Below are 72089 nucleotides of genomic sequence, written 5' to 3' on the forward strand. Positions count from 1 at the left end.
CAGAAATGCTCAGAGCACACTTTTAACAAGCAGCAATGGAAATAAGGGGAATACGGTATGCTTCTGAATGACGTTCATGCAGGGGAATGATACACCTTCCTCATTAGGCTAATTGAGGACTAGACGAGGTAGCAATTGTGCAGATGTCACTAGGAATTCTGTACAGACATGCACAGCTGTCAGCATCAACTACAATGTCATTGTGCTTAATGCCTACATTATCTGCATATGACAGCCTCAATAATGAGATGTTAGTCTGAGATGGAGAAGAAATAATTTCTCTGCTTGTTCCCAATAAGCTAGATGGATTCCTTATAGCCTCAGAAGATGTGGTCAGAAATTCGTCTTGAGTTGAGCCCGGCTGCAGAATGGAGGATTTGCAGCAGAGGGGAACCTACAATCAGAAAAGAACTGAGGCAGAATTATCAGGAAGTGGTAATCACAGCAATCAGAGACAGAAATGCGACCAAATTTTGTCTCCAGAGGGGAAAGGAAGTGAGAATATTTTAGCAAGTGCAAGGGGTAGGCATTTAGTGAGTCCGAGATAACAAGCTCCCCAAATCTCAATCTTATTTGACAGTGAAATTCCAAAAGTTCTGCTCTCGCACAACAATCATGATAAAAAAAAGGTTCCCAGGAGCACATGATGAGCTTAAAAGAGCTTGGAAGAGTGAAGCATTCTGAAGTTCTTATGAAGTTCAGCAATAATAATAATAAATGACAATTTACTATTCAGCTTTAATTCACTCCTAGGAAAAAGATATCAGTTAATTCTTGTGGATGGATAGGAAAGCTCAAATATAATTTAAAACAACATCTCAATCAAGAAGGAAAGGAGGCAAGGTTTTCTAAATTTAATCACGTGTTACAAATCCAAAGAAATTAGCACCGGCTAGGGCATGGTTTATAGACTTTAAAATGTTAACCTTTCAGCATGTAGCTATTAAAACTCCTTTGCACACTGCATAATGGCTTCAGGTGATAAACAGTTTTTTAGAAATCCAAGAAACCCAACTATTGATGATGTTATATGAAGCTAGATGTTGTACAGATCAAATTTGAATGCCAACTTTCATTGTTAACATCAATGTTGTATAGCTAGGAAATCTGGGAGATACACATATATACAGAAAGTACATCACCAATAGTGAAAACCTAACATTTATTATCCTGTTTCATCTGTATTTTTAAAGAATACTTTTTAGTCTGTCTGATTTTGAAATGCAGACAAGAAGGGACCAGATCAGATTTTGAGAAACTTATGTAACCGCCATATGTAAAAAGTGTTATCATTACAGAAAAGGTTTTATGGAACTGGATTCCATTGCAATTAATGAACATAAAGAAATAGGAGGCATATATACACTAAATCCATTTATTTAGAAAGATGCATAAACTGCTAAATCCAAAACTCTCTAAGTAGACTGCATAATAAGCTTATAGATAATCAGATAAAAACAGCCCAACATTTAAAAAGCAAGGATAGATGAATTATCAATAAAATCATTAAAACTTTTAAAAAGCAAATATGGATCACTAGAATACATGCATCTTAATGTAAATTCTAACATATGTTAGTGAAATCCTGTACATATCTACTCAGAACTAATTAAGACTTACTCCAGGGTAGATAGGTATAGACTTGCAACCTAACAGTGCAATCTATCTATGTTTACACAGTAGTAAGTCCTATTCGTTCAAGGTGTACATGACTGCACACTAACTCAATCAAGCTAAATGAGAGTAAGATCTAAACCAAGAATGTCTGAATTGTGGTCTTTCAGATGTTGCTGAACTTCAACTCCCATCACCCCTAACAGGCCTGACAAATGGCCTGAGATCATTATAGTTGTAGTTCAGCAAGCATCTTGAAAGCTACAGGTTGGACATTATTGGCTATATACTGTCATTGCACAAAATGAAAAACAGAACCAGCAGACTACATACACATTTAGTCATCTCATGGAAAGCTCTAACCATATTGAGATGGGGATGCATAATTGGGCTCATTAGAGAAATGTAAATTACTGAAGGTCCCAATGATTTCATTTTTGAAATTCTTGAAGGATAAAATCAAAACATTAAGTTTGTTACACATCTTTTACACACTGCAAGATTATTATTTTCTGCAGCAAAATGTAAGGTTAAGGAGGCACCTACTTGAGATAAATGTTTAAATGAAAAATTGGCAGATAGCAGAAATGTTAAAACTGACTAATTATGTCAGAATAAGAAAATGGACAACAAGATTAATTAATCAAAAATGAGAAATGTTTCTTCAATATTGAAACAACATACATAATGATTTAGAGCAAATCTTTTCGGGGGCTTTTTGTACTGATTATGTAATAATTACAGTAATTATCATTTTGCTTCTTAAACATAAAAAAGACTAGCTTGGCCATTTAAACAAAAAAGAAACCTAGGCAGATAATTCCTGGTAGCGTGCTAAATTGGCTGGAAAATATGTCCACATATCATTAATGTGAAAACAATGAGGGACTGGGAAGCAGGAAGGAAGGAATAGTGAATGAATGTGGGTGATTATTATAATTTGTACCCCATCCAAAAATACAGAGAGCTCATAGCTCAGTGACAGAACAACTGCTTTGTACTCAGGTTCAATCTCCAGGTAGGAACAGGATAGACTCCTGCATGATACCTTGGACGTTTGCTGCCAGTCAATGTAGGCAATGCTAAACTAGATAGAAAAATGGATTGACTTCTAATAAAGCAGCTTTCTATATTCCTGTGGGTTTTAGTATGTGAACAGATGAACCATTTCCAATGTTTTATCAATTAATTTCAAGGAAGGCTGCTGATTTGCTAAACGACATCCTGTTTTGTTGTGGCAGCTTCCTTCTCCAGAGAGGTTTATCAAGGTTTGATTCCTTTAGGATAGCAGAGGCAGAAAGGAACCTAAATAAGACTGAGGGCAGGATACCTCCCTCCACATCAATCTGCCTCTATGTAAAGATCAAACTCTCCCAAGTGCCCTTGTTGTCAGGAGAGATATTGCCTTCTTAGTGATGGTGCTCTGTTTGTGGCATCTTTTCATCAGGGAGCTTTACCTGGCACTAGCAACAGTACGTCATACAATTCACTGCACTGCAAGAATCTTGAACCATAGCATCCCTGACAGATAGTTATCCAACCTCTGTTTTGAAACCTTCTGAGAGAGCCCATTCCACTATCAAACAGCTCCTACCATCAGAAAGTTCATCCTGATGTTTAGTCGGAATCTACTTTCTTATAACTTGAACCCATTGGTTCAAGCCCTACCCTCCAGAGCAGGAGAAAACAAGCTTGCTCCATCCTCCATGTGACAAGCTTTTAGATATTTAGCCAGGAGGATGGCTATCCTACCACCTCTCAGTCTCCTTTTTTCCAGGCTAAACATACCCAACTCCCTCAACCGTTCCACATAAAGATTTGTTTCCAGACCCTTAGTCACCTTGGCTGCCCTCCTATGCACATGTTCCAGCTTGCAATATCATTCTCAAATTGTGGCACTCAGAACCGGACAGAGTATTCCAGGTGTGGTCTGACCAAGGCAGAATAGAGTGGTAATATTGCTTCCCTTAATCTGGACTCTATACATCCAAATCTCAGGGGCTCATGAAATTTCTCTGTAGCATCTGGGATAGCCAATGTTTTCATTTGCCTGCAACTCCTGTGCCTTAAAGAACAGCCTATCTGTTTAACTTCCTTAATTTCCATATGGGCGTACTGTTGTTGTTGTTTAGTCATTTAGTCGTGTCCGACTCTTCGTGACCCCATGGACCAGAGCACGCCAGGCACTCCTGTCTTCCACTGCCTCCCACAGTTTGGTCAAACTCATGTTGGTAGCTTTGAGAATACTGTCCAACCATCTCGTCCTCTGTCATCCCCTTCTCCTAGTGCCCTCAATCTTTCCGAGCATCAGGGTCTTTTCCAGGGAGTCCTCTCTTCTCATAAAATGGGTTCTCCAATCATGGAGAGCACGCGTTGCGGGAGGGGAATCAGGATGACCCTGGGGTTGCTAGGCAGATTAGGCAAAATGGCCATTGGTATGACTGGGCATTTTGGTGCTGTTGCTGGGTAGAAAAGCTTGTTGCAGATTGGAATAAGGGTCGGCCCCTAGCCTATAAAAACCCTCTGCATGACTATATTGGTTTCACTTTTGCCAAGTGCTTCGGATTTCCCGCCCGCTCACCTGCTTTTTTAAGGATGCTTTGCGTATCGACACTGCTGTGCCTGCCTTGGGGAAGGGTTCCGGTAGGAATTTTGCCATCTGGCTGATTGGCTGTTGCCATTTGGTTTTTGCCTACTGCATAGCAAATTGTCACAACTTGTAAGGTTGGCGGTTAGGCATTGGTTAAAATTGGATGGTAAGAGATTGGCTGGAAAGAGGAGTATGGAAAGGCTGGAAAGTTATGCTAAATTGCTGCTGCTTATAGAGGTATTCTGTTAAAGGAATCCTGGGGCTCGAAGGGCTCTCGTCAGTACCCCGTTAGGGGATTGGGCCTAACACAGAGCAAATTGAGCCTCGGGGAACATTCGAGGGAGGACAAAAGAAGGGCCTGGTACCCGGCTCCGTCCTCCTTCTGAGAATGTTTACCTACTGACTTCCACAAAATGCCTAGAGGAAGTCAGTGCAGAATCTGTCCCAGGGGGGGGGGGAGATGGGTTAACCAAAGCCTAAGCAAACACTCACATTTGATTGTATTTTAATAAAGTTGTGGCCAAAAGAATGCCAAAAAACTTAAACTTAATTTGTGTGTGTGTGTGTGTGTGTGTGTGTGTGTGTGTGTGTGTGTGTGTGAATTTATTGGGGGGAATCCGGTGACCTCGACACGGAATGCAGCCAAAGTATTGGAGCCTCAGCTTCAGGATCTGTCCTTCCAGTGAGCACTCAGGGCTGATTTCCTTAAGAATGGATAGGTTTGATCTTCTTGTAATCCATGGGACTCTCAAGAGTCTCCTCCAGCACCATAATTCAAAAGCATCAATTCTTCGGCTATCAGCCTTCTTTATGGTTCAGCTCTCACTTCCATACATCACTACTGGGAAAACCATAGCTTTAACTATATGGACCTTTGTTGGCAAGGTGCCGTCTCTGCTTTTTAAGATGCTGTCTGGTTTGTCACTGCTTTTCTCCCAAGAAGCAGGCATCTTTTAATTTCATGAGTGCTGTCACCATCTGCAGTGATCATGGGACCCTAGAAAGTAAAATCTCTCACTGCCTCCATTTCTTCACCTTCTGTTTGCCAGGAGGAGATGGGACCAGTGGCCATGATCTTAGTTTTTTTGATGTTGAGTTTCAGACCATATTTTGCGCTCTCCTCTTTCACCTTCATTAAAATGTTCTTTAATTCCTGCTCACTTTCTGCCATCAAGGTTGTGTCATCTGCATATCTGAGGTTGTTGATATTTCTTCCGGCAATCTTAATTCCGGTTTGGGATAATAATAATAATAATAATAATAATAATAATAATAATAATAATAATAATATATTATTATTTATACCCCGCCCATCTGGCCAGGTTCCCCCAGCCACTCTGGGCGGCTTCCAACAAAATATTAAAATACAGAAATCCATCAAACATTAAAAGCTTCCCTAAACAGGGCTGCCTTAAGATGCCTTCTAAAGGTCTGGTAATTGTTGTTCTCTTTGACCTCTGGTGGGAGGGCATTCCACAGGGTGGGCGCCACTACCGAGAAGGCCCTCTGCCTGGTTCCCTGTAACTTGGCTTCTCGTAGTGAGGAAACCGCCAGAAGGCCCTCGGCGCTGGATCTCAATGTCCGGGCAGAACGATGGGGGAGGAGTCGCTCCTACAGGTATACTGGACTGAGGCCATTTAGGGCTTTAAAGGTCAGCACCAACACTTTGAATTGTGCTCGGAAACGTACTGGGAGCCAATGTAGGTCTTTCAGGAGCCAATGTAGTGGGAGCCAATGTAGGTCTTTCAGGACCGGTGTTATGTGGTCTCGGCGGCCACTCCCAGTCACCAGTCTAGCTGCCGCATTCTGGATTAATTGCAGTTTCCGGGTCACCTTCAAAGGTAGCCCCACGTAGAGCGCATTACAGTAGTCCAAGCGGGAGATAACCAGAGCATGCACTACTCTGGTGAGACAGTCTGCGGGCAGGTAGGGTCTCAGCCTGCGTACCAGATGGAGCTGATAAATAGCTGCGCTGGACACAGAATTGACCTGCGCCTCCATGGACAGCTGTGAGTCCAAAATGACTCCCAGGCTGTGCACCTGGTCCTTCAGGGGCACAGTTACCCCATTCAGGACCAGGGAGTCCTCCACGCCTGCCCGCCTCCTATCCCCCAAGAACAGTACTTCTGTCTTGTCAGGATTCAACCTCAATCTGTTAGCCACCATCCAACCTCCAACCACCTCCAAGCACTCACACAGGACCTTCACCGCCTTCACTGGTTCTGATTTGAAAGATAGGTAGAGCTGGGTATCATCCGCATACTGGTGAACACCCAGCCCAAACCCCCTGATGATCTCTCCCAGCGGCTGCATGTAGATGTTAAAAAGCATGGGGGAGAGGACAGAACCCTGAGGCACCCCACAAGTGAGAGCCCAGGGGTCTGAACACTCCTCCCCCACCACCACTTTCTGAACACGGCCCAGGAGGAAGGAGCGGAACCACTGTATAACAGTCCAGCCTTTCGCATGATGAATTCTGCATTTAAGTTAAATAAGCAGGGAGACAATATACAACCTTGTCGTACTCCTTCCCCAATTTTGAACCAATCAGTTATTCCATATCCAGTTCTAACTGTAGCTTCTTGTCCCACATAGAGATTTCTCAGGAGACAGATGAGGTGATCAGGCACTCCCATTTCTTTAAGAACTTGCCATAGTTTGCTGTGGTTGACAAAGTCAAATGCTTTTGCGTAGTCAATGAAACAGAAGTAGATGTTTTTCTGGAACTCTCTAGCTTTCTCCATAATCCAGCACATGTTTGCAATTTGGTCTCTGGTTCCTCTGATGGGCTAAAAGATAGGCTAAAAAGATAATGGTCATATCTTGGTGCTTCATACAGAAAGGAACCTTACAGTAAGAATTAAACAGTTACATCTAGATCTGGCTGTATGTGTTGATGCAAATGGCCAGTAGACTGAGCCTAAGCATATTTACACAGAAGTAAACCCTACAGATTTCAATAGGATTTTCTCCTTAGAAATTTTCTCCTTAAATTTTCTCCATTCATAGGACTGCAGTCTCAGACAAGCTTTTAAAATGACTGCAGCAAATAAGCCCAGCAAGTTCTTCACTTTTTAGCAAAGTTTTAGTAATAAGTATGCAGGCTCATTCCTTGCCCAGACAATAATATAGGCCTCAGTTTAGCAAACAGTTAGGCAAATGCTTGCAAGCCATACTAAGCAGAGATGGACTTAAATGTACGCTTGAGTGCTTTTGCTGAGTGTGGGAGCTGCAAAATACAAGCTGGTTAAATGATCCTTACAATGGTGTGATTATATTTACTACTGTTATGAGTGTTTTACATGGGCAGCTCTAATGAAGCCTCCTGACCGTAGTGTGAACTAAAAGCCACAAGAGCATTCAATGAAACTAAGAGGATGCAGTAGCCAGCCTCTTTCAAATTAAAAAGGTTCTCTGTAATGAACTAGCTTTAAACTACTGCGGTAAGGAGGAGGAGGAGGAGGAGAAAAGTTTGCTTGTATTTTGTTCTCCAGTCCTTCAAAGTAGGGATCTTAAGAACATTAGAGGAGCGTTCTAGACCACACCAGTGACTCATCTTGTCCAGCATCCTGTTCTCACAGTGGCCAACCAGTTGCCAGTGAAAAACCCCAAAGAAGGACCTGGATGCAACAGCACTCTCTCCTTTTGTGATTCCAAGCAACTGGCATTTGGAGGCATTCTAATGTGCTGAAGACAATTTAGTTTGTTGCTCTAGGACTTTCTTCTGTTAACTGTACTGGTAGCACTCACAAAACCATTGGTGGAAAACCACCACTGCTTATACTTTTTCTGTTAGTGCAAAGTTTTATACAGGCCATTGACATGATTTGCATAAAATGCTAAGCCATGGTTTGCTTAGCCCAAGGGTGCATTGTTCAAACCCAGCCCAACAGACTAACCACGGCTTATTTTCTGGCAACAAGCCACACTGTGAAGCCACACTTATTTGCTGGCTTAGAAAACGCAACTTATTTTAACTCCAGTTTGTCATTATAAGCCTTGCTTAACTATGGTTTGTTTAGGCACTGCACTCCAGATCCTGACAAAACTATGAGGGAAGAGCAGCAAGAAAACATATCAAGTTGTGAGGAAGCAAGTTTGCTTATCCGTGACTTGGTTTGTTGAACAAACGATGGTTAAAACTAACCATTGCTTTGCACTACGTGCAGACACAGTCACTGTGTTTCAAATACTTTTACTGGTTGTGGGAAAGTAATATTAGAAGGGGCCCTTAGAAGAGTACTTAAAATGTAGTGGTGATCAGAAAATAAAATAAATCGCACTGGCCACAGACAACACCATAGGAATGTCTAATTCCTCTTCGTTTCTTCGCCATCCCATATTTTATAGCTTCCCTATGAAAAATGACTTCTTTCAAGACCTGTCAGTTGTAAAGTGTCTCCTGGCAGAGTTTGACACAGCAGGTTGTTAAAGGCGCTATTATTTTGACAGCTGCTGCCGGTTTTACAGCTCTCTGGAATGACAATAATTTGTTTGTTTCATATTTATATATTTAAAGAAAGAATAAAATGTTTTTCCTCAAAAAAAATATCATTAACCTACACCATTTATTATAAAAAAAATTGGACAGAGGTACTGGCCTCCCTTGGATTCATAAAGCAAGTCATCCCCCTCCCCCATTCCAACTTCCCATAATTTTTAAGTAGCCAGTTTTTAATTTTAGGAATACTCACATCTTTCTACACTTTAGGTGTACTAACTTTGGCAGCCACCAATATAATTTGAATAAGATCTTAGATTGAGGTCAGAAAAGGGGCGTCTTCTCCTAGGGGCCAACCAAGCCCTTTTGGGCCGCCCAATATTTTGGGGGAGGGGCCACCCCCTAATGTTCAAAGCAGGTGGAGGATTCCGAGTGCAGGAGCCACAGAGGGGAAGGAGTGGAGAGGAAGCCCCCCAAACAGTGGTGGCAGCAGCCGGAGGAAGAGGGGCCGACAACCACTGAAGCCACACTGTTGGTGCATCCAGCTCCATCCCCCGACATCCTGACATCATGCATGCGACTTCACACATGCAACATTGGGGGCCACATTCTCCCTCTGAGTTGGCACTTCTGAGTCTAAGTAAACCCTGAACAAGAAGCTACAGTTAGAACTGGATATGGAACAACTGATTGGTTCAAAATTGGGAAAGGAGTACGACAAGGTTGTATATTGTCTCCCTGCTTATTTAACTTATATGCAGAATTCATCATGCGAAAGGCTGGACTAGATGAATCCCAAGCCGGAATTAAGATTGCCGGAAGAAATATCAACAACCTCAGATATGCAGATGACACAACCTTGATGGCAGAAAGCGAGGAGGAATTAAAGAACCTTTTAATGAGGGTGAAAGAGGAGAGCGCAAAATATGGTCTGAAGCTCAACATCAAAAAAACCAAGATCATGGCCACTGGTCCCATCACCTCCTGGCAAATAGAAGGGGAAGAAATGGAGGCAGTGAGAGATTTTACTTTCTTGGGCTCCTTGATCACTGCAGATGGTGACAGCAGTCACGAAATTAAAAGACGCCTGCTTCTTGGGAGAAAAGCAATGACAAACCTAGACAGCATCTTAAAAAGCAGAGACGTCACCTTGCCGACAAAGGTCCGTATAGTTAAAGCTATGGTTTTCCCAGTAGTGATGTATGGAAGTGAGAGCTGGACCATAAAGAAGGCTGATCGCCGAAGAATTGATGCTTTTGAATTATGGTGCTGGAGGAGACTCTTGAGAGTCCCATGGACTGCAAGAAGATCAAACCTATCCATTCTTAAGGAAATCAGCCCTGAGTGCTCCCTGGAAGGACAGATCGTGAAGCTGAGGCTCCAATACTTTGGCCACCTCATGAGAAGAGAAGAATCCTTGGGAAAGACCCTGATGTTGGGAAAGATTGAGGGCACTAGGAGAAGGGGACGTCAGAGGACAAGATGGTTGGACAGTGTTCTCGAAGCTACGAACATGAGTTTGACCAAACTGCGGGAGGCAGTGCAAGACAGGAGTGCCTGGCGTGCTCTGGTCCATGGGGTCACGAAGAGTCGGACACGACTAAACGACTAAACAACAACAAACCCTGAACAAAACTCAAGGATTAGAATGTATGTAGTATCACCAGAGATAATATGGGACATTTGTAGTACATTAATAATATAGGTTTCACAATACTTTAAGAAATGTACCCAGGCAAAAAATTATGGAAGAATGGAAATATGTGCAAGATTATTTGGAGAAAGAAAATCTAGGAAATAATTTAGTGATGTGCTTCGAATAATAGCTACAAGAGGAGAAATTGGTATCATACATTTAATAATGGTAATCTTTATATTTGGGTAATGTAGGAGAAACAGCGGGACCCAGGTGGCGCTGTGGGCTAAACCACTGAGTCTAGGGGTTGCTGATCAAAAGGTTGGCGGTTCGAATCCCTGTGACGGGGTGAGCTCCTGTTGCTTGGTCCCAGCTCCTGCCAACCTAGCAGTTCGAAAGCACATCAAAATGCAAGTAGATAAATAGGAACCGTTACAGCGGGAAGGTAAACGGTGTTTCCATGTGCTGCTCTGGTTTGCCAGAAGCGGCTTTGTCATGCTGGCCACATGACCTGGAAGCTATATGCCGGCTCCCTTGGCCAATAATGCGAGATGAGCGTGCAACCCCAGAGTCGGTCACGACTGGACCTAATGGTCAGGGGTCCCTTTACCTTTAGGAGAAACAGCAAAGGGAAAAGACTTTACATAGGGAAGCGTGTTGTAAATAATAGGAAGTGAATTTTTTCCTTTTCTTTTTTCCTTTCCCCCCCTCATATTTTCCCTCTTTTATTTTCCCTTTTTAAGGTTTTTTTTTCTTTTTTTGAGTATATGCATATTTATTTTTGTGTTCATGTATGAATGCGCACTTCTTTTATATATTTTCTTTGACCTTTTATTGTATCTTTTAATTCTGTATTTTTAAAAAAAATCTGAATAAAGAACTTTTTTTTAAAAAAAGCAGTGTACCATATATTTCCCCAGTGAAGCAATCTTTTCCTGCCACCAAAAAAAAAAAAAAATTGCAAAAGAGGTGCAGGCAAGTCTTGCTGGGGAAAGATTTTTATAAGCAGGGAGTTAAAAACAAAACAAAACAAAATTATGCCTAGTAACAACTCACATTGCCTCCAATGACAGGGGTACGCTATGAAAAGCTTCCAATGATGACCTCGGAAATTGAGCAGGATGGTGTGGGAATAGACCAACAGTGGGAAAGTTCTACCACATGGGACAAATTAGGCCTGTTAGGCTACCCAATTTGGTCTATGAGCCCATCTGAGGGTGGCCACATTTGGGGGCATTGCTCACCTGATGTCATATGAAATCAGACGCAGGACAGGTAAGGCCATGGTTGCAAAGGAACAACTGGTAGCATTTGATTGCCCTTCCTATCATTCCTTTGCACCATCTGTTTAAATCTGGCACTGAATACAAGCTCCGATGGTTTCAGGCAGGATTAGTTCAACTTACAGTAAGAATTAAACAGTTACCATAGCTGCCAAGTTCTCCCCTTTTTTAAGGGAAATTCCCTTATGCTGAATAGGCTTCCTCGTGAGAAAAGGGAAAACTTGGCAGCTATGACAGTTACATCTAGATCTAGCTGTATGTGTTGATGCAAATGGCCAGTAGACTGAGCCTAAGCATATCTACACAGAAGTAAACCCTTGCAATCAGCACTGTTTAAATTTGATGCTGAATGCAAGCCCCACTGACACCATATGATTGACAAGTCAAATATGGCCCATGTGAGGTGGCCACTTTTTGATCTGGCCTACCAAACAAAAGTAATTCTGCGTCCTTAGAAATGACACCTTTTGGTTTCCAAATCATGGCAGGGTTTAACCCTAAGCACCAATACTGATTCCCTGTCCGCTGCTCCAGAAACAAATTTGGGCACAGAGCTACACTTTGGGGGCCCTGAAGCTCGAACTGGTATGGGAGCCCCTTCACAACCAGCAACAACATCTGAGTAACCACTGTTATCTTCTTCAGTGGGTTTGTTCCATAACGGATCACATTTTTAAAAAAAATAAATAAATAAATTGGCTGCTACATCTTAGATCTTGATTAGAATTGTTGTTCTGGATTATCTCGCATGTCAAAGTCACTGGAGTGAATAAATAAAAAAAAATCCCATGCCTTATTGTTTTTGAGTTAGAGCTCAGTTGGCCACACAGATTCCAGTTCTTCAACGATCGCACAGGTTTATTTATTCTGACTGCGGTTATATCCCTGTGTATTTCTGGTGTATTCCCCCCCCCCAAAAAAAAAATGCTAGGCAGCCGCTGTGATTTCTAATGGGGGAAATCCCTTTAGTGTTCTTTTAAAAAGCAGTCCTGCTATCATAGAAGGACTCTTTGGGGTAGAGGTAGGAAACCCCAGTACAGAAAATGAGCAAGAGCCCCCCACCCAAAAAAATGCTAGGCAACCGCTGTGACACAATCTGAAGCAAGCGATGTAACACGCATTACCACCCAAAGAGGGATGCCGCTCCATATAAAACTATAAAGTGCAGCATCTAAAATTATCTAGTTGCATCACTGTTATAAAGACACATTACGGTCCAAGTAAAGAAGTAAACAGGCAGCACTTAACATTGATTGACTTCCCTGGTACAGACATGGTAAGAGGATTTGCACTAAGTTTAACTAGAACCTAAGTCCAGATAGAGTACTTCAGCAGGGATTCTGTTTGCAAAAGCATTTATAGCCCATGTTCTTTTAAGAAAGAGTATCAATTTGGTTAAATAGATTTTAGTAAGTTTCTGCAACCTATGGAGATACAGTGTGTGTGTGTGTGTGTGTGTGTGTGTGTGTGTGTGTGTGTGTGTAAATGAGCCAGCCATTGGTCCAGCTAGCTCCATACTGTCTGGTATCGTTGACTAAAGTGGTATTAAGGACATAAAGCTAAGGTAAAACTAATCTTTAAGTACCCAGTTTTTCAGTAATGATTAATGGCCCTTCCTTATGATCCAATTTGTTTACAAATTCAGCTGAGACTGAATGCCCTTTCCCCCCTTACTCTGCACTTGCCTTGTTGGCACTTCTTGCATGTGTCATGAGGGCAGGATTCTTCAGAGACTGGAGGTATAAGAAATGGAGATCGAGAATTCCGGTTTATGCTGATGATGCATTTCAAATTCCGTTAGATCAATAGCCAAACTGCTTCAAGTGATAGACTTCTTTGGACTGCACTCTGGCTACAAAATTAATTGGACCCAAATGTCAATTGTGAAGCCTGGGTATGTTTACTCATAGGCAACCCTCCGATAAGTGGCTGTCAAAATAGCAGCATTGGGGATTAAAATATTTAGTGCTTAAGATCCTACAGTGTGAGTCAGGGACAGCCACTACACAAAGCTGGTTCCTTCCACATTGGGAGTCTTCTAAAAGCCACTCAAGAGGGGTCTCCAATTCTCTGGAGTCAGTTTTCAAGAGTATGGGTGTCTGCAGGCGGGGGCACAAGGAGAACCACGCCCTGCATACATAGATAGTTTCCTTCTGCTCAAAGAGAAGAATAATTGAATCCAAGCCATTATTAGCGCCAACTTGGCCTCAGCCCACAGTGTAATGTTTCCACCATCAGAACAGAGGAAAATGGCAGACTCTCTCTCTGTGTGTCCTGGAAACAAATGGAATATATGTTGTTATGTCAAGGGGGGAGTGGCTTTCAACAGGTTGTCTCTTTGATGCTTTATTGAGGGGCTGTATAGAAGCTGAACCTGTTTAATAGCTAATATTAGAATTCTTCTAGGCTTTAAGGAGTTCATTGTGTTGAGAAATTACATATCATGTCATGAGAAAGGGCTGTGGGCTTCTGAAAAGACCACTGCATGAGAGAGCTCCTTGACTACTAGCCAATCCTTTGAAGTCACAGATTGAGTAAGAATGAAATTGGAATATTGCTGATTTCATCTTAAGGCACCAAAAACAGTATGTAAAGCCCAGCTTAGGGGAGATCCCAACACAGACCATAAGAGAGTGCAAGGAGTTTGGTACCATTATTTGAAAGAAGGTATTCCCCAGCAACTGATAAAGGACCCATAAGATATACCTGTTTTTCTATGCTTTGTGCTTTATATTATCGTCTGAGAAATAAAACCCGTTAAAGTGCAACATGTTGTTTCTTTTTTGTGCTGAATCTAAAAGAACCCTTTGCCCCTTGACAAGTCAATATGGTTGGTTAACAGCATTTCTACCCCAGAAATACTGTATTTGCAATGGATGCAACCATTAACTAATCTTTATAGCCCTTACACATGCTCTGTTGCCCCTCCCATTCCCTCATAAAGCAAGCACTTTGAATAAAGGTACTGTATGCTATTTGTTTACAAAGCTCTTAAAGTTGCCTCTGCTGTGAAACTGCACCCCATTTCACAAGGCATGCTACTGATGTTTGTTCAAATCTATGGAAAACCACAGTGACACCTAGATATCTATCTAGGGACACCTAGATATCTATTTGCTTCGGATCCAGCTGAAGGTACACTTCAGAGCTTACTGGTTTCCAGACTAAGGGAAACCAGCAAAAGGAAAACCCTTGGTGTGGGCATCTGTTCGGGAAGCAAAATAAATTACACTCTCACACAGAAATTATAGAGCTGCTTAGCCATTGATCCTTTTTCAATTACAAGCGAGCAATTCCACCTTTAAATACAAGCAATCTTGAATTATGTCCCAGCAATTTGGGCTTTGGCTGTATCGGAAGGAGCCTGGCTTTGGAGAACATGCATAGTTGCCAAATGAATCGTGTGCTACCATCGGAAATCCTCTGTGATACCAGTGGCCTACTCACTGCTGGCACAATTATGTCTCCGAGTACCAATTACAGGGAATCCCAAGTGGGCAGAGAGCACTGTTGCACTCAGGTTCTGCTAGCAAGATTCCTACAGACATCTAGTTGGCCCCTGAAAATTGGAAAGGATTGTAGCCCAGTGGCAGGGAAGTGGCCTTGCATAAAGAAGATCTCAAGTTCAATCCGTGGCATCTCCAGGGAGGGCTGGGAGAGACTTTTGCCTGAAACCTTGGACAGTTAGTGTAGTCAGTAGCGACCTGGATGAACCGGGGCAGCTTCCTATGTTTCCCAGCAAAATGTTGGACTAGATGGAACAGGTCTCTTCTTACTTTCTGTGTGCAGGTGGTGATGGTGATGATGATGATGATGATGATGATGTTTAGTGTGTTGTTTTAAGGGCTAGAATTGAAACAATATGGAAACCATTTTGGTATCTGATATCTTCTTTATTTTTAATGCTTTTATTGAGTTTTTGATTAGTTGTAGATAGTACAAAACAGAGATACATTACTGCCTATCTTGAATGAGCAAAAACACTTGCAAAAGTATTGTACAGTAATGGGAAGGAAGATTTAGCAGGTAGGAAACAGAAATGAAGGCCGTATAAAATATACTTCAAATCTGCCATCTTCCTTAATGTTCCAGTGATCTGTTAAGTATGTTGACTATATGTAGTGTATTGAGGTATGTTCCTAAAGTCTGAGTGAATGCTGAAAATAATTCCAAAAGAGAGGAAGTATCGAGCTAAGACGATCACTGTAAAAACCAAATAAATCTAGAATTACCATAACAACAGCTTCATGATGATTTAAGTAACCAGTATTACGGATCATATTTTTTAGTATTTAACCCCAAGGTTGCCATTTGAAAGCTTATCAATTAATGGTCTAATAGGAACTGTTTTACAGTATCTCTCAATATCTGGAACTATAAGTCTTCCCATTTCCAGTAGACAATTTTGTCTAGCTTAATACATGGGTTTTGATATGGCAATATGACTCCCTGTAATTGACTTTTTCTTGAAAGAAATCTTCAGGGGGAGTGAAGGGAATAATTGTAAAGGAATATACTATCTTGACAGAATGTTAATTCTTAAACCTATTCCACAGTGAGTTGGCACTAAGAGGAACCCAACATTAGACACACACACACACACACACACACAAGTCCTTGAACCAGTTGTACGAATGACACATTCTAACAAAAATATTTTCTCACCTATGCACCCATGGAAATGATTTCAGCAACCACCTAATGCAAAAGACTCTTAAGGATTTGTGCTCAGGTAACTGCCTGCAACTCCACATGAATATTTGTAATGCTGCTCTGCTGTGCCAGTCAGTAAATCCCAGAGAAAGCATTTAATTACTGAAACAGCCAATCATCTTTTCCATTGTCAAAAATAATTGATTACTATGCCTTGTGTCTTTATATATTTTCAAATTTCTCCTAAGTTTAAAGTGTTTTTTAAAGGTATGGAATAAGCCTATAGGTGTTTTTTTTTCCTGGCAACAATTTAAGATTAGTCATGCTGTGTCTACATGCATCTTAAAAGTGAAGTTGGCTAGAGATGTTGCAAGCAAGCTTGGCATCAAGCATTGGTCACACACGTACACACATACAAGTCCCTAGAAAGGACTTCTCCTGCTGAACAGATGGTTGGCACTATTACTGATCACCTGTTTGGGGCAAAGACAAGGAGGGATGCCTGGAAGCAAGTCCTCTGCATCCTGAACAGGTGAGTGGCACGACCAGGCTGAAGATGCTGACCATATGGTAACTAGTGTGCACAAGTGGAAGTGGGAAGCTCAGGGTGTGCTACTGTGTTTCTCCTAAAATAAGACACGTCTTATATTTATTTTTCCGCCAAAAAAACACACCACGGCTTATTTTCAGGGGATGTCTTTCTCTTTTTTTAAGGTTCTTTACTTTTTACCGGTATTAAGCTTTCAGAGAGTTTTGCTGGGTCGGGGCTCGGCGCGGCGCGCACTGCTGCTCTTGCCGGGTCCCGCTCAGTCCTATAGAATAACGTAAGAGCAATCTGAAATTGACAGGAAAGGATTTCCAGCTCCGATGGGCGGACCTCGGGAGTCCTGTCGGGAAGGAAGCAGAGCAGGTCCTGCTACTACCCTGGGAGGCTCGACCCGCCGCTGCCGCAGCCGACGTCACAGGTTCCCCTGGAATCTCCGCAGCCGAGGCTCCGGCCAACGCAGCTCCTCCATGCCAAGGGGCTCCCACGGGGCCTACCTTCCCGCCGCCAAGGTGGGCGAGAGCGGCGCTGCTGGCGGGGCTGGTGGGCAGAGGCGGAGGTGGAGCACAACCCAGCGGAGCACGAGTTCGGCGTTCCGCGCCCTCCCTCCAGCTCCCCGTCGCGCCCTCCGGCAAGGCCAAGCGCGGTGGGGAACCAGAGAGTGCAGCCAAGCCGCAGTCGCCATGCTGCGTTTTGCTTTCCTGCGCCCCCAGCGGAGGAATGCTGCGCGACACTAGCTGTGCTGCGCGGCTGGACAAAGGCTGAGCAGAACCGGGCTCCGGCGATGTGAGCTGGGAGGGGTGTGTCCAAGCGGCCGGCTGCTCGTCCTGCAGGCTGCGCCGCCTTGCATCTCCCATGTCTTCGCCACCTCCTTCCTCCCAGCAGGAGACTCGTGAGGCGCCTTCGGCAGAAAGTGCGGAGGGAGCGTGCACTGGGCGGCACTTTCAGGTGTGTCTCTCTCTCGGAGCCTCCCCATCCCCCCCCCATGCAGAAGCTTCCCGCTCTGCTGCCTGACACCTCTCTCCTGTTTCTCCCGTGCAGGGAGGTGGCGGCAAAGGCACCTTTGCGCCACGGTGCTGGATGGGCTTAAGACGGCCCTGATAGATGATCTGTTGTCACCTTAACATCTGTTGTGGCCCTTCCCGTCCCGTGCCTTGGCCCCCCCTTGCCCCCCCCCCAGTTTTGATCCTGGGTATGCCCCTGGCCAGTAGGTTGCTGTTGTTGCCTTGCAGCACCTGCAACCTGAAGCAGTTGTTACACTTTGCCTGGAAGGGTCAGCCTCCCGGACCTCTTCAGCTTATCCCCTACACCAGGCATCCCCAAACTGCGGCCCTCCAGATGTTTTGGCCTACAACTCCCATGATCCCTAGCTAACAGGACCAGTGGTCAGGGATGATGGGAATTGTAGTCCAAAACATCTGGAGGGCCGAAGTTTGGGGACGCCTGCCCTACACTGTATGCAGTTTAAGAAACTCCACCCCCAAATACACACACACACACACACACACACACACACACACACACACTTATGCCACATTCATTTACATGATTGACATGACATCCATAAAGGGGATCTGCACAATCTCCACTTGGTTGCGTGTATGGACGATTCTTATGGGATAGAGGCGACTGACATTCATTAATCTGCAATAAAATTGAGGTTTTTTAAAAAAAATCACAGAAAAACGGCAGAGTTCTTCCCACCAATTTCGGTAAACATCTCTAATTAGTCTGCTGGCCCTGCGAGTTTGGTTAAATGCTACCCTTAAATTTTATTGACAGCATACTACTGGCTGCGGGTTAATATCCTTCAGTATATTAACAGAGCTCATAAATGAACCTGAAATATTAAGGAAGCTGAGAAATCCAAGAGATGAAGCATTAACCAATCATTTGCCGGGCCATAATTTGAACATCACAAAATAAAAAATTATTCCCTGGCATGTTTTATTCTACTACATGCACGCAGTGTTGTCCTTGCTTATTCCTCTAAGCTAGCAAAGTAATATTGGTATTGGTCATTCCTAATTTAACTCAAAAGAAACAAGATGATATTGGTGTTTTCAAAGATAAACGTATCCATTGCAACCATGTCCACGGTACACAAATGTCTCCAGTCAAGACCCCCAAAATGATACTTCTATGAACATGTGTGTAATATATGGATTCAGATATATTATGTGTATAAACACACAAGCAAATCTAGTACCGGTAACAGTTGGGAGTGGCTTAAAGAAAAGAATGCTCTGTATTCTCACTGGATATTTAATTTTTCTTCCATAACTAGAAGTGTGATATACTGCTGTCTCTTGTGTTTCTTCACCTTTTGTATAATAACAAACTTGTGTGTGGAGGTCCCCAAAACCACCCCTCAAATAACTCACACCATAGACAGAATTTTTGTTTAATGGTTTTTGGCATGAATTTGGCCACACCTTTTATTGAAATACAAATATCAAACAAGTGAGTGGTTGCGTAGGCATTGGTTCTCCAACGGTCACCTAAGGACAGAAATAAACTTGCCTTGTCAACAAGGGGAAACCCTACAGGGAGAGGCAGGGAGTCGGGTGCAATAGGCTCTCCCCTCTCCCCTCAGGCTCCCAGGGGCTCATGCGTGTTGCTGGCCCACGACCAGGGTTATGGACACTGCATAGAGCCCCTGTATTCCTGACCGGAATCTCCCCTAACTCAGGCATTAACTCAAGGGGCCAATACAGTCAACAGACCCCATATACAACCAATAACCAATGCCTAACCGCCAACCTTACAAGTTGTGACTATTTGCTATGCAGTAGGCAAAAACCAGATGGCACCAGCCAATCAGCCAACTGGAAAAATTCCTACCAGGCCCCTGCCAAGCAGAGGGAGGGTGGGGATCCGAAAACGCAGCCAAAGAGAAGAGAAACCTCTCTCTTTGGCTTTTATACCAAGGGGGCTGACCAATCAACTTGCAACATACAAATTTGCCCAACAACAGCCAGGGACCTATACAACAGTGACCACTCATGCCCCCACCTTGGGAACTCAGGAGTGGTTTGTTAAGCCCCCACCGCAAATCGTGCTCACCATGATGGTGAACCCGCATTCCCAAGTTTGGAAACCCTGAGCCAAGCAGAAGGTAAACCAAGTTCCTCCCCAAAGTTTACCTTTGTTTGTAATTAACTCATCTCAGTTCCTTCAACTGTTTCTTTTCCTCCTTTTCCAGTGGTAGGCAGGGAAGATTTGGAACATTTGAAGGCCAATCTTTAAGGTTCCACTCTTTTGTCCTTTTGGAAGGGAGGGGGAGGTTCCTGCAGGTTCATTTTTAATTGCCAGATGTTTGTATGATTTGGCTAAACTGAAGCACTTTTAATTCCCATCGATTTCACTGCAAGATTGACTTGTGCCTGTACTTAACTCTCCCTTTGAAAACAGAAGGATTTATTGGGTTTAGCTTCGATTGGATTGTGTTCTAGTACAGAGTGTTCTGTTCTTTGGTGATTGCTGAAAAACAGTTTCACAACAACACTAGGAAACATCAGGCGTCTCTCCATCGGTTTCAGATCAAAGTCTCTTGTCTTTGCTAGGTACTTGTATCTCTGTCAAAGAAGACAAGAAAGAGATCTTAAAACGCTTGTTCTAAAGCAGTATTGGAAAGTTTGTGGCCTCCAGATGTGGTTGGGTTGCAACTCTCAGCATCCGTGACCAATTACCATTGGCCATCTTGGCTTTGGGTGAAGGGGACTTGGTCTAACAACATCTAGGTCATGGCCAGAGTGAGGATGCTTCTGAATGCCAGTTGCTGGAAACCACAGGAGAAGAGAGTACTATTGTGTTCAGGTTCTGCTTGCTGGTTTCCCACAAGTATCTGGTTGGCCACTGTGGGAGCAGGATGCTGGGCTGATCCAGCAAAGTCTTCTTATGTTTTTATCCCACTGGTTCCTCATCCCACTTCTAAAACCATGAAATGGAGCAGCATGTACAGTATACACAATCACCATTGGCTGTTTGGTTGAAATGGTCCCCAAAGTCAAGAGTGAACTTGGGCTAAATTTTGCCATCAACAGGCATGTATACTCCCAGCTGCTTCTGTTACCCTCACCATTAGGGCTGTGATTCTATGAAATGAATCTGAGATACTTAGTCATGAATGAGAGATTTCAGTGGGGTGGGAGGAACACCCACGTTAAAAAAAAGAAAAGAAAATTGATGCTGCAATTATGTCTCTAGTGTTTGCAATTATGGAGTTTTGCAAAGTTTGAGCAATAACTTGTACTCATTAATTTATGCAGCAATAACAGTTTTGGCATGAGGGTAGCTCTGCAGGCCAATAAAACAGATGAGCAGGCAAAAATGTCTCTGGCTAAAAAGACAATAGGCCTCTGAGGACTTCATCGCAAAGCCCATAACTAATAAGTATTTACACAGAGTGATTTTGATTAGGAAGCCTTTCACAAATCCTTTTGGGATAGAGGGAGAGAAAGGTTTGTGTGTGGATAAATGTGTGTGGCAAGATTCCAGGGAAAGGGAGGGAAGGGAGATTTACAAGTTACAAATGCAGCTTCTAATTTGGCTCCATGTAGGGTTTAACTAAAAGACAATAAACACTACCGCCAAACAAAGAGAAAAGAACCTCATACAGACAGAAAACCGAAGGAAAGGAGGGAAAGGGAAATGGTCAGTATAGACTCCCAGATTCCCACGAGAGGTTGGGATTTAAAATAAATGGAAAGAATCACAACCTCTAGATGTGGCAGCCATAGTGACTGTGGCAGCTAAATGAGCACAAATTGGAAATGAATTGGCACATTCTAGTATAGTTTAGACATAATGATAAGCAATAGTCTTGGACTCCTGCACTCTTTCCTTACCTCTCCCCCTCCAGTGCAGCCACAGGGAGGAAACTGGGAGCTTTAACTTCACTTTTCAATTAATCACACTTTAGTGTTACAACCATAGCTGCCAAGTTATCCCTTTTTTAAGGGAAATTCCCTTATGCTGAATAGGCTTCCTTGTGAGAAAAGGGAAAACTTGGCAGCTATGGTTACAACCATACCCTAAACCATGGTTTATCTTAACAATGGTTAATTGAAACAAACCAGCTTCACAAACTATCACTTGAAATTGTTGTTGTTGTTTAGTCGTGTCTGACTCTTCGTGACCCCATGGACGCCAGGCACTTCTGTCTTCCGCTGCCTCCTGCAGTTTGGTCAAACTCATGTTCGTAGCTTTGAGAACACTGTCCAATTAATCACTTGAAATTAGCTTGTTTCAACTAACCATAGTTACTAACCACAGTTTAGGGTGTAAGGCTACCATGCAGCTAGTCTAATGTGGAACTGAAAATTTATGAACTCCCCTGCCAAGCTGATCGGATGGAGAGAAGAGTATACACATTTACCTGCAGTATACTTCTAAGAAGATATACATAGGATTGCCCTGTGAGAGACAAAGCCTGAGAGCTCAACATTGGTGCATACTGGAGTGACAGGATAGAACACTGTGACTTTTTAAAGAGATCTCACAACATCTTTTCCCACCTGCTCCAGAGCCACAATATTTCCATCTTTTCCCACAGAAAAAGGTACTGAGATAAGGGAACGTGGGGAAAATGAAGCAAGGCTGTGGCAAAAGATCCCAGGGGGAAAGAGGTTGCCTCTGTGTTTCAGATTCCTGGGTTGAGAGCAAATTCCTTCCCCTGAAGACCTAACACTTCAGGGTAAACCCTGAAATGTCGCAGCCACAGGACTGCCACACTGGCAAACCTGTCAATTTCAGTTTATCATTTTTCTAATGTGAAGTATAGTTCTCCATATTTCCAGATCAGTTTTTTATTACATTATTTTTAAAGGCCTCGTGAAAATTCAGTTTGCAACCTGAAATAGTACATTCAGTGTATATGTTTACCTTTTTTGTCTCTTTACCCCAAATGTCTTTGTTATTATATAACAAAGACCCAACTCATTCTGGTCACCGTTGGCCATGCACCCTTCAAGTTGACCCTACATAGGAAAGACTCTTTGTCCATGGAGTTTTGGACAAATACTTTGGCCACCTCATGAGAAGAGAAGACTCCCTGGAAAAGACCCTGATGTTGGGAAAGATTGAGGGCACAAGGAGAAGGGGACGACAGAGGATGAGATGGTTGGACAGTGTTCTCGAAGCTACGAACATGAGTTTGACCAAACTGCGGGAGGCAGTGCAAGACAGGAGTGCCTGGCGTGCTCTGGTCCATGGGGTCACGAAGAGTCGGACACGACTAAACGACTAAACAACAACAGGAAAGACTCCAGGTCCAGGTTAATGCAGACAACTGGTGGGGAATATGTGGCAACCTATGTGTTGCTGGACTCCAATTCCCACCAGCCCCAGGAAGCATGGGCAATAGTCATTGTTAATAAGAATTGTACTCCAATGACACCTGGTAGCCCATCCTTGGTGTAGACCTTCTGTCTACAGCCCTTTGGATTTTCTGTTGAACATTATGTTTGTTTGTTGGGGGTTAGGTAACATACCCAATGAATGGGCAATTAACTTGTCTTTTGGTGAAGCAACCCTGATTTAGAGCAGAGAAAAGTACCGTGCGATTGAGTCTCTGCTGGTGCACCTGGAACGTTTGGAAAATCATTCGCAACACAAAAACGGACTGTTTCCTAGAACCATAGCAGAGTTGGGCCAATTAATGCAATAAACACATTTTAATTGGGAAAACATCTCAGATTTCTGTAAAATGTAAAAGATATATAATCTCTAGAGAAGAAGCAAGATTTGAAACTAAATGATTCATACTCATAATCCAAGAGCTCGTTTTCTGCTAGTCACATAATTGGCATCGCTGTAATTGTTTACTCTTTTATGAGGTAGCGCAAACCAGAACATGCAAAAATGATTAATTCTCTTTCTCTGCTAAAGGATACAGGCAAAGAGCACAATTCAGCTAAGGAAGACTCATACGCATAACCAGATTTAGGCGCACATGGCACTAGCTGGATCAGAACCACTGGTGTGAATAAGAGGCATTGAATACACTGCCAAGTGTAGATAAAGCTCGTGTAACCCCCAGAGGTGATTGGACACCAACTCCCATCAGCCCCAATCAGCATGACCAAGGGTAAGAGATTATGGGAGTTGTAGTCCAGCATCTGAAGGGCCACAGTTTCCCCAACCCTGATATATTCTGTTGGCAATGCATTGCTTAAAGGGGAAAGTGCACCCACATTCTACTATGCATGCCTTATCAGCTTGCTTATGCATTGACTACAGGTGGATCAGAGCCAAAGTGTCATCATATGTATACATAGAAAGAAGGGGGTAAGCAACAGTGAATCTTATTTTACAGCTCAATATTTAGACTAGCAATCTCAGTTTTCTGAGTGCCACTCCTTATGTAGCCAAAATGGCACCACTCGCACAGAAGAGGGAGGAAACAGGCTGACAAGAACCCCAGAAATGCAAAAGGCTCTGTAGGGAGGAGGAATAAACTCAATCTGGATGAAACATTTTCAGTGTACACACTCACTCCCTGTCTGCTGGAAAGAAAACAATGGGAAGAAAGTGGGGAGGATGGAATGGAGCATCCTGGAAGGAGGATGAAACACTGAACAGGAGTACTCCAACATGATATTTGCTCTTCCCTATGGCTTGTGAGTATGCATGAGTGGTACTTTCCAGTTCCTTACTCTTTAATATGAAAACTTGTTTAGTGCTTGTTAAAGGGATCATGAATCTCTTTAAGAAAGAAGAAGCAAGGGATGCTGCTGGCATTAATTTTCATGTCATTTAGGCCCTCCTTTTGTCTTAGTTTGAAAAAACAAAGAGTATCACTTCAGGTGTCCAAAGCACATTATCCCACTGCTTTCATTCCTGAGTGAGGGACTGAATGCTTACATTTGCCAATGAATAATCTGTAGCGGCATACAGGTGTGTGAATAGCACTTGAACGAAACAAGAGAACGGGCAAGCCATTGTTCAGATGAGAAGCAGAGTGAGTACAGCAAGTTATTGTCTTAGCACTGCAGATTCCATTTTCTACATGTGGTGTTCTGTCAAGGGGGCAGTTTTTCTCCTGCCACATATAGAAGAGGAGGAGGGGGAGGAAGAAACAACCATATACAGACTTTCAATCATTAATATGGCTAGTTAGTGGATTGTGATGGCCATGTCATAAAATGAATCTAATCAGAATACATACCATTGATGTATGATGATCTTCAGAGTTGGTACGACTGCAATTTTTACATCCCTTTCCTGACACAGGGGCTTGTGCAGCACCAATAAGGAAAGTTTAATGCACTGAGAAATGTAAACAATTTACTATAGTCAAGTATATACTATAGCCAATTATAGGGAGTGGCTTGCAAACTAGGCTAAGCCCTGTCACCTCTTGTGGCTTATGTTGTTGTTGTTGTTGTTGTTGTTGTTGTTGTTGTTGTTGTTGTTGTTGTTGTTGTTGTTGTTGTTTTAGCATTACTGGCTTGTTGTTGTTGTTGTTGTTGTTGTTGTTGTTGTTGTTGTTTTAAGATGCAGATGTGCAATCATTGCCTATATCAAAGTAGCTTTTGATTTTTGGGAGACGTACTTGTTCCTTGTTGCAGTCAAGCCACCCCCATGCACAAAAGAACACCATTCATCTTCTTGAAGTCAAAAGATTGCTTTTCCTAAAATTAAACAGCTAATTAGTGCAATCATGTAGAGTGGGTAAAAATAAGTGGTTCATCTGAGCTAAGATATACAGTGGGACATGACCCAGAGAGCAGTGAAGGAGAGTCGGAGTTCTGCCTCCAGATCAGGGCTCTCATGGGGTCCCATGGAAGGTTCCTACTATAGGATCTCATGAGAGAGGGAAACTGGGAAGAAGCTACAAAAGGCCTCACCTGCCAGGGTACAGGGCCATTTTACCTCACAAACTTCCCATGTGCCCACCCTCATGTTAAAGCCTTCACCAAGCTACTTGGGTTGCTGGTTAATGGGTCCATAAAGGAATTTAATTGACCCTTGGTTGGGAGGGTTTCACATTTCCTTTAATGAAATGAAGGCATTAATAATGTCTGTTATGTAGAAGGGAGAAATGGCATCGGGCAGGATCAACATAGTGAAGGGGCCCCCATAAGGGGTCTGTGGGGAAGATTGACCATGCCATGTCCAAAGCTCAGGTTGGGATCTTTGCTTGGCTGAAATCCTCACCCCGGTTATGAGATCCTGGAATCTTGGCTTGCTCCACAATAGGTTTCAGACAGGTGGCTGAGTAGAATGACAAACTGATCTTTGCCCGTGAATGGATCATATGATTCAACTGGGCCTGCATGAGGGACTGTTTTTCAGTAAATGTCTAAAACAAGGGTGAGGAACCTTTTTTCAGCTTGAAGGCCATTTGCTTCCTCAAATCAGACTGTGGATGACGTCAGAACAGTTCAGCCAATGGCGGCAAGGCAAGAGGCTTTGGCTCTGTGCAATGCTGAAATTGCTGACAAGCAAACCAGGAGGGAAGCTCATGCTTTTCAGCTGCAATGAATCTTTATATATACCCTTTCAAAAAAAAAAAAAAACCTGCCCGGTGACATCCTTCAGTAACTGTCACAACAAGGTGTTTGCTTTTACCTTTAGCACAGATGCCAGATGCCTTTCTCGGGGTTAATTAATCAAAGCGACTTGTTAATTAGGTGACTTTCTACTGTATGGGTAAGCTATCTAGAGTTGGCAGCGTCCCCTTGTCCTGTCAGGGCATATAATTGCTTTAAAGAGGTATAGCCTGTGCCAGGCAGCCGAGCGTGTGACGGAAACTGCAGGGGGCCTGGCTCTGGTGCAGCTTATTAGCCCATCTGCTTCATAAAGTACATCGCGATGCACTTGCAGAAATCATTTCTAACAGGAGATGAAAAGATTTACTTTGCAAAACTGTTCACAGGTGGAGGATGCTGCCGTAGTTGCCCTGGATCAAGAGGCAAGTTTGGTTTAGAGTGTTTTTGTTGTTGTCTTCCTCTTCACTTGCATTGATGTTGGTTTTAATATTGAGAAGAGGATGCAGGTGGCACTGTGGTCTAAATCACCGAGCCTTCTGGGCTTGCTGATCAGAAGGTTGGCAGTTCAAATCCCCATGATGGAGTGAGCTCCTGTTGCTCTGTCCCAGCTCCTGCCAACCTAGCAGTTCGAAAGCATGCCAGTGTAAGTAGATAAATAGGTACCACTGTGGTGGGAAAGTCAACGGCGTTTCCGTGTACTCTGTTTTCCATCATGGTGTCCCGTTGCGCCAGAAGCGCTTCAGTCATGCTGGCCACATGACCTGGAAAGCTGTCTGTGGACAAACGCTGGCTCCTTCGGCCTGAAAGTGAGATGAGCGCCGCAACCCCATAGTCACCTTTGACTGGACTTAACCATCCAGGGGTCCTTTGCCTTTTTTTAACCTTTACTGGGATGAGAGAAAGGAATGGTATGGGATTGGGCTGTGTAATGATTTATCAGCATGCAGGCAAATTCCTACTAAATAATTTCATCCCACAGCTTCTTCAGGCTAAGTCCCCTATCAATTTACATGGGAGAGAGATCCCTCTGTCTTCTTAGGAGATGGGTTTTTGGCCCACTAAACAGTTCTTTTGATACAGACCAAGGATAAAACATCTTATAGGAATGGGGAAATCCACATGCAAATCTTCACTCACCAATGGAGCTCCCTGGGTGACCTTGGGCCAGTCATTACCTGCTCTCAGCCTTGCCTTCCTCATATAATTGTTGTGTAGACAAAATGGAGGAAACTCTGTTCACCACTGCAAATTGCTTTAAGGAAAGGTGAGGTGTCAGAAACAGTAGCATATGTCATGGTGGCGCTTCAACCTTCACTGGTTCTTCAGATAGTCACTGGGAGCGAGGAAAGGAGGGGGTAAGCTTAGTGCAAACCACACCAACAGAACCAGTACACAGCTCCTGCCAGTGAGTTTGCATTATACCACTCTCACTGCCCCCCTCCACCTTCTGGTAAGCAGCAGCAATGTGACTCCCTTGGATGTTAGGTAAGTGCCAACCCCCCCCCCCAACACCAATCACAGCTGATTTCTTTTTTTTTTAAGTACCGTATTTTTCCATGTATAAGACTAGGTTCTCCCCCCCCCTAAAAATAATGACAAAAATTAAGGGGCGTCTTATACACGGATACATCTCCTCCCATTTTCTTGAATCTGAGTCCCCCAAAATAGGGGGCGTCTTATACATGGGGGCAACCTATAGACAGAAAAATACGGTAATTTTATTATAAATGCATAAACTAGGGAAGCATTGTCCCATGACACAACAGGATAGGAAATGATGAATTTGATCTGTGTCGGAGCGATTTCAAGACCAGCTTACCAGGATCAACCATGCTATTTATTTATTTTATTTTATTTTTAAAAAGGCTTCACAATATCCCGCCTTAGGTATCATTCTTTTTCCTGTGTGAAAGAGTGACAGTTCTACACCAATTTCATTTGGAGATGATGGTTTAATTTGCATGAGCCCTCATGTGGCAAGAGATGGTAGTAGTTACTATGTGAGGGACAACCACTGACTGTGGTGGGAATAATTCAAGATGGTAAATAATACCTGATGTCTAGGCTTCCCTTCCAGGTGTTTTGATGAATTTATACAACTTTGTAGCAGTCAGGAGCTCCTATGCTGAGTCAATTCAGGGCATTTTTTAATGATGTGTGAAAGCATAAGCTGTCTTTTGTTAAGTGCTTTCTCTAAAAAGCTTGCAACTTCATTTATCTTTATGTGGCATCTTATTGTTTAATTGAATTTCTGCACTAGCTTAATAGTTTCCATGTGTGTGTGTTTTATGTGCTAAACTAAAATGTTGCTAATGTTTATTTCTACCTTGAGAAAGAAATTATCTCTGAAACCAATGCCATCAAAAATAGACTTCAGCATTGGTCTCAGTAAACTGCATATCAAAGTAATTAAATTCAGCACCTTAATGAACTTCAGATTCAAAACTTTCGCTCCAGAAGCCCTATGGGGATTATGCTGATTTGAAGAGATATAAAGTCTGCCTAAAAGAGATAGGAATAGACAGAGAAATCAGATAAACACAGACTGGCAAATGAAATGTGATATGTGCCGCTGATATTTTCATTAATGTTTTTTTCCTCCTGACAAGTTTTCCCATCATCTGTGAAGATCACATTTTGCTATCTCTGATATTTATATGTCATGTCTCACAAAGCTGCTTTTCACAAACTGAGGAGAAGCCAGGGTATTAAAAAGCTTGTTATGTTACATGTGCTGGTATACAATGTGCAGTTTGATCAGTGTGCAGAACCAAGGAATTGGCCAGGACTGAAGATGTCCCTTAGAAGGAATCACTTTTGGCTTGAAACAGTGGGGGAAGCTCTCCCATGTAAAGAGCTTCTGGGATAAGATTTATAATGAATTGAAGAAAGTGTTGAAAAACACGTTTGTTAAGAAACCAGAAGCCTTTTTACTTGGGATAATTAGAGAGGAATTACCTAAGAAAGATATTATGTTTTTCTGTATGCCACAACAGCAGCTAGAATAGTATTAGCAAAGAATTGGAAAACTGAAGATTTACCTACGGTGGACGACTGGCAGTTGAAGCTGATAGAATTTATAGAATTGTCCGAGCTGACCAGGAGACTCCGTGAGCAGGGGGAAGAATCGGTGGAAGAAGATTGGAAGAAATTTAAAGTTTATTTAGAAAAGAATTGTAAGATAAGCAGTTTTTATTAAAAGATTTGGAAGTATAAAGAGGTTGTAGAAGAGTATTGGTTGAGTTATTATTATATATTGAGATTCAGTTAAGTGTTGTTATTGTATTGAGTTATAAGATTTAATTAGAATAGAATATCATTTTAAGATAATGATAAGAGATTTATAATGTTGACAAATTAACAAGAGTTATAATATGTTCAGATAATTATTAAAGAGATTGGAATTAAGACATAGAAAGTACTAAGGAAGTAATATAATGAAACATAGTCAGGAGGGATTGGAGGAAGTCAACAAAGATAGAATTTTTGATAGACGATTGTTTTGATATTTTTTATTGTTGTGTTTGTAGTTTGTTTTTCTGTATATCTTGTGTGCTTTCTTTGTGTTGTATGTTTTATTTTGTAAAATCAATAAACATATATTTTAAAGAAAGAAAGAAACAGTGGGGGAAGCTCTCTTCCCTATGCTACACCCTTGTGTGCTCCATCCTACAGGTCATCTTTTTACCTGGTGCCCTCCAGCGGGGGTTGGCTGATGGGAGTTGTAGATCAAAACATCTGGAGATCATGAAGTAGGCAAAGGCTGGCCACTCTCCAGAACTTCACCTGTTTAGTTCCCACCATGCAATAGAAACTAAAGCAAAAATGTGCTCCTCTGATTTGCAAGGCATTTCTGCTAGAGATTTTCTGTGGCACACTCCATCCAGCAAAGCAAATCTTTAAAATACCTCCTTCTTAAGAAGATGCTAGGGGGGGGGGGTTGGAGAGAGAGAGAAATCTTCCTTGTGAAAAGCCTAGCACTTAAATTCTTTAGACTGTCATGACCGTCACTTTGCTATTAATCCAAACCTCTACTGTGCAGCATTAGGATTTCACACACCTTTGGAGCTTAAAAGAAGATGGCATTCATTTTTCAGGCTAAGTCAGGATCAAAGAATATCTTTCTCCTTCTCTCACTCGCATAAATATGGCTCACATGCTGCCCACCTACCAACAGTGTTTACCCTAGACGCACCATGGGCCCCAAAGCATGCGCATACAGGGGATTGTCAGGACTTTGATTCGTGATAAATTTCACACAAAGGAAGAAATAGCCGACAAAATCAGAAATGCGATGCTAAATCGGTGGCATTAATAATGCTTATTTCAGAAGTGGCCTGGATTCAAGAGAAAAAGGATTTGAAAAACAACAGCAGCAGCCCTGGAAACATTACAGAAAAGACTGCGATGCTCATACTAAGGAAACCAGTAAGAATTTTATTATTGGAAATTCCTTAAGTATGTTTTATGATATTGTGGTCATATTTTTTCAATGTATATCTTATCAATGCACCTTTACACCCTCCCTATCATTTTGCCCCATGCCCAAAGTGCATAAAAGCAGTGGCAGAGCTTCATGCTCCGGCACCAGGGGGCGGAGAGCAGGCGGGGGCGGGGCTGGCGCACATCCTGGGGGCGGGGCATGTCACCTGCGGGAGGGCGCCCACCGAGATCGCGGTGCCGGGGGTGGTGCACTCCCCCCACACTCCTCTTCCTCTGCCAGTGCATAAAAGCCTGAGAAACTGTTGTCCATTGTCGGGTGAATGTGCTAGTTGCATGCCATGATTAACATGAAATGAAACAGACAGAGGGACTGGGTTGACAGAGGCAAGGTAGACCCAGGAGTGGAGCATTATGATGTGAACCTGTTGTTCAAATAACAAAGCAACCCTACCATTAGGCAGTGACGCAATCACCTCTCAAGGCAGCCATGACGCCCCCTATGCCATTTCCCATGAGCCTCTTGGGCCATTTCATTCTGTTGGAGATAAGTTCTATGTGTGGCCCATGCCCGTTATGTTACCACATTGCCACTGTTGAACTAAGGCTCAACTGTGTTACTGCAGTGTGTTATATGCTGGGATGCCTTTGGAGGTAGTTTGGAAACAGCAGCTGCTGCAGGATTCAGCAGCCAGGTTGCTCACTGGGGCAAGGTGATCTGAACACATACCACCAACCTCTTGCAAATCTTTTTTTATTGATTTTCATTTCTTTCCAAATTGACCACTAATTAAAACCTATTAAATTAAATTAAAACAAAATAACATTTCCCCAAATCTGAACAAATTTAACATTTTCCCAAATCTGACTTCCTGTACGCCCTCCTGAATGTGTCAATGGTTCTCCTTGATGTTGCATCATATTCCTCAGTTAACTCTAGTTTAACTTCAAACATTACATATAACCTTACATAACAATATACAGTGGTACCTCGGTTTGTGAACGCAATCCGTGCCGCGGAGGCATTCACTCGCCGAAGGCACACTTCTACACGTGCACGAAGCACTTGTAGAGCGCGTCTGCGCACGCACGCGCTGCGCAGAGCGCGTCTGCGCATCCGACGCCACGGAACCCGGATGTAAATACTTCCAGGTCCGCAGTGTTCATAAACGGAGGTTTTCGTAAACCAAGGTTCCACTGTACCGGTACTTGCTTTTCTAAACTTAACTCCTTTTCAGACAACTATCCACCAACCAATTCCTGCACATTTATTAAATTAACATTTCCAGTTTCAACAAGTGAGGTTACTTATCAAATTGTCAATCCCTTGATTAACATTAATTAGCATAGAAAAGAAGAAGAACTTCCTCTCTTTCCATCTGTGCTCACTGCCTACCCATTAGTGTCTGAACCCAAGTCAAAGTGCTGGTTTTTTATTTATAAAGCCATATGTTCCTCGGGACCCCATCACTACATGGACCAAATTACAGACACCAACAAATTTAAGTGGAAGCTATACTTATTTTAAAAGATAATTTGAGCAAGCCCAAGTTGGAATGTTTGGTTGCAATGGCCCCTGAAACCATTTGTGTCCATATGCATTCTACTGTGGGGAAACCAAGCATTTCAAGAAAGATCTAGGGGTGAGAAGCCTGTGACTCTCCAGATGTTGTTGGACTACAGTTCCCATGCTGTCTACTAGCTCTGATAGGAGTTGGAGTCCAACAAGTTCCCCCACTCCTGCTATAGGACACCTTTGTCATTTTCTCTTTGTTTTTAATTCCTACCCCCTTTCTCTGTTTCTTTGACATCTCTCGCTTCTGTCTGTATTTCAGGTGAATTCTGAAAGACTGGAAGCCCAGCACATGGAGCAATTGAAGGGAGTGCGAGAATCCCAACACAGGTCTTTCAGATCTGCTGTGTGGTTACAGAGAAGTTGATATTGACAGCAAACATCTATTTCGGAGATGTCACAATGGAAGCGCCTATGTGCAAACATGTACTTTATTCTCCCTTCCCTCCCTCCTCTTTGTGAAAGCAAAATCAATACCAAAACCTATATTGTAGCTGTATTTTTACATCGGAGACACAACGCTTTTGAGAGTCAGTACAAAGGCTTTTAACCAAAAAATGCCTTTCAGATTGCTCACTGGACATAAGCACAATGCACTGTGTTGAGCTGGTTACCCAGAGACACATTTCTAACGGAATCATATAGTTAATAAGCTCAGTGTGAAAAGCTGTAGGTTACATCTTTTATCCACGGCTTGTTTATGGTAAACAAAAAATACAGCCTCTCCTGTCTGCTGCAGTGTATTCTAAAAAGAAGAAGAAGAAGAAGTGGGGGGCTAATAATGTAATTTGCCGGTCGTTTCCAAATAGCTGTCACATCTATGTGGACTTTTAGGTTGGAAACAGATGCACTATAAGGAGGTTCACAGCATGTTCACAAGCACCATGAGGCACCTTCACAGCTCAGCTGCTGGAACAGCAGCAAGCCAGCAAATTGTGCCTTGCATCTTTTCCTTCTGACATCTCCTTCTCCTTCAGCTCTGTCATGGGAAAGTTTTGGGCAGTTTCCTGTAGCTGAAATGATGTATCCTTTCCCATCCTTAGGCACTAGGCGGTGTGGTGCTTTATTAACATTCCCCAGGTGGAATATGGAGGAGGAGGAGGAGGAGGAGGAGGAGGAGGAGGAGGAGGAGGAGCATAACCCTCTAGTCAAGTGTCAATGAAGACAAAGAATTGGAGACGGCAGAGTCACCAGCTAAGGAGTCAGGCTGATTAATACCAGTCTCCAGCCCCATCGTTCAGCCCGGACACGGAGGTCCAGCTTCAAGAGCCTACTAATAGTTCCCTCACTGCAGGGAGTGAAGCTACATGGAAGCAGGCAGAGGGCCTTCTTTTTTTCTTTTTCTCTTTTTAAATTTTTAAAAACATCTTTATTTCTTCTTTTAAAAAGCCATACAAATAATAATATATAAAATAACAATAATTTTACATTGAGTAGCCAAAAACAAAAGACAAAGAAAAACATAACAAAGCAAGCCATAAGGCACAAAACATACAAAATACAAAGAAAAAAAAGTCGAAAGAAGAAAAAGAAGAGGGGGGGGGGAGGATACAATATAGAAATACAATAAAAAAGCGTACAATAAAAAAGACACTTCCAGATATTGAAATCTGTTCCCTTTCACCATTCCTAAGTCATTATGTTTCTTCCTCAATATAATCCTTCATAATGTTTATATATTCCTCAAGATGTATTATATTTATATTTTTATTAAATTCTATCTTCCTTAATTTAGGCAGAGGGCCTTCTTGGTAGTGGCACCCGCCCTGCCATCAGATCTCAAGGAGATGAGTAATTATATAACCTTTAGAAAACATCTGAAGGCAGCCCTGTATAGGGAAGCTTTTTAATATTTAATGTTTTATTATGTTTTTATATATGTTGGAAGCCACCCACAGCCAGATGGGTGGGGGTACAATTATTATTATTATTATTATTATTATTATTATTATTATTATTATTAAAGTAGCAACAGTGGAATCAGTAAAACATGCCCTCTCCCTCCTTGCAGCACGGGTGGTGCTCTGTTGTTGGCAAGTTTGGATCCAAGCCAAGTACTGCAAAAGAAAAGAGATTTCATTCACTGTTAACTCCAAAGGACAGCTTATCCCCCCCCCCCCCCGCTCCAGCTTTATGGTTCTTTTTTCTAAACAATTCTAATTTCTTAAAAGAGGGCTATTAGGATAATGAAAATATTTTCATTTTCCAGTGGTTCTGCAGGAGAAGAAGAATTTCTTTGATGTTTTGGCATGATCTCAATTTAAAATAAGTTTCTTTTCCTCTTGCAAAATGCAATTTGCAGTTTGACACCGGTGTGCATATTTACAATGGATTTGTTGGACAGAGATCAAACTCTAGAACTTGCGCTTCCCAATAAAATTTGTATCTCCAGCTAGCTAAAAGAGTGTGTGGCTGGCACCCCTGTTGAGTTTGTTGACAGCTGCAAAGCTGCAGTTTCTTTTGGAGTCGGTCTCCTCAAATTTTAGACTCTGCGGAGATGACACTCAGCACTAAATTTTGCTCTTGTCGTGAATAATAGCATGCTTGTTAACAAGAGGGAACAAACTGACTTTTTAGCGGAGTCCTCCCTCCCCCCCCCAAAAAAAATTTCCTTTGTTGTCAGTTCTTCAGAATAAAATCAGAAAGTTAACAAAACCGCAGGCGTGTTTAAAACTGGTGCGTGTGTGTGTGTGTAGAATGTTGGGGTGAACAATAGGCCACCCATAGCAATGTCTTCATCACTTCTAAAGCAGTCATCATTGCAGCCAGCCATCTTTACCAATCCAGCCAGGGCCGGCTCTACATAGACCCCCGGTGGCGCAGTGCACCATGGCGGGGGGGCTGGTAAGCTGGGCGCCGACCTGGCAAGGAGGGCGCCGTGCGGCAAAGCTGCGTGAAAACCAATTGCGCCCTGCGAGGGCGGGGCGGGCGGCGGAGCGATCTCTGCCCCTTAGCACCAGGGCGCGCGATCTGCTCAAGACGGCCCTGAATCCAGCACTCTCTGCGGAAGCATAAACTTTATTCTTAACGTGACATGTGGCTTCTAAATTTGCTTTCGAGTGTGTATGCTTGGAAACAGAGGTTTGAATTCAACTTTTGAGCACTGATAAATGCCGCTTGACTAGTTCCTCACATAGCATTATGTTGTAGCAAAGCCTCGTTAGATCTAGAAATCCACTGTTCTTCTTCCGTCTCTGTCGGTGACGTCTGAATTCCTGCATAATAAGGTTTTTGTGTTCACCTAATATTGCCATTAAGAACCAAAATCTCTATTGTGTGTTTTACTGTGTCAGTAAAAATCCTCCAGTAAGCTTACCCTTGCATTTCATAGTGCGTTTAATAGGCAGCAAGTCCCAGTGCGCAAAGCAAGGCCTATTATTGTGTCAGGTAACCGAGGCACAGAATATATTTCAACAAAGGTGTAGCCTTACCAAAGTATACATGGCATAGGGGAAACATGGTGTAGATCACAACCAGCTCCTCCTCTCCTGGCTTGCCTCTGTTTTTATCCTCTCAAGTTATCACTACAGCACACATTACAATCTGTCACTGCAAGAACGGTGCTGAAAACTTCCTCCGTGTGGCAAGCCATCCCTGTCCTGCCCGGAATGTACTTGCTTCCGTCTTGTCATAAGTCCCCAGACTCCCCTCTGGGGCCACCAGCAAGATTGCATGATGCCGTAGAGACTTTGCAACAGCAATGAGGACAAGTCATGCGGTGATGTTTTGTCCTAATGGTATGTCTGCCATGAGAATTGCTTGCCCCAGGGAGCTCCCTGGTTTCTTTGGTATCACCCCCACGTTGACCATAAAGCATGCTCCGGCTCTTTATCTCTTTCCCAAGGAGTTGTACGTGCTCAGTTGATTACAGTGATCAGGATTTCTGGCTCTGCAGGTTTCATGGAGTAGGGTGCAAATATTTTGTGACAGGAAGATAGCAGATCTTGAGGATTTTATTGTGGTTTAGGCAAAAAGCACTTTGTGGGGGTGGATAGGAAGGGGAATTGTCATATCTCAGAGGTAGAGCATGCTCTTCTCATGAAGATGGTCCCAGGTTCAGCCTCTGGAATCTCCAAGAACCAGTGAAGGCGGTGAAGGTCCTATGTGAGTGCGTTGAGCGGTTGGAGGACGGATGGTGGCTAACAGATTGAGATTGAATCCTGACAAGACAGAAGTACTGTTTGTGGGGGACAGGAGGCGGGCAGGTGTGGAGGACTCCCTGGTCCTGAATGGGGTAACTGTACCCCTGAAGGACCAGGTGCGCAGCCTGGGAGTCATTTTGGACTCACAGCTGTCCATGGAGGCGCAGGTCAATTCTGTGTCCAGGGCAGCTGTTTATCAGCTCCATCTGGTACGCAGGCTGAGACCCTACCTGCCCGTGGACTGTCTCGCCAGAGTGGTGCATGCTCTAGTTATCTCTTTTTTTTTTAAAACATACTTTTTATTAATTTTACAGAATACAAAAAAAACAAAAAAAAACGGTACATACATAAACACCTTTTCCACCTCCTTCCTACCCACCCACATGGGTCCTCCCCTGCCACAGAAGTATCCCATGTATGTGAACAGTCAGAGATGTTCCATTTTATGCTTGGATTTCTGTCCTCCTCCCCCTCCCCTGACCCCAAAGCCCCCCCCTGCCACCAGGGAGCTCCAGCAAACCAGGGCAGTACGCAGGAGGCCATCCATCCAACCATCTATTGTCATACCAAAAAAAAAAAAGAGAAAAATAGAAATAGGAAAAAAGAAAAAAAAGAAAAGGCAAAAAAAGAGAAAAAAACAATACAAAACAGAAAAATTTTCCTTACATTCATGATTGTAAAACCATATTTTGTGGGCTTCCCCTCCCCCCCTTCCCCGGTTTTCATCCCTTTTTTATCATCTGCAACAGTTTCTTACTCTATAGAAATACACCTTTGTATCTTATACAACTTCAAATCACTGAAAAATCAAACTCCCATTTTATCTTCCCGTGCCTAATTTTTTCTCCCTCTATAAGCCTCCATATTTTCACATTTTCCAAAATCCATTCACTTTTAAAACTATAACTATTCTCAATTTAACCTTACATCCCCGATTACCGGCTCCACCCCCCCAATCCAGCAAATTCCATAATCAGCAGACCAGTTATAAACCTGTTAATCCATCCATGTAATCACAACATCACTTTCCCTTCACCCCACCCCCTGTTTACAGTCTTTTGCCATCCAGGCCACCATACAGGGCCCCTGAATTTCTTCTCTTCTCTGCATATTTTTTCCTTCTTCCCTGTGGGCGTTCTGGAGTTCCAATAATACCAATCGTGCCCCCCTCAAAAGCGGGGCACTCCATCCAACTTTTTGTAGAGTAAAGTCATCATTTTTTTCGTGGTGTGCTTCATTTTGTGTTGAATCATCACAGTCCTCATCTTCATCTTTTCCTTCCAAATCACAGTCATCATCATTGTCATTCTCACATTCATCTTTTTCAGTGTCAAAAGCTTCATCTCCTAAAAAATCATATTCTGCCATCACCATCTGAAATTTTTTCTGTAACTCTTGCCGTCGTGTCTCGTCTTGACATAGCTCTATTCTTGTTTCCCACATTAAGGTCAAAACAGACCGCTGAAACTCAGGGGAACACTTTTTTGTTGACATAATTCAATCCTGCCAAGGTCAAAACTTGTCACGTGGGGTGGAATATGATCACAGTTTATTTTCTCGACTCCATTTTAACAAGCTGGCTGCATTCTTCAAGTCTTATTAACAATAAAGTTCGAACTCACATTTCACAAACATTTAAACCAGAAAAGAAATTCCACAAAGTCCAGAAATACAAAATGAAATAAAAATTGACTCATAAATCCTGATCAACTCACTGGGTTGCCTGGGCTGCCGGCTCCCGAGGAAAAGAAAGATTTTTCTCAGTCTTTACCTCTTGCTGCAGGGCAGTCATAAACCACAGTCTCTCTCCCCTTCTCACCCTGCATCAAAGGGGAGATTCTCTTTGATGCCTTTGAAGGATCCTTTGAATTGCAAATCTTCTGTTTATGGCTTCGGGTTTCTATTTACTGTCTCTTTTGTTGCCGTGGGGGGGGGTGGCTTCCTCTTTTCTCCCCTCTCTCCCAGATCCAAATTGTTTTATAATCCAAATCGTGAGGTTACTTACAATCTTTTCCAATCGTTTTATTTTCGGAAGAATCCAGCGCTCTCCGCCTTCGGCTTGAAGCTTCTCCCTGCTAGAATAACGTTGCCGCTCAAAATGGCCCCCGCGACTTCTACCCTCCTCGCTCCGGAGCTCTTATTAGAGCTAACCGAAGAGTTGGGGAGTCCGGATTTGGGCTGTGCCGAGCAAATTGCCCCCGGGACGCCCTTCCCGAGGTTCTAAGGGGCGCAGCGTCGCTCTCGCTGCCCTCCCCACTCCTAGCAGGGACGGGTCGTCTCGGAGACGAGACGAGACCCCGCCGATCGGCGCTGGCGCTGAACCCGGAAGCCGCTCTAGTTATCTCTCGCTTGGACTACTGCAATGAGCTCTACGTGGGGCTACCGTTGAAGGTGACCTGGAAACTACAACTAATCCAGAATGCGGCAGCTAGACTGGTGACTGGGAGCGGCCGCCTGGACCACATAACACCGGTCCTGAAAGACCTACAATGGCTCCCAGTACGTTTCTGAGCACAATTCAAAGTTTTGGTGCTGACCTTTAAAGCCCTAAAGGGCCTCGGTGCAGTTTACCTGAAGGAGCGTCTCCACCCCCATCGTTCTGCCCGGACACTGAGGTCCAGCGCTGAGGGCTTTCTGGCAGTTCCCTCGCTACGAGAAGCCAAGTTACAGGGAACCAGGCAGAGGGTCTTCTTGATAGTGGCACCCACCCTGTGGAATGCCCTCCCACCAGAGGTCAAAGAGAATAACAATTACCAGACCTTTAGAAGGCATCTTAAGGCAACCCTGTTTAGGGAAGCTTTTAACGTTTGGTGGATTTCTGTATTTTAATATTTTGTTGGAAGCCACCCAGAGTGGCTGAGGGAACCCGGCCAGATGGGTGGGGTATAAATAATAAATTATTATTATTATTATTATTATTATTATTATTATTATTAGGCTGCAAGAGACTCCTGCCATAATTCAGGAGAGCTGCTGCCAGTCAGTGCAAACAATACTAGGCTAAATGGACCAGTTGTGTGATTCTGTAAAAGATGGCTTCCCACGATCCCTTGAGCTCTCGAGTGGAGGCCAGTCAGTCAAACTAATTGAAGCTTTTTGATCTCTTGTGCTTCTGGGGTTTAGATAAAGCAAATCAACTTGTCAGTTTAAGCATTAGCTAGGGATTCATACGGTAACGTTTCCTGTATTTATTTCTCTATGCCCCCTTATTCCACCACTTACCCCATACCCCTGGATCAGATCAGGTGCATCCAGAGCAATCTGAAGATACCCCCAAAAAAATTGGGGGGGGGAGTTTTCCTGGTAGCAAAGGGGCAGAGGAGATGCAAGCTGGCTGGGTGTCTCCTTCTATCTCCCTCTCCATCACATTTCTTCAGAGGCTTTAAGGCTAAGCCTTATTCAACACTGTTGAATAAGGCCTCCGAATCAGTTTGGAGCCCAGATCTGGGTCAGCCTCGTGTCAACCTGGGTTGGATCAGGATCACACCAAATCACTGGAATTTGGGCAGGGTGTGTGTTTGCTCACACAGCCATGTGTATGGTGAATGCAAGAGCTTTCTACCATCTCCCAGAAGACCTGGAAGGAAAATGTCCCTCAATGAACAAATTTCTGAAATTTCATGCTTTTTATTAAAAAAAAAGTAGATGAGTTGTCAATCGTCTGCACACATGCTTCTGCAACTGAATTTCACTAGTGAGAAAGAAAAATGGAAGGGAGAGAAGGATGTCATGTAAGCAGCCTCATTGCGAACACATCCTATCATAGGATGAAGAAAGGAAGAGCTTGATCACACACTCCTTTAAAAAATGAAATTACCATATATTCCGGCATATAAGATAACTGAGTGTATAAGACGACACCCAACTTTCCCAGTTAAAATATAGAGTTCGGGATATACTCACCATACAGTGGTACCTCTACTTACGAATTTAATGCGTTCCGAATGCACATTCGTAAGTCAAAAAAAATTGTAAGTCGAATCCCATAGGAATGCATTGGGAGAAAAAAATCATAAATAGAAGCAACCCTATCTAAAAATTCGTAAGTAGAAAAAATCCTATCTAAACCGCATCCAAGATGGCAGATGGAGCTCCATTCGTAAGTAGAAACATTCGTAAGTAGAGTTATTCATAAGTAGAGGTACCACTGTATAAGAAATATGACCCAGCGTATAAGACGACCCCCAACTTTTGAGAAGAATTTCCTGGGTTAAAAAGTAGTCTTATACACAGTAGTGCAGGTGGTCTAGTTTCACACCCAACACATCAGGAAAAGCAGAAAGGATGGCACTATAAGAGGTACAATCTGGAAGAACCCTTAGTTACAAGTTTTTCCAATGACCAGCTAAGGTGGAAAAAATCAAGGACAGGAGGACCTCAAAACTGCTGGCTTCTCAGCTGCTAGTCTCTCAGCTGCATTTCTTTTCCCTCCTCTGCTACAATCTGATGTAAGCTTGGCATAGATCAGGAAAAATTCTGAGATGTCCTGGTTTTCGAGTGTAAAACTGGTGTCAGGGGGGAATTTTCCCGAATTGGCAAAATGTCAGGGAAAACCTGGACCTATGGCAACATGATGGAAAAAGCAGCAGAACAATATCAAAAAAGCTCATTGATTCCAGGGTCTTCCTAAGAAAAGCTCAACAACTTTATTTGTGGCTGCCAGGGAATTTTACTTTCTTAAATAATCTGATGCAATGGTTGCTGCCAGGTGACAGGTGATGGGAGGAGATGCCTGTCTTCTCAGCAGAGTTGATGATGGGCCTGCTTCTCTCCTCCTCCCTCCTCTATTACAGCCTAATGGAATGGCTGCTGCCTAGTGACAGATATATCACAATGCTATTGGAAACAAGCAATGCCATGTCTGCATTTGGAGAGAGGCAGCTTGTATTCTGGACAACTCTGGCACTATAACAAATACTTCTGCCTACATATAGCTATATGACGGGTTGTTAAGCCCACTAGTGTGCTTTATATGTGGAAGAATTTTTATATATATATAAAAGTAAGTTTTGCAGCTGGTTATTTTTTTCATTTTATACTCATTAAATATACTGGGGCAAGCAGCTGAATGCTAGACAAGAATAATATTATTATGACTGGCAGACTATAGCAACTTTCTGATGAGTTTGAGTTTGAAGTAGGTTGTTCAATGAGAGCTACGGAACGCCCACTTCTCTGGAGGGTCTAGTGTACCAAGTTACCCAGATTTTTATAAGCTGTAAAGCCATATCCGGTTCACATTTGATATGTGCATTGCAGACCTTCCAAGTGTCCCTATTTTCCAGGGACAGTCCCAGATTTACAGAAGCCATCCTGGTTTCTGATTTGATCCAGGAATGTCCTGCTTTTCCTTAGGACGTCCCTATTTTCATTGAAAATTTTTTGGAGGGCAGTGCTATTTTTCTAGAAAAAAGAGGTGCTGGAACTTACCATGTTCTCTTATATTGGCAATGGCACTCACCTGAGACATGCCGGAACTGAGTTCCAGTGAGTTCTGGCTGGAGAAAAGCCCTCTTTGGTGGGTATGGTAGGAAGTCTCTATTTTCATCAGATAAATGTTGAAGGATATGGACTTAGCCAACCCACAAGCTGTCCTGAAGGCAACCCTGTATAGGTTTTTAAAATGTATTTCTATATGTTAGGAGCCGCCCAGAGTGCCTGGGGCAACCCAGTCAGGTGGGCAGATCTACCTTTAACAATGAATAGAATAAAGGTGGAAGTTACAACCTTAAAAAGTATAGAAGAATATTAACAATTTGGGAATATTGGCACATGGCCCCAGTGAAATAATGAGGATAATCAGAGCCCACCCACCCCCACAAAAAATAATACAGCCTGGGGGGGCTGAATGTTCTTTCTAATGCTAGTTAGCTTGTAAACACACTTGATGTTTGTGAACTGTAAGAACAGTTGTGAATCATCAGCGGAAACTTTTATACTCGTTATCGTTCCTTCCACAGAAGCTATTTTCTTTCATTTTGTCCTAAGTAATTACCTAATAATGTCTTAGTAAAACATATGAACAATTATGAACATAACAGCATTTCCTTCAACAGTTACACGCAAGTACTTGGAAGAAAAGAAAATGAAAAGCTATGGGTTTTTTTGTAAGGAGGAGGATACAGCACAACTAATGACAGGGGCAATTCATCTAGTCAGGGCTAGACTAGAGGAGCAGTTTTCTAAGGCCAAATCAGTGATGCTACTGGCAGGGATGAGTCAATTTGTTGATTGCAGCTTCTCCCGGTTTCTCTTTTTCCAGCGTTAAGTTCAGTTCTCCACATTTTCACAGCAGTTCGTGATTTTAGAAAATAAAATCAGCATTTTAGTACATTTCCCCCCCCCCTAATATAACAAATTTGCATCTTTTCTCAGCTCCTAGCTCCAGACCAGGTTTAGGCAGACAGGCTAGCTCCTGATGTATTGTTCTTCTATCCCTTGGATGATGTGGCATTCAAGAGAAGCATCACTACTTAGTTGTTTCTATGGCAACACATCTGTTCTTGACCAACACTTTAGAGATGTAAATGGGGTTTTAACAGGCCTGGCTAGGACCATTAACTTAACAAACAAAAGACAGATTTGAACATTTCAGCAGTACCTTCTATTAAAAACTACAATATTACAGATAAAAATTCACAGGCTTGATTATGATCCAAATATATTATTCAAACCAACCTCCCCACCCCCACCCCAATCCTATATAAATATTTGTTTCCTAAGGTATTTGGTTCCTTTTGGATTCCCTTTCCTCCATCATATTTCTGCAATGGTGGCAAAATGAGTTACAGAGATGAGCTAGGAAATGAAGAGGGAAGAGAAAGGATTCCTCATCCATGAAAATTTTCGTTCTTTTGATGCACCCTATAAAGAAGTTTGGGAAATGTGCAGTAGCTTTGTTAAACGTCTCCTGTAGAGAGAGAACAGAAAGAAAACCTGAGGGTGCTAATTACAGCATTCCCCCACCCTCCCACCAAAAAAGCACAGTGTGATCCGAAATCATATTTCCTAAAGCATCCATATTAGAGCTGGAGTACATTTCTTTGAGCTTTGTGGGAAGCAGAGAACATTCAAAATCAGTAAAAGAATTCAAATCAGAAAAACAGTGCTCCAGCATTCAGTTAACTCAGGAAGCCGTATTAGTCATATTGCTAAGTATGTTGAATAAATAAATATATATATCTCCCATCCAGTGTAAGAAGGGCATCCTCATTGTCTCCCAGCATAGAGATCTTTGTTGAGCAGAAATATGCCCACAGTGTGAGACCTTGTGAGTGCCTTTGGGTCCATTAGAAGGTGGGTGTTTCACAAGCCCTGTTGATGCACTGGAACGGTCACACCAGACAACAGCTTGGGAAGAAAATCATGACTTTTTTTGGCATACAACATCAGGAAGCCACATCAAAACAAACTAAGCTCAAACATTTGTGTGTGGGCACCTTCTAACATCTGGAGATGTCAGTGCTACCATCACCTTGACTGGCAGCTAGGTGGGACAATCCTGGCCCAAGAGGCAGGTCTGCTAGATGCTGCTCCAACATTTATATTGCCTACTCACCACAAAAGCATACCGAGGGATCTGTCCTTGCTCCAGCCCAAGCCCACTGCTCAGTGTTGAATTATCTGACGCCTCCATGGACCAGGGGGACTCCCATAATGGCCAACTGGAATCAGAATCCATGCTATTTCACAGGGAGGGAGGGAAGGAAGCTACGCCAGAAGGAAAGACACTGGGGAGAAGGTGGGGTTGAGTCAAATAGGCACCTTGTCCTCTCCCACCCAGCCAATCAACCAGCGCTAAGACATCAGATGCATGCATGTCTCACTATTATATCTGGGGAAAACGAAGGGGTGAGCCCACCTGCAGAATGATGCTAAAGGAGTATCATTCTCCCACTGAAATCAACAAGACAAAGGTGTGTGATTTTCCTGTGCAGATTATTCCAAATGAATTTTTCCACTTCTCTGCATTTTGATAATAGCATTTCTATTCCTATGTGTGCTTTTCAGCCGCAACCTCTGAATTCTGAACTAATGTATGCTGCCCTTCAGCTAGTTAAATCTTTCTAATTATGGCAATTATTATGAGTGAGCTGATTCTCCAGCGTGAGAGACTTTAGGCCTGATCTTCAAAGCATTCCACAGGTGCTACCTGCATACACTTCACGGTCTCCTTTTGCCAACACAAAGTGCTTTCAAGATTAGGCTGTCCATGGGATCATAATATCTGGGAGGTAAAAGTAGGAAGCTTTCATGGGAAGCCTTATTTGGAGAAGTTATATCACTGTAATTATTTTTAAAGATCTGCCCCGAAGCTAAAGATTCATCCTTATTACAATAGCGTTGTATCTGCCTTATAAAATTAAATGTAATGTTTTAAAAAAAAACTCAGTCTGCAGTGATGCTGTGCGCATTCATATTTGCAACTGTTAATGTTGTGACAAAGCAATTAATTTTAAATCCTTCCAAATGAGCCCAAAATGTGAAACAAATTACACTAGAGGAGACAAAGGTTCTGCACAGAAAACGAGGCACAAAATGTCCTTATAACTTAAACACTATGGCTGTCTCAAACTGTTTGCATATGGTCCATATGTGCTTACTATAGATTACAGTTTATATTAGGCAAAAAATGACAAGGTAGTATTCAAAAAAGGTTTTTAGTCAGAATAGACCCATGGAAATTAATGGACCTAGCTCAGTCATTTTCACTAATTTCAATGGATTTACTCTGAGTAAAACTGAATACCGCCTGCAGTGATCTGTAGTAAATGGCAAAACCTAAGACCCAACTTGATTTTTCAGAAATAGTACATATGTTCTGCACCCATCGCACCTTCAGTCTGAAGTGGAGCATTCCAGGAAGGACTGTACCACATGCTATTTCTGAAAAATCAAGTTAGGTCTTAGGTCATGTACATGAAAAAAATGCATGAGTCAGGAAAGCTAGCATAACTGGGCTAAATCCCGGTCTTTGCCATTCTAACAGCAGTTGATACTTTATTTTCAGGACTGCTAGGGCGGGGTTTGCAAGGGAGAGGATAATGGCCCTGTTTTGGTAACAGCTCTGCTAAGACTGTAAGATGTCAGATAGAGCCTGTTATTTTTAAAGTTTTTATCGACCCTTTATAGATGCTGCTATAGGCTGGCTGAGGTTACCGCCTGCCTCCCCTCTCTCTGCCTGAGAGAAATTCTGGATGCTTGAACTGGTAAAGTTGCCTCCTTGGTTCCCTTTAAGTGCAGTTTCCTTTGGAAGCTTGATTGATTCTAACAGAATCAGCAGTAAGCGTTCTAATTGGTATTTTCTCCTTTCAGTACCAAGGAGAAGAAGAAATGAAGAAGCAGCATTTAATGACTGCTGTTCGGCTTTAAAGTTGTCACATCATCAGATTTGAATAATCCTAATGGGATTAATGTTTTCCTGTTGTGCTCCATCCATTATATTTATGGTCAATTCTTTTTCTGTGTGCTTGCAGCTCTTCCAGGAGGAAAATCTCCTACCCGGGGGGGGGGGGGCATCATTGCTAATCTTGTCTTTGGAAAATGAGAGAGTAGAATATGGCCCCAAAACACATACATTTGTGAGACATGGAATGTGTTAGCAGAATAACAAGCCAGGAGGAAAGGTGGTGCGGCCCAGGCCACCTCACAGGTTCAGAGAAGCATGGGCTCCTTCCAGCTTTTGATCATCCTAGCCATGATAAAAATGCAAAAATCACAAGACATATAAAAGGATCCGAGAGAGAGAGAGAGAGAGAGAGAGAGAGAGAGAGAGAGAGAGAGAGAGAGAGAGAGAGAGAGAATTTTGTTGATATAATCAGCTGATCTGAGAGGACGTATTCATCAGGGTCTAATTTTGTGCCATCAGAACAAATATATCCTCACTCTTTAATATGACAAAGCAAAATTCTTTAATATGACATAGCGGGGGGGGGGACACCAAATCAGAGCTCTTATTTACTTAAATTTGCAACTCTCAGCTGCAAGAGCGTGGCACATTTTGGTCCGATGTGCATAAATGAAAGTTGCGAAACTTAGCAAACTGAACAATTGTCTAAATGTGAGGAGGGCACACTTTGAGCTTGAGGCCCAGACCAAATGGCCATCCTCAGTCCCACGCTTCTGTTTTGGGATTTGCAGGTTTCCCCAAGGCCAGCGATGTGGCTGTAGTATAAACATCACTGTGTTAAAGTACAGCAGGAGTGGGGAACCGTATATTGCTGAACTGCAACTACGATCAGTACGTCTATTGACCAGGGATGATGGAAGCTGTCATTTAGCAACCTCTGGAGGACCAAAGGTTCTCTACTCATGTGTGGCCATAGCACTGGCGGAGGAAGGGGGTGGGGGGGTTGCGGTCCACCCTGGGTGTCATCCCGGGGGTGACATCACTGCCCCACCCCCCCACCCCGGGCTAGTTTCACTCCGCCTCTGGGGCTTAGTAAGGAATCTACAAAGCAGTAGAGGGATCCCTTGGATCATGTGTCGTAATATGCATTCATATTACTGCTAAGCAGCAACAACTGGGTATTCGTATAAGGGATGAGGAGAAAGATACTTCCAGGTCAGAGATGTCAAGAAAGTTATGAGAAACTGAACATCTCTCTTTTTCAGAAATTGATCTCCGATTGCTCTGTGGTGGGAGAAAACTGTCACATGAAATAACACCATCTGATCAACATTCCTGAGTATCCAGCAATGTGTATCTTCTTGCCAGTTTATCAGAAAACCTCAAGACGCCAGGCAAATGAGATTTCCTAAATGAAGCCCATTTTCCCGAAAGCCCCGTGGACTCTGGATCCAGCTCTGAGAGCCCCCAGCTCCTGTGTACCTGAAGTCCACTTAAGACAAACAATAAATGTACCTTTGTTTATTAATCGCCAGCACCTCACTATTTGACACATAAGAGGAGATTTAGCGAAACCTGTGGAGGAGCAATGTGTCACATTTTGTGTGGGGAAATAAGGGCAGGAGGCGATTTGCTCTGTTCTCTTTTCAGAGATTTAATCTCCTCAGAATGTTACACGTCACCTGCTGTGTCTGCACATGCATTTGGGATTCAGTGAAGAATGAAGCTAAGAAAATCCATCTCAGATGATGCATCATTTGTGCCCTGCACTGAGACAATTAATGTCATCTGAAGATGCAGAATTAATAGCCCTCATTAAAAGCACCTGGAGAGTATTTCACTGTCACACAGTAACAGGAAGCAACCTATAATGGCCAAATGTTACACCTTTTACTTCCAATTTTTACAGGGTTGTTTTTTTTCAAAACACACACACACACATTCCACTTCTCTCTGCCACATAACACGTTAAATATTTGGCAGCGGCCTATGCCGGAGCATCTCTGACAGCCCCCCTCCCTGCTCTCCCTTGCAGTTGGTGACCCGTGCCTATTCCAGGTCATGCGAGAGAAGACAGACATGTCCTTGAGTGGTCCCCCGGTGTCGTCCTTGTGTTACATAGACCAAAGGGCAAAGGCAGAGAGGAAGAGGACAGCAGCAGCAACTTGACACCTGAGGATGCTTTGCTTTGCTTTCTTTGTTGAATACCGCCTGAAGGAACACACACCTCTCGCTCCTGTGCCAGATCTGAAATTGGAACTGTTTCAGATGGGGGGGGGGACAATGTCAAAATAAATTTCACCACCATGGGGCACAAAGCTTATATTTGTTGTTGTTTGTTTTGTATTTGTGTTTATAAAATGAATAGAATTTTTTATAAAAAAAAGCTTATAGCAAAAGTGAGTAGCAGTAGTAGTAAAGGTAAAGGTAAAGGGACCCCTGATCATTAGGTCCAATCATGACCGATTCTGGGGTTGCGGCGCTCATCTCGCGTTATTGCCCGAGGGGGCCGGCGTACAGGTTCCAGATCATGTGGCCAGCATGACAAAGCCACTTCTGGCGAACCAGAGCAGTGCACGGAAACGCCGTTTACCTTCCCACCGGAGCGGTCCCTATTTATCTACTTGCACTTTGATGTGCTTTCGAACTGCTAGGTGGGCAGGAGCTGGGACCGAGCAACAGGAGCTCACCCCATTGCAGGGATTCGAACCGCCAACCTTCTGATCAGCAAGCCCTAGACTCTGTGATTTAACCCACAGCGCCACCTGGGTCCCTAGTAACAACAGCAATAATAGCAATAATGCAGTTCTTGCAGTTTCCCCCCCTTCATTCAGCATTTAGTGGGGTTCACCTGAGTAAGCCATGCTCAGAGTAGATCCATTGATATGAATAGACTTGACTAACTAATATATCCACAGGAACTGGACTGCCCAAATATTAGTTTCTCCCACACAGGCCCTTCTCCAGATACAGTCCTTTTAAGAACTTTTATTTTATTTTTCCTAGTCCTTTAATTCTGTTTTAATTCTGGTATTTCTGGCTGCTCTAGTAGTTAACTTTTATTGTATCATTTTAATGATTACTTTATATATATTTTAATCTATTGTTAACTGCTCTGGGAGTCTCTTCGGGCTGATTAGTGGAATACCAGAGAATAGTAATAAACGCATACGCGAACAAAAGAATGCATCCCTAATTATTATTGCTAACAATTATTCTTCTAGATGTCTTTTTTTAGCCACATAGAAAACAAAATGCAGGGTCTCTCCAAACATCCCTTTAATTGTGCATATATGAAAATACACATCCGTGGTTATACACAATCCCACTTTTAATACTGTTTGCTCCTGTCAGTGTTTTTTGGGTGGGTATAGCACATCATTTCCTACTGAAATCATGCAACTGTTTATACCTGAAATGACCCAGGCTATTTTTTGTCCTGCTTTTGCCGTGCTATAGCACAAAAGCATGGACACTTAGGTCCAGGTCCAAGGGCCTTCTAGCAGTTCCTTCACTGCAAGAAGTGAGGCTACAGGGAAGCAGGCAGAGGGCCTTCTCGGTAGTGGCACCTGCCCTGTGGAATGCCCTCACATCAGATGTCAAGTAAATAAACAACTACCTGACTTTTAGAAAACATCTGAAGGCAGCCCTGTTTAGGGAAGTTTTTGATGTTTGATGTTTTATCATGTTTTAATATTCTGTTTGGAGCTGCCCAGAGTGGCTGGGGCAACCTAGTCAGATGGGCGGCACACAATTAAAATAACAACATAAAAGTGCAGGGTCCAAACTAGTGCACCAAAAACTCCTTTCCTGCGGACTCCATCCACATCAGCTCCTTATGATGGGCCTTACCAATGCAAAAAGGCTAATTGGACAGCGCCTCAAGGACCTTGAGCAACAGAACAATCTGGCAATCACAAAGAAATCCTGCCCTTGGTTTGCTTTCTTTTCTCCCTCTCAGCTGGAACCCCTGTCACGCTATCTGTATAAATTAACCATCTCTAAAATCAGACGTGCTATTACTTTAGCCAGATTGGATGTGCTGCCCTCTGCCGTACTCGAGGGCAGATTTCAAAAGATTCCAGCGGAAAAATGACTCGCATGTCCAGACATGCGTAGAAGTGACTTCCGGTGCCGCGCCGCTGCTGATCCCGGATTTTTCTTCCCGGGAGTTGGAAGGTATGTTGCCAAGGGTGCAAGGGAACCTAGGTACACCACCACCCAGAATAAGAATAAGAATAATAACCCACCAGTTTGAAGGGGCCCTCAAGTTCTTGTGGACATATTCTCAAGGGTCTTCCATTTCAAATTTTGTGGGTATTATTGGACATTTAATACAGGGGGCTTGTCTCCAGAATTCAGGTGTAGATGCAAGTATCTGATGGGTTCATCAGATTTTAAAAGCCTTTGATGGTTTTATATCCATTTTGTACTCCTCCCCACTCCCTCCATCCTATATTTGGTTCCTAATTGTTTTGTCCTGATACTAACAATCTGTTGTTATTCACTGAGCCTCTAGTCAAACTTTGGCATCCACTTACACAAGAGCTATTTTGAGAAAAAATGTTGAAATGCAGTCCCATCTTTTGTTCTTTAGCAACACTCCTTGTTTTATTCTTAACTGAATTGTTCTCTGCAATGCAACGACTTTATGTGTACCTGCTGTACAGGGAAGGTTGTAAACAGAAAAGGGAAAACAAGGAAGGAACTGCAAAAAAAGCACCAAAACACAATCTTCATGCACCCTTTGTAGGTAAAGCATCAAAAAAGGGGGAGACATTTGGTAATGTTGGAGACAGGAACTAGTTTTAAAGAAAATACACTTTAGAAATTGCCAGTTGAGACTGAATCACATGTGGCAATGTTTTTTATCTGCTGAAAAGGTTTAACTCTCAGTCTCTAAAAACAGGATCAGAAAAATATAAACAATATTCACAGAGCCACAGAGAAACATCTCACTCAGAAAAGTTACTCTTTCATTGCCTAAGATAAGTTAATGGAAGCAAGGTTTTCCCTTATTTCCTCTCCTTGAAGTCTCCTGAGCCATCCACCCAAAAAGTCTCTTTGGAGGGTAGGGTTAGGGGAATCTCTCAGGTTCTCATTTTTCTGGTCAGTTATAAGTACTTCCACTTCAGTTTGCATTAAAAAAGAGAGAGAGAGCAGTCCTCATGAAAATTCATCAGCATTTTAGTGTGATTTCCCCCCCTCAGTGCAACATGTTTCTATCCAATATACATGTATCTACAAACTAATTCTCACTCATATTTCTGTATGTTGTGATTTATTTATTTGCAGCTAACACTTTACCCTAGGGTAATATGCATTCTTGTATACCTTACTTGCCTCCGGAACTACACTGCAAAATGTGTGCCACTGTCAAAGGACTGGTGTGTTTCGGTTCCCATATCATTTCAGGAAGTGTGAATTAGCTAAGGTTGCCTTTAAATGGGGGGGGGGGGAGAGACCTATCCCTGCTGGAGGATCAGGCAGCATCCTGAAGAATTTTTCTTCTATGGATTTCCATACCTTAGGATCCAAGCCATTGAACACAGATGTCGAGTTCCTCTCTTTATTTGCTTGATCAGCCTCACGCTCTTAGTCTCTGCTTTGATTCGGGGTTCTTATTTTGCCTCTGCTGGTTTAGCACTCCCTTCCAGCCAGAGTTGCTTGCTCTTTTTAGCTTGACAAAAATCCTTTGGTCTTGCAGCCTCTCATATTGGAGTCTTTCTTACAATTCCTAAAAGAGTTGCCACTAACAACTTATCACCTAAGCACTTACAGTTTTGCGCCCGTTTCATACCTGCAGACTTCTGGGGGCGGGAGTGGAGCACTTCAAGCGGCTCAGCTCCACAAAAGTGGATTCTGGGAACAGATCATTGTCTTTGCTTCAGTGGCCCTTTAACCTCTGCCTACAATTCATTTCTGCTGTGATCTTAACACCGGGAGCTTCCTCCCATCTTATGAAGCTCCTAGTACTTATTGCATTCTTCTTGTACAAGTATTTTGAACTTTCCCCATCACCTTTTCCCAAAGCATTTCATTATGTTTTGTTCTAATAAGGCCAGCAATTTACTAATGCTGCTTCTTTAGGCAGTGGGTTTAAACTAAACCATACCCCAGTTAAAGTACAGTATTGTAGAAGCTCAGGAACATTTATTTCAGAGTTAGGATGGGGGAGGAGTTCTTCCAGAGGAGCTGCACTGCTTTACATCATTTGGAGATCCTTCTGTCTCCAAGTACTGTGTTCTTGATGCCCTTCTTTACCCACAACCTAATTTCCCTTAGTCAGAGAGCTTTCCTTCTACATCATCTAACCTAACACACTCCTTTCCTTAACCCCCGGACCCAAATCCTCCACGTTAGAATCTTAAATGTCTTTTTTTCTGGCCGGCCTCATTCGTGACCTTATTATCAAAAGCTTTGCCTTCCCTGCTAGTCCTATCAAACATCCTTTTGTATTCCTCAGAACTATTCTACCATCTCCTGGATTTTGTGCCTGAGGCCAAGTCTGGACTCTAGTTCCAGGTCCGATCAAGTTTACTCATTGTGCTGCATGAAAGGGGCAGAAACTGTGAACACTTTCAGCTTGGGGAATGTAAACTGCGGAGGTGTTCAAGATGCAAGGGTGCAAAACTAATCATGCCCTTTTGCTTACCTTGCTTCTGCTGCCTTTGTTTTTAGGGCAAAGAATGGGGGAAGCTGTACATTTCTGAGCACAATTCAAAGTGTTGGTGCTGGCCTTTAAAGTCATAAATGGCCTTGGCCCTGTACACCTGAAGGAGCGTCTCCACCACCCCATCATTCAGCCCAGACACTGAAGTCCAGCTCCGAGGGCCTTCTGGCAGTTCTCTCACTGTGAGAAGTGAGTTTACAGGGAACCTAGCAGAGGGTCTTCTCGGTGGTGGCACCTGCCCTGTGGAACGTCCTCCCATCAGATGTCAAACAGATAAACTATTTGCCGTTTAGAAGACATCTTCAGGGAAGTTTTTAATGATTGATGGTTTACTGTGTTTTTAATATTTTGTTGGGAGTAATCCAGAGTTGTTGTTGTTGTTGTTGTTGTTGTTGTTGTTGTTGTTGTTGTTGTTGTTGTTGTTGTTAAAACAAGAGTTTGTTCCAGAAGACAGCTGAAAAGCATAAAGCTGCAATCCTAGGTAGACACACTTGGAAGTAACAAAATGGGACGTGTTGCCAGCACACCTCTGTAGACTCGGATGTGCCTAGGATTGTGCTGAAGGATAAATTATTGCAAGTTTGTTAATGATTAGAATCTTGTGTGCAGTTCCACCACTACCACGATCTCACAGGGGGGTGCCTCTCTCCCTGCCTAGTTAAAGACTGTATCGTGCCCGTGCCTGTTCTAATTTGCATGATGACAAACTGTATGCAAGCTGTTTATACAGGGGAAAGCTCAAAGGAGGTCTCAAAATAGAGCTTGTGATGTTTCCAAGACCAACTTCAAAACAGTCGACTTACAGCCATTTATAGGAATAAAGTGAAAGATGAAAGTTTCAACATATGCTTAGAAAGCACCCAAAATTTAGCTTAAAACGAACACTTCTCACTACTGATGAAGTAAATTAGCTGATCGCTTTCAGGAAACCCTCTTCAAAACTTTTAAAAGAGTTCCACGGCACATTCTTACCATTGCATAATGTCATTTCGCAGGTAAGTATAAATTCCATGCTGGCACACCAAGCCTAGTTCATAGCCAGACATGCTACTTGCTCAACTGCTCCAATAACTGGGCTGATTTGAGGTTCTGTGTTCAGAAGAGGACTAGATGGGATGGCTGGGTTAAGAATAGTCTGGGCAGGCAACACTCTCTTTTTTCACGTTTGCTCTCTGAATCAAGACTTAAAGCTTTGGGGCTTGCACTTTTGCTTCCTACTTAATTAGACTGTGAATAGGGTAATCATGGAAGGATGAAAGAAGTCAAGACACAATTAATTTAATCATTCAGGAATTATCTTTAGCAACAAGTGCCTTGCAATTCAAGGTAATTATCCACAAATGACTTAGTTACTGATAAGTATTATGGAGGGTGTTGAAGTGTGTGTGTGCGCGTGCACACGCACACACACACATTCTTTTTTCACTCTGTCGCCACTGAAGACAGTATATTAAGAGGTCAGCATCATAAGGCAAGTTTACATGCCAAATCTGTGATCATTCCAATTAATACCCCACACAGGCTTCTCAAAGGAAGGGTCTTGAGATGGCAAATGCAACTCAGAGCTTGTAATTACAATGACTTTTGTGGTTAGAATCTGATAACTGGAACTCTTCAAGGGAAGATGGAGGCAATTATCATTTGCTACCAATAACCACTCTTTAATGTCTGCTTTTAATCACTGTTTTCCAAGGAATATTTTATACTGTTTTATGTAAACCATCGATAGCTTTTCTTCTTGTTATTATTAAGTGGCATGTAATTCGTGTTGAATAAAACAAACAGACAAAAACACATGCAAGTCACTTGGGCAAAGTCCGTGGAACTCCCTCCCAACAGAGGTTAGCTATGCACCCTCCTTGCATAGGCACCCAACAGAGATTTTCTGTTAAGGTAGCGCTTGAGTTTCTGTTCGATTTTATGATTTATTTATTCATTGTTATTGTTCACTGCCAGGTTCCTTTGTATGCACACTGCTCAGAAATGCAAATTATTAAGTGGTTTCTAAATGTCTCAAGTGATAAATAAATAATTCTTTCCGAGCGTTTCGAAAGCCCAAAGTGTCATATCTCCTCCATGCCTATCGATATATATATATTTTAAAAAGGCAAACTGCAGTTATCCTATAGGAAGCACAAACATACCGACCATGCATTTAAATATTAACATCAAGCATTCCCAATATATTAAACAAAGGAATATGTTCTTAGCAGTGCAATAGCACAACAGCGTCCATAGCCAGCAAAAATAAGGATGCTTTTTAGGTAAGTAAATATTGGAAGAGAAAAGCTTTCAGCTCTGTGTGTGTGGTGGGAGAGGGATAAGAAAATACGGTGTTACAAATATACAAGAGTGTTCCTATTTTCCATTGTGAAATGTTACAGGAAATGTGACTTAATTTGTTTTATTTTTTTAAGGAACACAGAGAGACTCATTTTAATCACACCATATAAGAGAACATGCTAGACTGGGGAACAAAAGCAACTTTCGGTTCAATTACCAAACACTGTGATTGTGAAGACAAGGCCTGCTTATTCCCTAACTTGTAAATTGGTGCTGTATTTAAATTTCAGAGGTGATTTATTTTGGTCCTATCCTTATGCCCTAAATCAGGCATCCCCAAACTGCGGCCCTCCAGATGTTTTGGCCTACAACTCCCATGATCCCTAGCTAACAGGACCAGTGGTCGGGGAAGATGGGAATTGTAGTCCAAAACATCTGGAGGGCCAAAGTTTGGGGATGCCTGCCCTAAATACATCAAGCTGCATATTTAAAATAGTTTGCAGTCAGGGCCGTCTTAAGCATCCCTGGCACCCTGGCGCCGTGGTGCGGCAGATCCCTCCGGCGCCCCCCCCCCCCGTTTCCCAGCGCGGCGGGCAGGCTCAGCGCGCAGCGTGGCTGCTGGGCACTGCTGCGCGATGGGCAGGCAGGCGCAGCGTGGCTGCCGGGCACTGCTGCGTGGTGGGCGGGCAGGCTCAGTGCGCAGCGTGGCTGCCGGACACGGCTGCACGGCGCCCCCGGTGCCCTACGCCACCCAGCCTGGCCATAGGGCCAGCCCTGTTTGCAGTAACGTAACAGGAATCGGAGAAGATATAGAGGAATCAACCACAGCCACCTCAGAGTCATTTAGACTGCAATGGAAGTACCTAGAAGTAAGTCCTACTGAACTCAGTGTAACTTCGGAATAAAGATGTACAGGATCATATTGTCATATTTTATTTTGATGACACCATCTTTCTTCAGTTGGACTTTCAGCCACCAACTATTCCCAGAAAATCCAACCAGGTAGTCTAAAGGTGAGTTCACACATACTTCTTAACCATATATAGAAGGGGTGTACAGGGACCACAAGATTCAGCTTGTCTCTGTAGCACTTAGAAGCAGCCCATTCTGTTCCAGAACCCTACTGTGGAATGCCAATTCAAATCATTATTCAGCCCCAATCCACGCTGTTACAGTAAATCTGAAGCTTTGTTTCACCCCTATTCATTATAAAAGAGAATGTAGAAATGGTTAAACCCAGTGCCATTTTATTTTCTAGAAAAAGAGGTGCCGGAATGCTCCATGAACCCTTGTTCTCTTACAGTGGCAATGGTGCCCACCTGAGAGGTGCTGGAACTGAGTTCCGGGGAGTTCCAGCTGGAAAAAAAAGTCCTGGATTTTTATCTTCTCATGTAACTGGATGACATTTCCAGGCAGAGAGGATCCTCAAGCGCATGAAGCCTGCCGAAGTTCAGGCAGATACATCCAGGGGCTTTCATACAAGGAACGATGACATTTCATTTAAAAGAAACAGAAAAAGTATTTCTATTTTGGTTTTGGTTTTTTTCCTGAGAGAATTGGATGCAAATTGCAGGCATGACCACCCCTTCTGAGGGGATGAAAACTGTCAGATTGCAGAAAAATAGTCTCCCCTAAGGGCTTACTCCTGCCAACCTAGCAGTCCAAAAGCACATCAAAGTGCAAGTAGATAAATAGGTACTGCTCTGGCAGGAAGGTAAACGGTGTTTCCGTGCGCTGCTCTGGTTTCGCCAGAAGTGGCTTGTCATGCTGGCCACATGACCCGGAAAAACTGTCTGCGACAAACGTCAGCTCCCTCGGCCAGTAAAGCGAGATGAGCGCCGCAAACCCAGAGTCATTCGCAACTGTACTTAACTGTCAGAGGTCCTTAAGGGCTTACTCTACTGTGGGGTGGGGAGCAGAATAGAGCTCACAGCCCCTCCTCTAGTTTTACTGTTCTTAAGAACTAACCAATTCCTGAATGATGAGATTTCTCGTGCTGCACATGTTTACACAACCCATCCTGTACTCTCTTAAGATCCAATTTTGTTTTGTTTTTGTTTTTTTAAAGAAACCCATCAAGAACTTGGCCCAGTAGACAAATATTGACGGTTACCAAGATTTCTTTTATTTTTAGGCTTATTGTATTTTTAACACTGTTTTCCTTGCAAGCCACCAAGGGCATATTTCCTGATGGGCAGCTATGTAGCTTTAATAAATAAAGATCCAGAGTTATTCGGGATAGTTAATAGCGTGTGCATTGGTCCGTTTTGGGAGCGGGGGGTGGTGGTGGAGATATTTCCATCTACCCAGGTTTTGATTGTGTTTTCCCTGTGTGGATCCTTGTTGTTGCTTTATGCCATTTACTCTTGGTGCTCGCGTTTCCTGTTTTTTTTCTAGCAGTTCAGCAATCCCAGCACCACCACACACAATCTTTCATTTCTTTTCAGCACATCTTATTCGCAGTGTCTGATTAGCTTCCTGCTAGGGATTTTAGCCATCTGTGCAACATAGTTGCTGAGGGAGTGAAAACAAGACAGGGGGGGGGGAGAGAGAGAGAGAGAGAGAGAGAGAGAGAGAGAGAGAGAGAGAGAGAGAGAGAGAGAGAAGAAATCAAAGTCATTAACGTGGAACAACAATAAAGGATACAAATTTTGTAAGCTCAGATTTTTGCCTACAGTTTATTATTAATCGAGGCAAGTACTTACTGAAAGCTGATTAAGTGTTTTATTTCGGGGTGCCTAAGGGACTCCAGCAGCTTAACACAGACAATAACAGAATACTTCCCAATCCCACAGGCAAGCATAATTTGTTCTCCTGTTTGCCGTCAATGGGTGCATCGTAGTTGGGAACGGTGAGTCAGCATAAATAATTAGGAGCAGCAAAGATTCTGATAAGTCATCTTCATGATATTTTATTGAACAAAGCTTCTATGAAACCAAGCTGGGTATCCCAAAACCACTGAGATGTGAGAGGGCATCTCGTTCAGTTCCCTTGGCCTAAGGCAAGACTATCCAAGCACACTGCCTTCAATAAACAACAATGGAACCAATCCAGGTGGCACAACAGCCCTCCAGGAGGGCCTCCTCAAGCATCTGCAATAGGGTGATGACTTTTTTACAACCTCATTTCCCTGTATCATAATTTGATGAGCTTTCATTAAAGATTAGATAAAATCTTATTTTCAAATTTTATTTATCAGTTTTTTGACCATTTTTGAAGTCACTGTAAGCAGATATAAAACTGAACCCAAGTTTTAGAGTCACATATACACAACATTATATAGGGTCATCAAACACACAAGGAAGCTTTTTTTAGCTGCAGTAACAGTATAGACGCCGCTAGAGGACAATGTTTTGCTACCTCTCCTGTAGGTTCTTTTCCCAGCATGCCCGGCAGGGTCTGCTGGCTGAGAGGCGCTGCAAGGTCAATGCAAGAACACCTAGAATTAGAGGAGGGCGGGTGGGAGATTCGTTGCAAGCAGCAAAAGTGGGTAAAAGCTGCTCGCTAAGCATATATGTAGGGACCCAGGTGGCGCTGTGGGTTAAACCACAGAGTCTAGGGCTTGCTGATCAGAAGGTCGGCGGTTCGAATCCCTGCAACGGGGTGAGCTCCCGTTGCTCGGTCCCAGCTCCTGCCTACCTAGCAGTTCGAAAGCACATCCAAGTGCAAGTAGATAAATAGGGACCGCTCCGGCGGGAAGGTAAACGGCGTTTCCGTGCGCTGCTGGTCAAGGGCCCCTTTACCTTTACCTAAGCATATATGTAGGTCAGAGGCTGTCAATCATTCATTTGCTACATGCTAAATTCCCCAGCAACAGCACAGCCCACCAATCACACGCATGGCCATCCAAACTGACCCGCCCCACCAACCCTGCGATATCTTGTTAACCCTTCCGCAACCTATGTTCTACTTTAAGGGTAGAACCTGCTAAAGCATCTCTCTCCCTCTCTCCTCTGGAAACTGCTGTAGACAAGGGTGGGGGTAAAGCTTTTCCCCCCTCCACCTCTTCAGAGGGAAGCTGATCAGACTGAGTGCACACTTCCCAGTCTTCCTGTTCCGACCATTCCCTGACAAGCAGTATACAAATTTAATAAACAATAATTGTAATAATAAATAACTTGTGGAAGGTGACGTGGATAGTGATGGAGGAATGGAACTAGTACACTGACCACTGGGCCTTTCCTGCATAAGCTGACTTTGCATGCGATGTGAATGCCTCAAGAAGGCTAGTGCCATCAAGCAACAACTGCCCCAGCCTATATGGGGCTTAAAAGGTAAAGGAGCCCCTGACCATCAGGTCCAGTCGTGTCCGACTCTGGGGTTGCGGCGCTCATCTCACTCTATAGGCCGAGGGAGCCAGCGTTTGTCCGCAGACAGCTTCCGGGTCATGTGGCCAGCATGACAAAGCTGCTTCTGGCGAACCAGAGCAGCGCACGGAAACGCCGTTTACCTTCCCGCTTTGGAGCGGTCCCTATTTATCTACTTGCACTTTGATGTGCTTTCGAACTGCTAGGTGGGCAGGAGCTGGGACCAAGCAACGGGAGCTCACCCCATTGCAGGGATTCAAACCGCCGACCTTCTGATCAGCAAGCCCTAGACTCTGTGGTTTAACCCACAACGCCACCTGGGTCCCACCTGGGGCTTACAGAACAATAATGCTAGATGACTCGGGGAAGGCAAACCCTGCACTGCAGGATTTCCCAGAATAGGTTGGGTTTAGCCTGGATGGCCAACAAAATCCAAACTCCTGAAGTCAGCAAAACAGGATGTTTATTTAGACGTCGCGAGGCCAGTGCAACACAACCTCAAACTGGGCCCCATTGGGTTTCTGTTTGATACTGTAGCTTTTATCTCCTCCATACCGTGGAAAGTGCATTGATGAAAATATGGATGCTGGGGTTTATTTTTAACCGTGGAGATTTTTTATTTTTAAATGGACTCAGACACACCAAATGTTAGCCTGATGCAAAAGCAATTCAAGTAATGTGTATTGGGAAACAACAAAAAGGCAGCTGTTTCCTCAGTTCTTCCCACCAATTCCCCATTTATGCTTTTCCTCTCCTTAGAAACAGAACTTCTGTAATGCAGGCTGTGATGGGGTCTCTCCCCACCACCACCTACCCCTGCTTTTTTGAGATGCAAAGTCTGGCAGAAACTCAGTGCAATTTTGAAGTTTTTTCAAGGAAGACTGCAGGAAAGAAAGGCTGCAACTAGAAGATAACTTCACAGGGTGCAAACAACTCCTTAATAACCGTCCAATGGAGTTTCAAAAAACAATGTATAAACTCTCAGTGTTACTAGCACTTCTGGGTTCTTCTGGGAATTTCATAACGGTACAGTTTCCATGATTTTTGATGGAATCTCTGATGAGCAGCATGCTCATCATAAGCCATGGTAGTTATGTTCTATATGTTATATAGGGAACAATCTGAAACTCTACATATATGTTCATCAGCAAATTCCTTATCTAATTTTATTAATTTTGGAGGTTCATATATCGAGGGTGGATTTCTGGTCTGGCACAACAACACGGGAGGACCTTGTTGAGTTTAATGTATGGGTGAACAATAGGACTGAGAATGTTAACTTTGAGGTAGCTGAAGGTTATAGTCCTGTATACCTGAAGGAGCGGTCTCCACCTCCATCGTTCTGCCCGGAAACTGAGGTCCAGCACTGAGGGCCTTCTGGCGGTTCTCTCGTTGCGAGAAGCCAAGTTGCAGGGAACTAGGCAGAGGGCCTTCTCAGTAGTGGCGCCTGCCTTGTGGAATGCCCTCCCATCAGATGTCAAAGAGAAAAACAACTACCAAACTTTTAGAAGACATCTGAAGGCAGCCCTATTTAGGGAGGCTTTTAATGTTTAATAGATCACTGCATTTTATTTTTCTGTTGGAAGCCGCCCAGAGTGGCTGGGGAAACCCAGCCAGATGGGCGGGGTATGAATAATAATAATAATAATAATAATAATAATAATAATAATAATAATAATCTATTATTATTATTATTATTATAACATCCTACTTAAAAAGGAAGTGGCTAAGCAGCACTCAGTATAAGAAAAGTTGAGATTGCAATAGACTTCTAAGTTGTGAAAGCTCACACCCCAAACATATTAGAGAAAACATTCATTATGGGAGCCTCAAAAAAATAATAATTTAAAATTAATGGTTCAAGTGATACTGATTATAAAACTGAGTCTGAAAAATTGCATCAAGCCACAATGTGAGAGGGTATCCAGGAAATGTATTGCAAAAAAATACCTCCCACCCGAAAAAATGTGGATAAATTGAACAGAGAATCCCTTTTCACAACAAAACAAAAGACTTTAGATGAGAAAACAGTGAGCAGTTTGCCTATCTTTTTAAGACAATTCATCAATAAATATTGGTATATGTTAAGAGATATTGTTGGATAAGATCAAGCTAAAGGGACCCCTGACCATTAGGTCCAGTCGTGACCGACTCTGGGGTTGCGGCGCTCATCTCGCTTTATTGGCCAAGGGAGCCGGCGTACAGGTTCCAGGTCATGTGACCAGCGTGTTTGGCGAACCAGGGCAGCACATGGAAACACCGTTTACCTTCCTGCTGGAGTGGTACCTATTTATCTATTTGCACTTTGATCTGCTTTCGAACTGCTAGGTTGGCAGGAGCAGGGACTGAACAACGGGAGCTCACCCCATCGCGGGGATTCGAACCGCCGACCTTCTGATCGGCAAGCCCTAGGCTCTGTGGTTTAACCCACAGCGCGACCCTCGTGTTGGATAGGCACTCTATATGACATATTTTTAAAAGCCAAAAATATAGGTACCATAAGTACCTTTCTTAAAATAAAATAAAAATCACACACTTTGGTTATCAGTTGCATGGTACAAGATAACCTGTCTTTCATCTCACAGAATGTTTTTCACACATAGGTCACCAGAGGAGCAATTCCTTTACAGTATTTACTAAAACCAACAGAAAAGTACATCCTTCTTGTACCGCCAGAGTTCCCCAACTTCTATAGCTTCCCTACAAATAGCTGTTGCCCTGACAACGCGGGAGAATGAAAATAGAAGATTTTGGGCTGCCATAGCAGCAAGCTCAATGGTTTAAGTCAGTTTTTTACCAGTGCCAATATTTTTCAACACATGAAATACCAAAGAGGTTTAAACAGCATGTTAAAGCAAATATCACATTGCAACTCTAATGTTTTTATGCAGCGTTATGAAGACTTTAATTTCGTATCGCTTTATGTTTAAGTTTGTGACATTAAAAAACCCATCCCTTTGAAGGTGGCATTTTTATCAGTGCCTTTTACCAGCTTGGGCTGATATACCTACTGCATATTTACTTGCATTAGGTTGGTTACCGATTCTCTGGCACCAGAAGCAGCTCTCCAGCTGGGATAGAGCTATATCCCTGCAATTGGGTTGCTGTTGCTTACTGGGCTTGGGGAGCGGGGCAAAGCAGGGGGAAGGTCAGAGCAGGGCAGACACACCTGTGGAACCAATCCAGATCTTGTGCTGGTGCACCAACCACCTTGCTGCCCCCTTGACCTCCCAGTGGCATAGCCTGGGTAGCCAGGGCCCGGGGCCATGTGGAGTGGATGGGTGGGAAACAGACAGAGTATACATGCACATTCAACTGTCTAACAGCGTCTGTGTTACCCAGGAGATCACAGCTATGGAGATTAGAAAAGAATAGTTGTGTGGTTGTCTGGGGAGGTCACTTCCTGGTTTGCACGAATACCAGTTAATGTCTTTGCATTTCTTTCCTTTTCCCAAGCAAAATATGACATTAAATGGAGGCCAATCCCAACAGGAACTGCCCCCCCCACATGTATACAGTGGTACCTCGGTTTACAAACACAATTGGTTCCAGAAGTCTGTACTTAACCTGAAGCGTATTTAACCTGAAGCAAACTTTCCCATTGAAAGTAATGGAAAGTGGATTAATCCGTTCCAGTCGGTCCGTGGAGTACTTAAACTGAAGCGTACTTAACCTGAAGCAAACTTTCCCATTGAAAGTAATGGAAAGTGGATTAATCTGTTCCAGATGGGTCCGCGGAATACTCAACCTGAAGCATACTTAACCCCAGGTATGAGTGTAATTGGTTACGGGAGTCCGTACTTAACCTGAAGTGTACTTAACCTGAAGTGAACTTTCCCACTGAAAGTAATGGAAAGTGGATTAATCCGTTCCAGACAGGTCCGCGGAGTACTTAAACTGAAAACTCAAACCGAGGCGTACTTAAACCGAGGTATGACTGTATGTAAATTTAAAAGTTGTGTACATGATAAAAGAATGTAGTCAGAGCTACTTAGTTTAAGCTGTTCTAAATTGACTTTCAAAGTTTTCAGAAACAAATCTTCTGGGGAGAAAAACCCAATTATGAATGCAGAATTCTGATATTTGAGACATATGAATAATTTAATGTCTTATAATAATTTAATTATTAATGTGTTTGGAGGTGAGGGAACAGGGGGAGGGGGAATTAAATTTCCAATAGCTCCACTTTATTGATATATTAGCCTGTTGGTGCATACTCTGCTTCATGAATAACAATAACTGTATTAATATTACTATATATAGAAATAACATTTGCTCTTTATTCATCTGATTTCCTGGTTTGTGGCAGGCAGCTATATTGTATATAAATCATTGCACGGTGACATACCAATTTTCATTCCTTCCTAGTGCATGTATAAAACAAGCTCAGTAGGCAAATGGTGTGTACACATGGTGCATAAGGAATCAAAAGAGAGAACTTAATACAATGATCATTGCTGCTCACTATTTGTCCCTAGAAAGAAAACTGGGTAAAACTCACCGTTGCATTTTAGTCTCCCAGTTGGAAGTGGTTCAGTTGGAATTTTAAAAATGTCACATATTCAATATATATGCCATTTCTCAGCTTTCTATATTGTTCTCTATGTGAGCTATGTGGAAAGTTACAAATATTGTTTAGCCCCTCCTACTTCCTTTTATAAGGTTCCCTCGCTGTGAGAAGCCAAGTTGCAGGGAACCAGGCAGAGGGCCTTCTTGGTAGTGGCACCCGCCCTGTGAAATGCCCTCCCACCAGATGTCAAAGAGAAAAACAACTACCAGACTTTTAGAGGACATCTGAAGGCAGCCCTGTTTAGGGAAGCTTTTAATGTTTAATAAATTATTGTATTTTAATATTTCTGTTGGAAGCTGCTCAGAATGGCTGGGAAAACCCAGCCACAGGTGGGTGGGGTATAAATAAATAAATTATTATTATTATTATTATTATTATTATTATTATTATTATTATTACTACTACTACTACTACTACTACTACAGGTTCCCACATTTAAATTGCACACTTTTTGTAAGTGTTTTGTAAACATTTGTCATGTAAAGTACACAGTTTTATGTAAAGCATGTACTTCTAAATGCACTCATCAGTAAAAATACACACATTTTGATCTTCAGGCAGGTGCCTAAGCATCAGTATGGGGCCCTCTGCTGCAACAGGTGGACCATATCCAGTAAAATAGATAGAGCCACAAATCAGGGGTAGAACACCTCCTAGGTTCAATTCCCTACATTTCTGAGAGACTACCAAAAACCCTGGAGATCCACTGCCAATCAGCGGCCACAGTGGGAGTGTCTCTCAGCGTCCTCTCTAGGAAATTTACAAGACTCTTAGCTTCATCTCCTGTTATGTGCCTGTCTATCAAGCATGCATTGTTGGTTTGACTGAGTTGTAAATATCCCACAAGTGAAGAGTAAGATAGACCAGTGGTCAGGCTCAGTATAAGGCATCTTCCTATGTCCCTTGGTGACTTCCCAGTTGGTTTCTCAGAAGGCCTGGAACCAACATTGCTACTAATCTGGGCAACCTTAATAAGCTCTCTATGACCTTTGCACCCATCAAAGCAACTACACTTGCTATAAGTAAGAAACCTCAAATTAAATGCTTCACTCAAGGACTTGAACAGCTCCACCTAGTTCTAGCAAGATTCTACTCTTCCTGCCAAGTCAGAAACAGCACTGTGTGTGTGTGTGTTTCTTCGGTAGGGCAGACCTGCCCAGAATTCCCCTCCCGCAGCTCCAAATGGCTTCCAAAGCCCTGGAAACCCTTGTGCCTTTTCCCATGTGCCTTCCTCTTCCCTAACCCTTTCCGCAGAAAAGCACTTGGAAGCACTGAATCTCCTTATAGTAACAGATCTAATTAAGCCATATGAGTTACATAGGCACAGGTTTTGTTTAAAGCAGGGTGGCAAATCCTAAATGACAACAGTCTAGATGAGAACCGCATCCGTCACATTTTGATTTCACCAAATGTAAACTGGGATCCAAGCAGCCATGGCGACCTTTGGGCCTTCACATTTCAGTGCCCCACCCACCTCTTGCCTTCTGCTCTACATCATTGTTGTGGCACCCCCTTGGCTCAGTGCCCAGTGCGGGCAAACTAGTCATGCTCACCCAAATCCCCCTCTGTGGGCAGAATTGCAAGGACACTTCAAGGGGTTCACTGTGAGTTCACTGGGGAAAGGGGGAAATTTACCTTGCACTTCATATATTAAAATATCTCTTGTGGAGCCCTGCATACTAGCTGCTACTCTACGTGGTTGGTATTGTTTGTTTGTTTGTTTGCTTGCTTGCTTGCTTGCTTGCTTGTTTTTAAATTGAAATATATAAAGTGGGCAGTCAGACCACCCAGTCATGGACTCCAAAAGGACTGTTGATTCTGAGGTGGGTCCATGATCCAATCTGCACATTTGTCTCGATGGAGCAGAATTGATGCTTTTGAATTATGGTGCTGGAGGAGACTCTTGATTGTCCCATGGACTGCAAGAAGATCAAACCTATCCATTCTTAAGGAAATCAGCCCTGAGTGCTCACTGGAAGGACAGATCGTGAAGCTGAGGCTCCAATACTTTGGCCACCTCATGAGAAGAGAAGAATCCTTGGAAAAGACCCTGATGTTGGGAAAGATTGAGGGCACTAGGAGAAGGGGACGACAGAGGACAAGATGGTTGGACAGTGTTCTCGAAGCTACGAAAATGAGTTTGACCAAACTGCGGGAGGCAGTGGAAGACAGGAGTGCCTGGCGTGCTATGGTCCATGGAGTCACGAAGAGTCGGACACGACTAAACGACTAAACAACAAAAATCTCCTTTAGAAACTGAGTGCACCAGATATTTCCCTCAAGCATATCCTACTCATCTCCTTGCTCCAGAACATTACCACCAAACTTGCCTTAGTTCCTTTGGATCCTTGCCTGCTTTTCCTAGAAGCTGACCACTGGTCTATGGGGGCCTCACCATTTCCTCAAACCTACTGGGTCAAAAACTAGATGGGATGTGAGGCAACTCTAAATTATATGCTCCCACTTTTTCCCAGAGAGAATAAACACACATTTCCTACATAACAAGAGCACACTATATTTCCATTAGCCTGAGGAATTATACATAGCTTGGTTTGTCAACAGGAGGTTTGTGTGTTGACTGGAACTCCAGACAGCTCCTGAGTCATATACGATCTTCCTGCTACAAGCGGGAAAATAATGGGAAAGGTTGTTCAATTTATTCTCTTGCTATTGCTTGCAGGAAACAACACAGGGAAGTATGTGGATGAAAATGAATTTAAGGTTTGAAGTTCTACTTAATTTTATGACAAAACAAAATCTATTTGGGACAAAAGCATGGGTGGGAGGGTAACTCAGCTAGGCGCAAAAGCTAAAAACAATAAATTACACTCTGTAATAGCAGAAGCAGTACCATTTTCATTCTCATCTAAGGTGCATGCTCTGTTTTATTTTTACCCAAATTCCATAAACAGAAATGGCTCAAGAAGAAGAAAAAACCCCATATATTTTTGATGTGTTTTGAGAGAAAACATATTAAAAATATGAACTGAAATGTGAACTTTTATGTGGATGTTTTTTTTAAGTGACCTACTAATTAATGTGAAAATAAGACAGAATGAACTTCAGGGAGATCACATGTCTAAACCGTATCCAAAATCTAATAACAATCCAGAATAACAGAGTGATGATATTGTGATGGTGACATTAGAGAGCAAAGTGTCTGCCCCAAGTTATTTCAGAGTATCTTCCTCTTAAAGATTAGGAAGGCCAAAGTTGTGAAATGTCATTAATTGCTGAACACCGGGTATCAGTTATTGTACCGGGACCCAGAGACTAAAAGTAATCTCAAACAGAACTTTCTTTGAAACAGCGGGAAGGTCAGAACATATTTTCTAGTGTAATAGCTTTCCAAGATGGAAAACCATGACCAGAAACTTTACTTGTCCAAGCTGAGTTTTGCTTTGTCTTTAAATACAAAAAAAACCAAAAAACCACCCAAGAACACAGCTTACTGAGAAAGCTGATTAGAGGGGGGAGGACTTTTGACACTGAAAGATGAGAGCAGAGGGTAGCTAGGGAGGGAGAGATGAATTCAGTCTAAAGCTGACTGCCTCTGGTGGAACATCGGAAATGGAATACCAGTGTAAAGATGAAAATGAAACAGATAACCTGAGTGCAGTTTACACTTTTGATTGATGGCGTGGAATGAACGTAAAGTTATTAAAGTATTTGATGGTTTAAAAACCATGGTCTCTACAGAGGGCTGGGTGGGGGGACCAGCTCATTGTCTGAAATTGGAGATAGACAAGGATTCTGAAGCATTTTTTGTGCAAAGAGATAGGACTTTACTTACTGCGAGATCTGAGAATGTACCTCAGAGGATGTCGAATAGCAGTGACTATTTTGTATTGGAAGCAATTGCCGCTTGAGCCCAAAATGTGGTTTGATATAGTATTTGTGTCCCACTCTGTTCCTAGGAAGCTTAGAGCAGCATCCTTGGCTTATATAAACATCTAATGTGTGTTAGCCTGACAGAGGTGAAGTAACCAGGGAGATGTAATGAGCACCTATAGGGATGTGAATCTGGTTTGTTGACACTCAGCCCAGATCATTCAAGCCCAAATCAGGTGGGAATGGCCACAAACAGAAGATGGAAGATGTTTGTGGGTGTGGTTTGTTTATATATATATAAGCATTAAATTCATTCATGCAACTTAGATGAGAAGTAAAAACATTAATTTCATCATTAGGTGTCATGATCCCCATGGTCTAAATGCAAAAGTTTACCCTAAATAGCAGAGTTAATAATCATCATTAAAAAAAAATAGAGCCAAAATGAACTGGCTCTTTTACACTGACAAATTGAATTTGAGTGCTTGCCTTCTTCAATGAATATCAAAATTTGGCAACTTAACTCTTGTGAATTCTGCCATATTCATTTTGCCACATCGTGTCTCATATTTTGATGCACTTCTTCATCTCATAAAAAATGGGCAAACTAGTTAGTTTAGGGATGCCACTTCATCATGGGAGGGGGGGCAAATAAATTTTAGCAGAGGATAGCGCAGAGTTTAGCCAGTTTTGCTATTGGATGCACTCAAAGATAAGCAGCAAGAAAAGAGTGGACCTTGAGATGGTGGATATTTTATTTTTATGCCCCACAGTCACACAAGTGCTGTGTCCGTTTGCTGGTTTTCACAACGTGCAATTCACATTTGCTTAGGGTGCATTTCCTGGGCATCATATGGGCCATAGATAGAACATGTACACCTCTCTGTGGATGGAGAAGGAGGTCTATCTTCTCAGAGAGAACAGATGGGAAATGACAGATGGGACAAAAATGTTAGGAGTATGTTGTCACCGTCACCATCATTTTATTGATTATATGATTCATGGATAAAACCAGGAGAGGATTCAGATCCACCAGATCCAAAGGCTTCTCATTCTCTGGTCCCCCTCTTAAAACAAGTGGCAATAGACAACTGGAGCTGGTATGCCAATTTACCTTTCCCAATACAAGGGAGCATACCTCTGAATATCAGCTGCTGGGAATCACAGGTTTGCAGAGAGCTGTTGAGGTCATGTCTTGCTTGGGGTCTTCCCAACGGCATTTGGTTGGCCACGATGAGAACAGGCTGCTGGAGTAGTGGCCAGCTAGGTGCCTATGGAATGCCCACAAGGAATAATAATAATAATTTATTATTTATACCCCGCCCATCTGGCTGGGTTTCCCAAGCCACTCTGGGCGGCTTCCAACAGAAAAATGAAATAAAATAATCTATTAAACATTAAAAGCCTCCCTAAACAGGGCTGCCTTCAGATGTCTTCTAAAAATCTGGTAACTGTTTTTCTCTTTGGCATCTGATGGGAGGGCGCTCCACAGGGCGGGCGCCACTACCGAGAAGCATAGCTGCCAAGTCTCCCGTATTCCCCGGGAAACCCCCGTTTTTCTGGCTGTCCCCAGCCGAAAAAATGGATTTTTTTTGTTTTTTCCCGGTTTATTCTGGCGCGGTGGCCATTTTGGAACTGGGCGGAGCATGCTCAGAAGCGACTTTTGATGCTGCTCTGCCCAGTTCCAAAATGGCTGCAGCGCGACTTCTGGTGTGGTGGCCATTTTGGAACTGGGCACAGCAGCATCAAAAGTCACTTCTGAGCATGCTCCGTCCAGTTCCAAAATGGCGGCAGTGCTACTTCCGGTATGCTACTTCCGGTCCGGTCCCTTATTTTTCAGAGAGGAACTTGGCAGGTATGCCGAGAAGGCCCTCTGCCTGGTTCCCTGTAACTTGGCTTCTCGCAGTGAGGGAACCGCCAGAAGGCCCTCAGCACTGGACCTCAGAGCGATGGAGAGCGCAGAGCGATGGAGGTGGAGACGTTCCTTCAGTACAAACATGAGAACAACAGCTCTCTCCTGGCTAGTCATAAGGCTTTTAAAAAAGTTTTGCTCATGGCTTGCTGCACTATACACTGTATCAGAATTTATTATGTATTACGATAAAGTTGCACATTGCAAATGACTCAGGGCTGCCAATCAACCCTCCATCCCTATGTGGAGTGTCTCCATTGCCCTGCTGCGACATTGCAATGGTGTGGGTTTGTCTACCAGCAATAGCCAATGATATCAAGCAGGGGCAGAAAAGCTTGATGTGATGATGGCAGGACATAGAGGAGGCAGTACTCATTCTGCAACACTGTACTTTCACCACCATAAACTTCTAAAAACAACAACAACAACAAAAAACCCTCCAATAACCATTTTAGGCCCTGGTTATTATTGTTGTGACAACAGGCCAGACTGAACAAAATGCACTTTTATAAAGTCTGGCATATTTTGTTCCCTAAATTTCAGCAGCAAGTCGATGGCCTGACCTACTTTGACTTGAGCAAGTGCTGAAACTATATTTTTGCCTTGCAATTTACCAATGAGTATTATTGTAGTTCAGGCTTCTGCTTCTTCCAGATAACACTGCGAAATACTCCTAATAACAATGCGCAATCTGTTGCTGTGTCAAACTGTCTGGAGCCAAGCAATGGTGCTCTTGTCATTTTGCTTAAATGATTGAGATGAGCATAATTGCTGTTTTTAAAGGGGGACTCTAAGTGCAGAGGTTGGGGACATTTTGAATTGCTGATATGTGCAGAGGCACATATGTAAGGGGAGATTTGCTGAACTTTGCTCCTAAGCTTAAAATGACTGTTTTTGACAGTCAAGATTGAAATCTTTGCTTTGCTATGCTTTTTTTATAGCTTTAATATGCTCAAGTTACCATCCTTTTGCAGCAATATTCTAACTGGGGTGGTACACACTGCCACCTTCACCAGTGGATAAATCATTTTGTAAGGTACCTATGACTGTAGCCAAGATGCCAACCTTGTTCCCAGGATTTTTGAAATAATTTCCTCAAAGAGCTAGAGTCAGTAATATAGCTGTTTCCCGCTGGCAGCCCGGATTTTTTTAAAAACCATAAATCCCTGGAATTCTTACTGGCCCGGGGAGGCTCCTTCTGCGCATGTCTGGAGTTTCTGGACATACTCAGAAGCGATTTCTGGCACTGTGGCCATTTTGGAAATGGGCAGAGCATGCGTAGAAGCAACTTCCGGTGCTGCTCTGCCCAGTTCCAAAATGGCCGCAGCGCGACTTCCGGTTGCAGTGTGACTTCCCCTGGATTTTTCAATCTGGGAGTTGGCACCTATGCTGAGTCAGTAATGGAAGTGCAATTGAATCATCAGGAATTTTGATCAAATCTACCAAATTCCTCAGCTGCTAAAGACAGGAAAGGAACTAGCAATTAAATCTCTTGGGCAGATTTTCCACATCTCTGTCCCATTTTAAAGTACTGTGCCAAGAGTTTTTTTCAGGGTTCCTACATGAGAATGTCTTGTTGACATGTCTGTTTTCCCACACACACCCCGTAAACTGAACATAGCTCAGGAGTCAGACTTCGTACTGTGCTCTTGTGCCATCAAATAGGGCACCTCACCCTAGTTACGTTAGATTAAGAAAGCTAAATCAATTTGTTTATGTATGCTACAACAGCGGCAAGAATTATCTACGCGCAAAAATGGAAAGAAGAAGTCCCAACGAAAGAAGATTGGCTTATGAAGATGATAGAATATGCTGAGATGGCTAGGCTGTTGGAATTAAAGGGCAAAATGAGGGGAAACGTCTTGCAGAATGGAGATATTTTGTGGAATATTTGAAGAAATAGCAAGGTTATGTTTAAACGTATGCAGGATTTGAAGTATAGCAACAGATGAGAATTGGTAGTTGAGTAAGTTAAAATTAATGTATATAATAGATGAAATATAAGTAATATAGCAGCTTTAAATGGTAAGAAAAAGAACATCATGGAAGGCTGAGTGGGAAGGCAACGGATATGAGAGATTTGTTCTTATTATTGTTTAAAAGAATTTGTAAAATTTGAAAATTTAATAAAAAAAGCTTATGGGGGGAGAGATTAAAGAAACTAAAATAAGTCCAGTAAAAGGTGGGGGACATGGTCTTATTTCTGCATTTAAATGAAACTGCCTTTTCCTATGGTGGATGTCCCCTTAGGCCAGCCCAGGAAACTTGCCATCAGAGTATTCCTGATTGCACATGGGATTCTGCCTCACCAAATCAACTTGCTGTCTTTTTCAACGCTGAATATCTTTCATTTCTTGAATCCTGAAATTCTGTTGTTACATTCCTGTGAAGCTGTGGCCAAGCCCCCCCAAAATATAGGCTCATAAGAACAGATAAGTAGCCCTGCTGGATCAGGCCAGTGGCCAATCTACTCCAGCCTTGTGTCCTCACAGTGGCTCAACTGGATGCCTAGTAATAATACGGTTTAAAAAGCACAGTCTGAAAAGCCAGGATGGGTGTAAATTTGAGATGTAAATTTGAGGTGTGCCTTTCTGAAATGAAGATAAATGTGTTGTACCTGGGGAAATGGTATCTTCATAGATTATGTCAAAGTTTAAGACACGCGTAACTGATTTAGCTAGCTAAAGACAAATGAGACACACTGGGAAGGAGGGGGATAATAGTTTTAGGGAGAAGCAATCATGATTACTA

Source organism: Zootoca vivipara, chromosome 1 (genome assembly GCF_965207765.1).
Source record: "Zootoca vivipara chromosome 1, rZooViv2.hap1.1, whole genome shotgun sequence".
NCBI lineage: Eukaryota > Metazoa > Chordata > Lepidosauria > Squamata > Lacertidae > Zootoca > Zootoca vivipara.